This window comes from Oryzias latipes, chromosome 17 (genome assembly GCF_002234675.1).
Source record: "Oryzias latipes chromosome 17, ASM223467v1".
NCBI lineage: Eukaryota > Metazoa > Chordata > Actinopteri > Beloniformes > Adrianichthyidae > Oryzias > Oryzias latipes.
In genome coordinates, this window is record NC_019875.2 from 16,722,103 (window position 1) to 16,794,191 (window position 72,089).

The 72,089-nt window shown below is 38.6% G+C and overlaps 1 protein-coding gene across 1 annotated transcript; it reads right to left on the reverse strand.

Annotated features, from left to right (window-relative positions):
• Window positions 1–814: 814 nt before the first annotated feature.
• On the reverse strand, window positions 815–35,535 carry LOC101156849 (BMP/retinoic acid-inducible neural-specific protein 3). The gene is made up of 8 exons (XM_023965379.1): window positions 35,072–35,535; window positions 34,664–34,952; window positions 27,838–28,040; window positions 22,688–22,896; window positions 13,580–13,685; window positions 8,343–8,579; window positions 3,601–3,823; window positions 815–2,093 (listed from the first exon to the last, which is right to left on the reverse strand). The coding sequence occupies exons 2-8, from the start codon at window positions 34,918–34,920 to the stop codon at window positions 968–970; spliced, it is 2,361 nt and encodes a 786-aa protein (XP_023821147.1). The 5' UTR covers window positions 34,921–34,952; window positions 35,072–35,535; the 3' UTR covers window positions 815–967.
• Window positions 35,536–72,089: the final 36,554 nt, after the last annotated feature.

Here is a 72,089-nt window from a genome sequence, read left to right on the forward strand (position 1 = left end):
AGGTACACCGCTAAAAACAATTGGTCAGACTGATGACACCTCCAAGATTGATTGGCGGAGACAGTTGAACAGGCAGGACTTTTCCATAAACAAAGCTGAAGCTGTGTCTAAATCTTCTTTCCTACTAAGCGTCTTTAATAGAATTAACAAAAACACAAAGAAAAAAGTCTTTTATGATCCTGGCAATGGTATGTAAATGTTTTAGATCAGCAAAAATGAATTTCCCATGGTACACCTGACCATCTCCCACGGTACACTAGTGGAAAAACACTTATCTAAATAAATGCACATGTAGTTTTTAAATTCATTAATTTCATCTACAGATTTGGGTTTTTATAACCCAATGGGGAGCAGCCTTATTGTCTCTTGAGAAAAACCGTCTCCCTGTATCTCAAGAATCCAGCAGATTGTCAACAAACTGCAAAAAGTGTAAATGTGACAGTGTAGAGGAATGAAAGTGTAAAAGACCCAGCTTTGGACAAGCACTCAGATGCTCTTGTGGTTCAGGGCAGTCAGTCAGAAAAAAAAAAACTTTCACAAAAAATTCCACAGGCACTGTATTCTAAGCACAAATGTACCCCTAAAGAACCACGGAAAAAAAATGATTTTAGAGGGACTGAAAATCAACAATTTATCATGTTCCCTAATTGTTTTTGATTTTTAAATCTTCTGCAAAAACACTGAAAACACAACACTGGAAAAAATGCAAACATTGACGTACATATTTGCAACTGTTATGAGGCAAACTTTTGCACTTATTATCCTCAGTTTATGGGGGACTTTTCTCTCTGAAATATAGAAAAATACACTCAAATAGAAAACAGGAACATCAAATTTAATTGCATGTTGTGTATGTACAACACAGTCTTAAAGCACATACCACACACTTGACACGGTATGATCCAGCTGACTAAAAAAGCCTGTCTCTGTCAACACAGAAGCATTTCAAGGCATGAATTTGTGGCCATTAGGCACACAGTTTATTCGCCTCGTATTCTGAGTAGTTTGGTTGTCTGGCACTGAAAGCTTGCAGGGCAGTGAGTATCCTGGTCACATCTGCACTGGACAGTTTGAGTCGGTGGCGGAGCAGACAGGAAAACAGATCCACATGCGGGGCCCCTGGAGGCGAGAGGCGGTTGATCCTATAGCGCAGCTCCACCAGCTGCAGCAGGGCAGAGTCCTGTGATCCCTGAGTGTATGGGTAATCGAGCTGTAGAATCAGGTCCTGGATGGCTTCAGGGTCGAAATGGACGCTGTATCCAAACAGCTGCATGCTGTTCACCTTCATGTAACCGATATTATTGGTTGGTTCCATGTCCTCGTCAAACAGCGTGGTGTTCCTGCCTCCTCCTGCCACAAACCCATAATCCCTGACGTGACTCCTCAGGTAGAAGTGTACCGTCTCAAAGAAGCTTTTCCATCGGTTTCCAAGAGTTAGTGTCCAGTTGTAGCAGTCCAGGGGAATATCCAGCTTGGTTCGCTCCCAGTCGGGATATCCATGCTGACCAATAGGCATGGTCCAGCTCTCAGAGTGGCTGCCCCCAAAAGGATTGACGAACAGGGACAGTGTGGGCTCCAAAGTGCTGTTTCTGGTTAGGCAGAACTGCAGTGTCAGTCCAAGCAGCACATGCACACGGTTTGACTTGACCCGGTTGCTCTTGAGGGTGAGCAGCATTCTTTTCCTCCAGGAGGGATCAAACCAGGTGTTGATGCGTACATCGTTGCTTACAAATACACCGTGCAGAGTGATTCGTGGGTCTCGCCGCTGCAGCAAGTAGCGCAGCTCAAGATCCTGAAGATCTCTGTCACTCTCCATGCTCAGATAAGGGTCTGTTGGGTCAGGCACGGCCGGCCGGCATGCTCCCTGGGTCAGGGTGAAGCCTGGGTTGCAGCTGGAGCATCGTGTCCGGTTGTCTGGGGAACAGGAGGAACAGTGGGGACCGTCACCCACTGAGCAGGGGATGAGACCTTGACATGCTGGACGATTGAGGGGACAGGAGCAGCTGCGGCTCCTTTCACTGTAGACACCGACTTGCTTGTTCTCACTGCAGTACAACATGGAAAGGGCGTAGCTCACCCAGAAATGCACCAGCCTAAGGAAGAGACCACATGTGTTTCTATTAGCACTAATGATATATATGAACATGAAGCTCGTATTTTTTTCTACATCAACAAATGAACTCACAATTTATATTTATAGAAGTATTAATAAAATAAAGAAAATTAGAATTAAGACTTAAGCCAACCATACAGGTTTCATTTTGATGTTGAAACAATAAAGAATGTGAATAATTCAATAAAGAATGTGAATTATTTTTGCACAAACCTGGTGGAGTTATTGATATATTTTGATGTAGGTAACATTTAAGCCGAATAACCTTCATTTTGGAAAGAAAACCTGTCTAAAGCTAGGTCTGATTTGCTCCATGAGCACATTTACAGTATATTATTATTATTACACGTGTCCAATGTCTTGAAGATGTAGTTTCTGAAGAGTCATTGTAACCTAGTAAACTATTGAGATATTATGTCCTGTATCAACTTTGAAAACTCAATTGGAAAAGAAGTTAGTCTTGAAAGATTTTGTCTCCCTCCCTATTACCCAACTATGAAAAGAATTACATTGAATTTTATAATTTGACGTCACTGATTTTGAGAAGCAAAAACCTAATAAATATGAATATTTTATGAAGGCTATTTATGAATCCACTGTGTTCTGATGATGATGAAAACTTGGATGTTTAATTAAAATGAATTAAAATTCTTTTTTTTTTCCACATGAAAAAAATCTTTAAATTGCAATCTATTGTGGTCTACAGTCGTCAATCTAGTGAGCATCGATGCACACTGGTTTTTTGCAGAGACTTCTGGGAAATTTCTAGGGCACTGGGTTTTAGAATTGTAGATTCGGACATCTCTACAAATTAGTGAACCATCATTGCCCCCCCCCCCCCCCCCCCCCCCACACACACACACACATTGTCCTTCTTCATGAGAACAATGGTACAAGAACATGTGAAAAATACCCAAACCAATTTTATCGAAGTTATTATGGTCTAACTGAATAACCTTCGTCAACTTTCAAAGGAACATTAGGATTCATTAAGGCCAATGTGCCAAAAAGCAGCTGTTGTAACTATGTGACATTGTTCCCACCCATGGTCTGCCTCAGAAACTTAATGTAAATCTACATACAGAGCTCAAAATAAGAATCCCTTAACCTACAGTTTCTGTTCTACTAGGCTACACAAATTTTAGATTATTACTCTAATGAATAAAACATGAGATGCTCACCTAATGACAGCAGACTGATAGTAACTTAAAGTAGAGACAGTACAGCCTCTTTTTTTTATTTATTTTTTTAACATGATCCACTTTGTTGTTCACTGGCTGGAACAGGGAAGCAGCTTTTCTCCACTCAGCAGTTTTCCCTTCATGACTACCTTCCATCAAGTGGCTTCTAATAAGACCTGCCTCGCTCTGGTCCTTCTCTCTCTGTACTTTGCACATAAATCATTGTCATAATTAAAAAGCACAGCAGATGGATTAACATGCAGCAGTTTAAATTCCCCTCCAGCTACTTCACATCTCTTGTCTTACCTGGGACTTGGCAGCGTGATTTTAGGCTGTTTCCTGCATCTCCTGCTCAGACTGAAGAGCTTGTTAGTTGTGCGATGAGCTTTGGAGAAAAGCTGGTTGCTGCTGCTCTCCAGCTGCCTGTAGCGCTGGAGCAACCCAGCATCCATCCTCCACAGGTGTTCCACCACTGAGGTGTTCACAGCGTAATGAGTTGGCAGTTTCCCTACAAAGCTTTGGAACTCCTCTGTTGAGAAGAACACAAACATCACAGAGGTTCTATGTGGCTACAAACTCCAGGGTAACATCTGATTAAAATGAACTCCTCCAATTGCTGGCACTTGAAATCAAGCTGCTAAAAAGCTAAAATATTATCTACAAATGTTGCCTACATAAAAATGTTTCTCAGGTTGAAAGTTTTCGGATCATATGGAAGAACAAACTGGACAGAACTAAGCTTTTTTTACTTGAGTAAAACTAAAAGCTAAATTGATTGATCAGAACCGGATTTAAAAACACTGTTAAACAATCAAATGAATGAACTGAGTAGGGGTGGGATTATATAAGCTTGCTTCTTCCCACTCCTTTTCAAGCAATAAATCAAACTATACTTATACCTCAGTTATGATCACTGTATTTAATTAAGCATATATGATTTAACTGACGTTTTTGTTTTGTTTTCTGTCTTTTTAATCTATGCATTTCATCATTTCTGTAATGAGTTTGATAAATATGTGTAAATTCTTTATTGCTTTGACTACAATGCTTGAAATAAATCACTAAAATCAAAATAAAATTAAACCGTTTTTTCCATCAATAATAATTGGGAAAGCAATATGTTGCCGTGGTTACAGCTACTACCCGTGTCAAAAACATTTCAAAATCAGAAAAAAAACATTTTGCTTTTGACATTCCTTTCTTTAATCTTCTTCCACTTTCGGCTTCTTCCATCAGGGTTCGCCACAGCGAACAAGTCGCATGGTAAATTTGGCAATGTTTTACGCCGGATGCCCTTCCTGACACAACCTTCTCAAACCGGGCTCGGAACCCCTTTCTTTAATAAGAGGCTCAAATCTTGGAAGGCCAAGTACAGACTTGTACTAATGTTTTCGGGTTTCTTTTACTACCAAAAAGGTTTCATGCACAAAGATTTAGAATACATAAAATGATATTTAAAAAAATAAATATGGTAAACAAACAAAAAAATTGGCTCTTGGAGACAGAGCTAATGATACCTTATTAGCAAAAAACTTCACAAATAATATATTCAACTTGAACTTTAGCATATGTAAAAAAAAAAACGCATTTATTTAAATAAAGACCATGACAAACACTCAAAGAATTAAATAAAACAACATAAAACTTGAACTCCCACAATGCACGTTGCCTATTTCTTGCCTTGCAGTGAAGGGAACCATTCCAATATCAAAAATAAAAGAAAAATTCCCCTTTAAAGACAATACACTTTTCAGCATCTTAAGAAAAATAAAATCAATTCTCCTTTCTTGAGTATCACCTAAATGTCTGCTGTACAGTTTATCTGGGATTTTCACTTCCATCAGCCTTTTTTTTTTCTGTTGACATCAAAAGACCATGCTATTAGTTGGGTCAGTGCATTTTTTTTTATTTGCATTTGTTTTTTTCGTTGGATAAATGGATGAAAAAATAGCATCTGTAATCATGTTTCACATTTCATAAATCCCATTATGTGTGCTAAATGCATTTGTTTACATCTTCTCTTCCAAGTTTTTTGCAAAAATGTGACAAAAACACCCATTTCCCATTAATGGTACGTCAAGAGCAACATGGTTTAGGCTTTCTAAATGTGCACGCTTGTAAATCACACTCAGTCTTGCAACAACCTACAAATGACATGCCTTCAACACGGTGTCAGAAGATGGGAACCAACAGTCATCCATAGTGAGCAGTTTAGAGTCAGACCAGCCTGGAATCAATATCTGTCTTTCAATTTAATGTAAAGCTTTTTAATAAATGAGTCTTTTAGAAGAAAACTCAACAACAGTACAGTTTCTGTAATGACATAAATACAACAAGATCACAAAAGAAAAACAGGTTATGATCTCACACTCTCGGATCACTGTTTGGGACAAACAAATCAGCTACTGAGCTTTTCCAATCTTAAACTGATCAGAATCATTGAATATTTATGAGAACTGGACTTCTCCCCCCTCGTGTTTTAAACAGGAAGTACCAACTGGTTGCAAGAAACCAAAATCCCATAGCCTCAGTAATTCTATTGGTCAGATTAATCATCCTTGATCTGCCACCTGATGATTTTCTTTCGTAGTGCACGTTATAAACTGACCAATCAGATTCCTCGATGAACTTAAATGGTCTCACGTAAAATTTACCAATTGTTTGATTGACAGATTTAGCGTAGCCCACTTTTAAGTTGTACGCGTGTGGATTTCCAACAAGCTCACTCCTGATTGGAGAGAGTGGTAGCCATAGAAATGCTGACTCAGCCTGACTCGGACCAATCACTGCTTATTGACCTTGTCTGATTCCAACATGGCGGCGTCCATACAGTGAAAAAATAAATTAACTTAATTTCCTTGGAGCAAGTGAGACAAGTAAGAAAGACATTTTCTACAGGTGACGTCGCACGTGCTCAGTCCACAGTTCTTTTATACAGTCCAGGTGTAAACCGTCCAGACCTTCACTTTTATCTTCACTCAGGTTTGCATCATTCTTCTGCTGCCATAAGTCGGATCAAAAATGTTTTACGTGATTTTCAAAGAACCCAACAATTTGGAGGAGACAGTTTGAATGGAATTAAATACTCCTATTAAACATCATTGAAATTTTTTTAACAGCTAGTGATCCTTTTATTCATCATGTCTCCTAGAAATCCATGTAAGCAGTTGTGTAAACACCAGCTAAAGCTCCCTATTATTTCCACAATGGTTTATAGTAAGCACAGCACTGTTTCCAATGAGCTTGGAATCAGATCAGACTTTGTGTTGCTGCTAGCTCTCATAACTGCGTAAATATTTTGAAATGTTAAAGTGGGAGAGAGGAAAAATGGTGAATACAAAAATGAAGAATGCCCAGAGAGTTTACATTCTCTACAACTCTTTTTCACAACTTGAACCTCCTCTAAACAGTTATTCTATGAGGTTTTGCTGATTATACCACCCTTATAATGAGATGTTTGTGAAATATCATCTTTATAAGAAAGTTTACTGTGAAAACTGAAGTATAGCAAGTCTAGCATTGCCAAAGTGAAAGACTGTGAAAAGTCATAGTGGTTCATTTGAATTAAAAAGTCAGCACAGATTTGAAACCTGAATGAGTGTTATATTAATATTGAAACAGCACTGCATTCTGACTTAGCAGACATCAAGGTCTTCAAATATAATCATTCTAATATGTTTTATGAAGACTGGCTTTGACAACTGATTTTTATCATAAAATAAATTTAAAGCATTTTAGTCAAACTGTGGTAAATGTTTTTTTTTCTCTCTCTTTAAACTATTACTGAACAAATTATTAATTTTTTGTCTTGGAAACTTAAATTGCAATAATATGTTGAAAAGTCTGGCAGAGAAAAGCAACCTTTACATGACCTACACAGAAGAAAAACATCCCATTTAAAAATGTCACAAAAAAGGGTAATAATCTACACTTTAAGTGGAACAACTTTAGATCTTGAAAATTCTAGTTTCAAAGTGCTTAGTGCAGAAAAAACTACATAAAAATGTGTATTTTATTAGTACTTCTTTTGAGTTTTTATGAAAGTGGACTGTTGGTACACAGTTGCGCAATTAAATTTTTGAATCTAGAACGTTTTACTATTAAAAACAAAATCAAACAAACAAATTCAAATAAAAACACCCAACCCACCATTTACCCCTCTCCCCTCCCTTAATACGTACTTCCCATGACCCCACACACAATAAAGACTTCTTACAAAAGTAATTTCAGATCATATACAAGGATTTTTCAACTTCAGGAAGGAAATTCAGACAACGTTTGCTCCATGTTGGGGGAAGGTGCAGTTTCTAATTCATTCAGGAGCAGCGATGACAATATGTCACAAAAATGTTTTGCCTTTAGCATTACAAAATTATTTACATTAGCAAAAAGGATGTGTTCTATTTGTCATGTCTCCTGTTGTCTTTCCCCTTTTTGCTTCACAACTGTAGGAAGCCTGTATTGTTATTATACACAATATAATGAGATTTAAAAGAAATGCAACCTTTGTGCCTAAAGTGATGCCAGTAAACACCTGTCTCTACCATGTGCTTAGGCTGCAATACACCCTGTTTAATTGGTATAATGATCTGTATGCCACTACTTCTCCAAGCTTTTGCACATTTATCAAAAATGTGTATTTTCTTAAAAAAAAGAGCACATATTACTTTGCATGTTAAACATGTATCTGTTTAGAAAAAATAAGTGTGTTTGCTTGTGCTACTACTGTTGCAGACATTTTAACACATCAGTACCAAGGCCTCGAAATACTTTATATTTTTAGTGTAAGCATTTATAAATAAATGTTGGAGCTCCAGAGACTTTTAGTTTGTCAGCCTTGAGTGCTTTGAGAAGAATGAAAAAGTTCACAAAGTCAAGTTTGACTTAATAATGTGCTTTTTGAAAGCACAATTGTGCTGTCCTGCAGTCCAAATTGGGGAAAATGTAAATCACTTTCATTCTTTTCTTTTTGAATGTTTTGAAAGCCCTATTTAATATGACATTTTCAAATTTGTTTTGAAAAGGGTAACAATTATAATCTGACTCACCGGATTCTTCAAACTCCCTGTTGATCTGCCTCCAGGAGTCTCTTATGTGCAGCAGGCTCTTCTCCAGGGTGTCCAGCTCAGAGAGAGGACAGTTGCACTGCGGGAAAGCCGCGCTGCACTCACACCAGCAGTCATTGTTCTGGCAAACAAACTGACCCTCAGATTTACAGCCAATGTAGTTGAGTGCCGCCTGGATGAAGCAGCTCTGAAGGTAGCCTGGTAGGATGGCCTGCAGCCCTGTGGTGAACCAGAAATGGCAGAGAAGGAGAGAAATGTATCATACTTATTTCTGAAATATGTCAAAATGTGAAACAGGTGAAATCCTCACATATCTGACACATCAAGGAAAGGTAGAAAGTAGGAAGAATAATATCACAATATTTCATTTCAATACTTGTATTGATTTTAAATGATGCCAAAACAATAATTATTTATGAGCAAAGATTATTAGTCAAATGACATTTTTTCTTTTTTCTGTATAAAAAAAATGATTAGTGTTTTTTGTTGTTGTTGAAAAAAATAGTTTTTAATTTACCAAAACAAAAAACACAATTAATTTGCTTGGTCAAAAGCAACTTGTAAATGAGATATAGTGGGATTGCTTACTGTTCTGATCATTAAGTAAAATATATTCTACAATATTATACATGTAAAAGATGCATTAATATTAATTTCTAAAGTCATACTCCAAAAAAGTTGTGATATATTGTCTCTGGTAGAGTCTTGGATCATATGGCGATACAGTAGCGTGATCGTATTGCCAGACATCTTCCCAGACACACACATAACGAAAATTATTATGACAATATTTAGTTGTTTCTTTTCACAAAAATGCACAGGATGCAAGCTAAAATGCCCCTATAGAATGAAACACCTTCCCCAGAAATAGACAGACTTCTGTTTGCATCGGCTGATCTTTTTTCAAAAGAGATCAAAAAGCTGAGAAAAGATTAAAGATTTATATCCTTAGTGTTAAAGAATGAGCTGAAGGCCTGTTAGTCAGGGAAGGGCGGGCATTTTCGAAAAAAGAAAAAGGATTGTGTCCCTTTAAAGCAAAACCTTAGCTTTTGGTAGAAAAAAGGCATTTTTGATTTATCCGAGATTAAGTTCAACAACTGCTTCCCTGACTCAAGAACATGCTTTAACTGTGTCACACTGATTAGAGTTACATTTTTTTAACTCCTAAAAGTATAATTGTTACAATAAACTTATAAAAAAAGAAGGTAGGCATTTCAACAAATATTACACACAACCACCAAAGACAATCTTACTCCTTGCACTGCTTTTCATTAGCATGTATTTAGAGGTGATGAACGCCTTGTGCAGTGGGAGGGGTCAGTTAGATAAAAAGTCATACATCTACATCACATTTATTTGTGGGTTCAGTAATGCTGAAGCCCAGTAATTTAGACAGCATGGTGGCCAGTCTGACTTGGTCCTTAATACTACTGAGACCAGACTATGTATCCAGTTTGTTTTTGACATATTTTACATTATGATGTTGCAGTTTAATGACTATTTACAAGGCAGGTGCATTTCTAGGCAGCACTGGGCAGCACAAAGGAACTTGTCGCGTTTTCCTCCCACCGTCCAAAAACATGCTTCATAAGTTAATTAGTTACTCTAAATTTGCCCATAGGTGTGAGTGTGAGTGTGCATGGGTGTGTGAATGTGAGTACGTATGGGTGTGTGATATGTGGCCATGCAAAAGACTGGCGACCTTTCCAGGGTGTCCCCAGCCTTCGCCTGGAAGCGGCCGAGATAGGCTCCGGCAGCCCCGTGACCCCGTAAGGAGATAAACGGAAAGAAAATGAATAAAACATTTTTTTTCATGAATTTCAGGGTTACTAAGGATGCTGATAGCCCAATACAGTAAAAAAATTATATTAAATAAAATAAAAAAATAGATGTTTTTGGGATTAAAGGCCCACTCCAATGAAAATTGTTTTTTTTACATGTTCTTGTAGTATCTTCCTCATGATGGAGGACATGTGTGAAGAAAATTATGCTTAAAATTGCATTTCTGAGTATTTCTTTACTTAAATTGTTGTGAATCAGCAGCAGACAAAAAATTTAGTTTAGTTCCTGCTCTGCTCCATGTGATGCATCTGTTGTAGACAACTAACTATAGATTCATGTACATGTTGGTTTTCCTCGTCTAAGCTAGCATCTAAATCAAAACTGTAGACAGCCTGGATATTGCTCACCATTTTTCTTGCACCGGTAATGTTGTTTGGGGTGCGAGGGGCTGTAAGCTAGCGGGAGAGAGTCAAAACAGATGGATGAAATGAAGGGGTTGGCCTTACTCCACACCAATATCCAGCCCACAACTCAGAGGCAAATTTCTAATGAACTTCTGCTGCTTTGCAGAAAATGTCCTAGAAAACGTCACCGATTTTTTTGATTTTGGCCAAAAATGACACTCATAATTAAAAGATTACTGGGGACGCTTTAAAAATAGCAAAAAAATAATTGGAGTGGGACTTTAAAGATAGATAAGGCTCAGCTTTAGAACCAATTAGATATTTTCAAACTAAACCAATTTAGTTGTATTTTTCTTTCTTTTTTTTAACAGCTTATAATTTCACCTGCAGACTATTGTTTTATTTAGTTTAGAACACAGTGACTCTTAGCTGTGGCACAGTGTAACAGATGCCTTGTTTCCGCACTCCAGCGGTAACGCAACGGAATGCATTGAAATAAAATAAATGAAAATGCAACACCATTTAAAAAAAAGAGCAAAAGTTTACTAGCAATGCATATAAAAATGATATCTTTGTCAAGCTTTGTGCTCTTGGTAAATACTTGTCAAAGCAGATTTTTGAACCACATTTATCTCCTGTTGTTTTTTACTGTTAGGCTTTTCTTTTAATTATCATTTTGAATCAGCTAGTTGTAATTACATGTAATGAGGTTACGTCTGCAGTACACCATGGCGGATCTTGCATGTGTCACATGCGTAAAGAACCACAGCAAAAGAGAGGGTTGAAAATGTCTCTTTTATGCTAATCACCAGCAATGCTGCACACTGCTCTTATAAGTGTGCCTATTAGTTGGGGTTCAAGAGCGAAGTGTTTTCACGATAAAAAGGCAGAACATCTTCATATTCAAGAATTAAGCCTGAGCGCAGTTAGAAGATGTGCCAAAGTGCTCCTAGCATTTAAGTGCGAGACCGGTACGCTCTGGCTGCAATACTCTCTTGGAAACAAGTATTTTTTGTTTCAAGAGAGAAAACCTTTAAAGAGCAATGTGGCAATTTTAGGAAACTTATAGCACAGCATCTGCACCAAACCATGCTGAGAAGCTGACTACGTCCACACCGGACAAGTGCTGCAGATTCCATAATGTTCTGAACGCAGTTTTTTTTTAATGCGCTTTGAGCATATGGTGTTCACACAGGTCTGTAGCTACCCCATACTAGCGCATGTACTCACAGTTGGAAGAGCCTTGGTGCAAAATGTCAAACCAGTGCAAATCATGCGAATCTTGCTCCAGGCTTTTTCTTTCACAGCTCTATTCAGGTTTATGAAAGACTTGGTGCCTTCATGGTCGATTTTTAATTTTTTTTTATTTTACATTATTTTCTAACCAGTATGCACCTTCGTATTTTGCTAAAAAGACGCTACCCATGGGTCACAATCAAGTCCCTGATAAAAGTTCACCTGGTTTAACTTTCAGCACATGTTCAATTGTTGAATGTTTTGTATGTAAAGCTTGAAAACCAACTTAAAATCTTGCGTAGTGAAGGGTGAACCCAAGAGATTTGAACAGGGAAGCCTCAAACACTCATCACATACGCTTTTCATTGAAAACAGTCGCTTGAACGCCCTTTTCTGAGCCTGGTGTAAACGTAGGTTTTTCATTGCTGACCATCTTTTGATCCACTCACTTTAGCATTTGGCTTTTGCCAGTAGTGGGTGGCGATGTTTACTCCTGCTGTCAGCCATGACACATGTCACAGTTTGCACGCATCACCAACGTTTTTAGCCCAAATAAAAAAATCCTGTATTGTTTTCTAGGACATGCTGTAGATTCTGAAGTGCAGCAGTATTCATCAGAAATTTGCCTCTGAGTTTGTGTGGAATAAGCCCACCCTCAGTTCCCATCATCCCTTTGTTTAAACACTGTCTACCTAGCTTATAGCCCCGTACAACCCCAACATAACATTACCAGCACAACAAAAATGGCGAGCAATTTAAATCCAGCCGTACAGTTTTGAGCCAGATGCCAGCATGGACGAGGGAAACAAAGACGTTAATGGGTCTATTTGTCGGAAAATGGTTGCATTGGAATGGAGCAGAGCAGGGAGCTTGTGGCTTGCCATTTCTCAAAACAAAACAATAACATTAGATTTACATCCCCTTTTTGAAATGTGATTGGAGGAATGCACACTAATCAAAACATTTTTAACGTGATGCAAACTGCTTCTCACTGTTTTCCTGACATCTAGATGTCATAAAGACTTATTAGCATACTTTCTTAGTCGTCTTCTTGTCAGTAACCACCCTATAGCATGCCGGACCAAAAGGCAAGTATAAAGTTAATACAGAAGTTAAAAATTGGTCAGCAAAATACAAAGCTTCAATCAGTGAACTATCCCAACAAGGATGGTGAAGCGCAGGACTTCCATAATTTTTGCCCTGTAGTTGCTTTAATTCCTGACCAATGAGCGAAGAGATTTTTAGTCACGTGGTTTTGTTTATAAGCTTTGGTTCAAATCAGGAAATGCCGCCTGACAGCAGCCTGGATACAGACCAAACGCAAGGATCAGGACTTGATCCGGAACAAATTAAGCAGACCCAGCGGACCAAATTATTCTTCCAGTGTGAATACACCCTTAGGTCAAATGAATTCTGGAAAAAAACAAATGATGTGCTGGATTTTAATTTAGAGACTAAAGAGCTACAGAGTTTATCAGAAAAACCTTCTAGTCTCGATCTTTTAATGAGTAAAAATTCCTATATTATGCTGTATTCCATTAGTGTGTTCCAGTCTATTTTTCTTGTCTTGTCTTTGTCTTGGTCTCTTTTTGTAGCCCTTAGTTTAAATTGGTACAGTATTGATTAGCTCTGATTATCCTGCTTCTTTAAAAATCCCAGACAGATTTCAGTCGGAATTAAGCTTTTATGTTAAAAAGCAAGAAAGCCGTTCTCTTTAGCTCAGTTTATCTGCGTTGGCACCCCACCGGCACAGTAATGACTTTCGTCTTTGCTCTCCACACAAGAAAAGACATTTACCTTGGAGCTGAACTTTGTTTTCTGGACTGTGAACCAAAACAGAGCTGACTGTGTCCAGATTGTCATAGTTGCTGCACCCAAGAGGCCCAGTTCTCATCTCGGTCACCTGAAAGCACATTGAAAGAAGACATTTCTTTAACTAATTTACTTTAATTGCATGTTAGTAAAAAGTTGTGTGCAAAATTATATGAAAAGCTACAAATTGATATTGAGATAGCAACTGTTTCCTTCTCTGGCAGGATCACTTTTTCAGTGTCGTGAAAAAACTTCACAGCACAAACTTTCCGCTGATTATGTTGCCCGGATAAATGTATTCCTAAACATGAATTATTCCTCATTTTGGAATTCATGAACACATAGTTTTTTAGTAGCATAGATTTTTGCTCGGAATCCTTCTGAGGTTTTTGTGAATCCTGAGTAGCCCATATGCGATGTTAATGAATGTCCATGTGTTGCAGGTGCTGCTTTACATCCCTCATAAAATGTGGCGTTCATCTGGCTCTCCGGCTCTCATTCCAACCGATCATCAATCTGACTGAACTCTGCAGCCGCTGCAAAGTGGCAAATGAATAGAAGTCCCTCAGGCAGGAAATTAATGGATTGATATCTTTAATCCATAAAACTGATACATAACCAGGCTAACACATTCTCATTTTGGATGGGCGCACTTGTCTTCATCAGTGGCCACTCACTTTAGCATCCACTTTTCCCCCCTCAGGCTGATTAATGCACACACTCTAATACCCACTACAGATGATAAAATGGATGATTGGTGTTTTTATTACAGGACGCACAACTGCTGCTCTAGTCTGCCTCTCCACTCTCCTATTTAAAGCTTGCTACAAAGAAAGCATTTGCAAGAAGTGATGCTGACCGTGTTCTTCTGCCCCTAAAAACAGTCAGTTTATTGTTAGCTTGACAGTACAAACCTTCGAAACTAAAAACAGGGAACTTAATCTGAAATATAACACATGACTAGAGAAATTTACTTGTATGTAGAACTTTTTATAAGTTCGACCACATAAAAGAAAAAGTAATTAGTCATACTTGCTTATAGTAAATGGTGTAAACTATAGCACTTCTCCAAATTCCTCAAAGGCCCAAGGCACTTTAATAGTGCTGTGATGATTTTATTTTAGCAACGATTTGATTCATATCCTAATTTGAGGTTGTGGATACGATTCATAGTCAATATTGGTTCATTTTGAACAATCCGTTTAACTGCCCTAGAATCAATCCAGGATATCTTTGGTCAAAAATGTAACCAGTGTGACTCAGAGATAAATAACGACAGTTACTGGACAGAGCAGGTGAAGTTTTCAGAGCCCTTGTATTTCTTGCAAGATAATATGGCACTTGTTGTTTTTATGTTATAGTAAAATAAACTCATCCTGCTTCAATCCCAATGGTATTTTCCAATATTGATATAAGCGATTTATTGCATTTTGAAATAAATGTTGAAGGTCAATTCGTTTGTAGGATTATTAATCGATTCATAATCATGAATTCATAAGTTGATCACACCCTTGCATTTTACAGTCACAGTCCCATTCACCCATGCATGCACAAACTTTGTTGCCTAATACTGCCGCCAACCTAAAACCACGAATAGCAATGTGGGGTTCAGTGTCTTCAACATAGGGGCGGGGAAGGCAGTAATTAAACCTTCCGACTCTTCCTTATCTTCTGATAAGAGGTTGACCACTTTACCTCTGCACCACGGCTCCCCTTTTGCTAATATGCTATTTCTAATGTGGAATTGGGACAACAGTTTGTGCAGTGCCCTCTCTGTACACACTTTCTCTAGCTCTCTTAGAGACACACTGATGATGATTTTTTAAGGTGTAGAGTATGATTTCTACATTGAGATCCACACTAGTGCCTGCCTCATGTGACCCATTTCGGCATGCTTTATAGCCAGGGTTATGGCTCTGAGATTGTCCCCATCTTGGCCAGATATGAGCTCAGAGAATCCTTTTTGGAAATGACAAGCTCAGGCATGATGAATGTTTGGACATGTCCAGGAGCCTACTGTTATCTGTCAATGAAAATACAATGCCCACTTTTCCGAGAAATTCGGATAGGATTATAATGAGGTGCTTAACAATCTGAACTAAAAAGACTTATCCAAATTTAAAGTTTACAATGTCATTCTGATGGTAAGAACAGGATAGATGTGAGCAGAAATACTGATTTACCACAACACACCAGAAGGTGTTGAGACAGCAAAATACTCGAAACTTCTACAAGTTCAAACAGATATCTGCCCATAAAATCTAAGAGGGAAATCTAGATTTTACGACTCAATAGATTTCAAGGTGATCATTCTTATGCTGGCTCCAAACCTCCCCAGAGTTCAACTGGACCACACTGTCTGCATGAAGCAGAGATGTAATCCTGTGCTCATTGAGCTGGAAACAACTCACCATCTAATTGGTCTCTTGACTTCTGTCCATAAAAAGTTATGAACAGGAGGCGTCATAAGACCTTTGCACAGGCCACATTCCCCCACACTGCAAGTCTCGCATAATTCTGATAAAACCCATCCAAAAGGTCAGCCATTTTTTAGTTAATTTTTATTTTGTTTCAATGGCTTTACACAATAACAATATGATTCCTACATACCATTAGCATCTTGATGGAGGTGAGGCACAGCAGCTTTAAAAGTGTTAAAATTGGTCCATTATATCATTTTAATATGATCAAAGTTTGACAACACCGTGTGGCCGTTACTACGGTGGCCCAGAAGGGTCACAACACAACACATTAACTTTATACACAACACACTAACTTTACACACAACACATTAACTTTACACACAACACACTAACTTTAAACAGAACACACTATCTTTACACACAACACACTAACTTTACACACAACAGATTAACTTTACACACAACACATTAACTTTACACACAACACATTAACTTACAACACAACACAATAACTCACAACACAACACAATAACTCACAACACAACACATTAACTCACAACACAACACAATAACTCACAACACAACACATTAACTCACAACACAACACATTAACTCATGGCCCAGAAGGGTCACAACACAACACATTAACTTACCTCACAACACATTAACTCACAACGGAAGTAAAGCAGCAATTGAAGTGCTTTTATTCTGAAATTTCTACTGGGCTGAGCAGCTAACTACCTAACAGAAAGTAATGTCACAGTGAGCTGTGGAGGGAGCATGTTATTGCTACACGAGAAGCTAGCAGCAGTGTTGCCAGAAACTTTGTCTTTACTACGGTTCTCCTTCCTCTAAACACGCACAATATGAACACACACTCCTCCCTCCGCTCTGACACCCCCCTCTGTCGCTGCACGCGCGCTCCTCTCCTCTCCTTTTTTCCGCTCCGTCCTGTGTGTGCGTGTGTGTTGGGGACTGCACGTGCCTGTGTGAGAGGACGGAGCGGAAAAAAGGAGAGGAGAGGAGCGGCGTGCAGCTCCCTCCACAGCTCACTGTGACATTACTTTCTGTTAGGTAGTTAGCTGCTCAGCCCAGTAGAAATTTCAGAATAAAAGCACTTCAATTGCTGCTTTACTTCCGTTGTGAGTTAATGTGTTGTGAGGTAAGTTAATGTGTTGTGTGTAAAGTTAGTGTGTTGTGTGTAAAGTTAGTGTGTTGTGTGTAAAGTTAATGTGTTGTGTGTAAAGTTAATGTGTTGTGTGTAAAGTTAGTGTGTTGTGTATAAAGTTAATGTGTTGTGTTGTGACCCTTCTGGGCCACCGTACGTTACAGTTAAACTTACTGAATAAACACACTTCTCTATTCATATAGTTTAGTCATCCTGGTGAGGTTTTCTAAATCTTTAGTCACATCTATTCATATCGGAAAATTTCACAGCGTTTCAGGATGACGATACACTGTGGGTTTTTGTGTTGTCCGGGACCGTAGAAGGTTACAGAGAGTTGTGGCTACTATTCAAAGGAGGCGGAGGTGAGTCTTGCAGTTCCCTTGAGGCTCGTGTGGCCACCTCAAGAGACTTCATGAAAATGGATTGTAGCATTGTTATGCGCAATTCAATTCAATTCAATTCAATTCAATTCAATTCAATTCAATTCAATTCAATTCAATTCAATTCAATTTTATTTGTATAGCCCAAATTCACAACAACAGTCGTCTCGATGGGCTTCGTTTCGGTAATTGTGGAAAGTGGAACATAAAGTCAAAAGGATCATGAATACATAGAATTACATAGGAAAATACTAAAATGAACTGACAAACTGACTAAGCTAAACTGGCATCCCTGCCCTTAGACCCCCCGTCGCGGGGCAAGTGTATCGTGAATTATTCATAAGGACAATGTAAGTTGCACGCACTTATCATGTACAGGTGATTCTGTGGTACGATGGCCTTTATGCAGCACTTTAGTTGTTAGTAAGGTGCATCTACTGGCTACTTTCTGACCGCGTGCAAATGCTGTATACACGGGGTGTGCAAGTGATACTTAAGTGCCCATTAGACGCCTGTAGGATGTCCACACAAACTACACTGTAACTGCCTAAATTCTAACAGTCACAAAGAGCACACGCTTGTGCACTAACAGGCTCCTTACGCAGTGGACAGGTTTTGGGAGGGGGTTGAAAGTATAAAAAATCCATATGAACCGCCTACGTCCCACCTACTTCATGCTCACTTACCTTTGGTGTTTCTTGCATGCCGGGTGCAGGTTTACCCATTTTAGCCCGTATCCTGTAAGGTCAGTTGTGACTAAGGCTCAAGATAAGTAAAGTGTTAAAGTTACTTCATTAATATGATTTACATTTTTTCAGATCAAAGTTTGACAATGTAGTGTGGCAATTTTGGAACCTACACATGAACATATGTTTCTATTCATAGAGATTCTGCCCCCTGACGGCATTTAGAGGACAACGTCAGAAGTGAATCAGCCTCTAAAACCAGAAGTCGAATGCATACCAGCTGGTTCCCTTTCATCGTTGACAGACCCTTTGATCTCATTATTTTGGAGTATTAGTCATTTTTGAAGCTCATTCTTGCCAAATCATTGTAGTCAAAGTCATATATGAGGGGGCGCACGCTGACCAAAGAGTGATTCTCAATTGCAGGATGAGAGTTGGATTTGATGGACTTCTGCATCTATATCACAGATTTAATACATTTCTAATGTTCACAAAAAATCGTATTCATCTCCTTAAAAACTTGACTGTCCTCTGCTGTTGAGCTTACTATAAATTATGAAAACTCCCGGACAGAAATACAAGTATTCTCCTGCATCTGTGTGAGTGTAGGACGTCATGTCTTGCATGAACTAGCCTTTGGAGTCAGAAATTCTTTATGCTGATGGAAGACCCACAGAGTCTAGACCCCAATCTCATGGAGAGTCTTGAAGACATGCTGGGCTCTGAATGATGAAAAATTTGTTGCAACATTGTAAAAGCATCATAAATGATGACACTCTGAATGTATGCTAAATAAAACACAAGTCGATCTAAAAATGTGCATGTGCTTTGTGCAAAAGACGTGCAAGAGAAAAAGTCTTCTGTGCTACAAGCGTGTTTATAAATAAGAAGAATCACTAGAAAGTGGATTGGTGTAACTGGGTCACTGGGCTTTCCCCTTCATTATAAATGCACCCGGTCATGATAGCTCTGTCCTACATTCTGTGAGAAAAATACTCTATCATGAAGGGGTGTGTTGGAGGACGCAAAGGAACAGAAGGCGGGATGATGGAGATCCAAATAATTTAATAAATAACTTAACATGACTCAAAATAAAACTTGTTCTTTCACCAAAAAACAAAAAAGTCACAAGATAGAGGATCTGATACTGAAAAACCACAAACTTTCAAAAACACTGAAGGGAAGTAACTCAAACTCAAAATCTGACACAAACAGAAAACGGGTGGGTCTGCTATCAAGAGAAAAAAAAATGCCTGGCAAGGAGAACTCTTATGAACAAGCTGACATGGGACATACGATGAACAATTCTAGAAAAGTTAAACAGGAGGGGTTATGGTTACAGGATGAATTAGTCATGGTGTGGCGAAGGCGAGAGACATCTCACTGCAGGAAAAACCTCTCTGTCTCTGTCCAGGTTGCTTAGGTTCTCCTGTCTTGTCACCATTCTTGTTCTTCCATGTTTTTACTCATCGTATAGGCTTACATTAAATTATTTTACTCTTTAAGACCCAACTCCCATGAACATAGTGTTACTGTTTTTGATATATTGTGGCACTTTTCTAATGATGGAGGACATATATTTACAAAATAAAGCTAAAAATTGCATTTCTGAGTATTTCTGTATTCAAATCATTCTGAATCAGCAGCAGACAAAAAAAGCAGTTTTAAAGAGAGCATATTTGTGAGAAAACACCCTGGGCACCGTGTGCAGGCCACTAGCCTTATGCTACAAACCTCACCAAAAGGGAGGGAACGGGGGGGGGGCTCCGCACCAACCCCACAACTAAGAGGTGAATAACATTATTATGGAGAATTATGCTCTACAACATCATATTCATAACCTGGAAAGTTGGGATTACATAATCCTTATCAAATGATCACAGGTTCAAGGATTTACACAGAGACCACCTAACCAACACTCTGTAAGGACAACTAGCCTTTGAAACGTTAGCACTTTTATTTTTAAAGTAAAATCCAGATTGTTGGATATTTTAGGACTTTGTCAGTTCATCGTAATTCCAAATGATCATTTTTGGAAGAGACTCAATAAACACATAGACATCCAGCAGCCAGAACAGGAGCGATTTTCAAGAAGAAAGCACGTAAAGGGATTTCAAATTCAGTGTCTTCAGGCAAGACCTGTGGGGTGCTTATGAAGCCGCAGCAAAGACTTTAGGAAATGAAGACACTTAACAACCCCACTAATCTTTGCCTAGGTTTATAGGATTAGAAACTTTTTTTTTTTTTTAGCTTTTTTACTTCGGCAAGTTAAGACTTTGCATATTATTGTGTTGGGAGCCCCAGGAAACTCTTATTTTTTATTAATATGTTAATATTATTATTAGATTAGGACTAAACTTGTTGCTATAAAATGTTACTTTTTTCTTTTATCAAAGACATTATATTACAGTAATGTTATGAAAATTGCATGTTTAAAATGCAAATTATGTCTGTCAGAATATTGAGGTAATGCAACAAAAACAAGACATCTATGTGGAAGTCATTTGTCCTTAAGTGAGCCATTGCAACAGCCATTCTAGTGAAGATTTACCGCTGTGCTTCATCTCATTGTCCTGTTGCAGAAAAAGAAAAAAATTATAGCCCAGCAAACACCGTCAGACAGATGGCTTCACATCTGCCTCTACAGCCCTCCAGCACACAAATTAGAACATTCTCTGATTCTGCTGCTCCTTGACAGCTATTATGAAGTGTTTGTGTTGTGCATCACACTCCCACTTTCGTGTCCACTATATTTTTGTTAAAACTGACTGACATATTTTTAGTCATGCTAAAAGTGGTGTAATGAAGCTGGGTAGTGTGTCTCCGCCCCCCTGATATTGCATCTCCTTATACTAAAAAAAAAAACAGGACAGGAGTCCTCAGGTTAGAGTCTGACATATATGGATTTGAGCAAAAATGTCCAGTTTTCACTCAACGAACCCAAAAAGAGTCTAATAAACTTTCCGCCTGTCTCAATTTTACCATGAAATAATCCTGTCAATACATAATAAACCATCCTAAATCAGTCAAGGAATACATGAGTTGCAGCAAATGTGATAAAATATGACTCTTTTTAACAACATGAAAGAAGTGTGTTGACGCTGAAGTGTCTAAGTCTTGATGGGAGCTTAATCGGATGAAGATCAGAACGTTGGAAAGCATCAAGATTGAATTTTGGCATGGGCAAGCCCACATTGATTATTATTTGTATTAATGATCCTTTTGAGTTCATGTTTTACTTTGAAGCCCATCGAGACGACTGTTGTTGTGATTTTGGGCTGTACAAATAAAAAATTGAATTGAACAATTAACCAAAGAAACCCCCACTCCGACACACACACACAAAATGAGCAAAAAAATACTGAAATAAAAAAAAAATGAAAAGAAAAACATAAGGATAGACAGACAGAAAGGCATAAAGAGAAAAAAAAAGATTAATGCACCCTCAGCAGGGCACAAACCAGTGCCCTGCTTGTGCAGGTCCCAAGCCCAGTAAAGGGTCAGGAAGAGCTTTCAACATTAATTGTTACAGACATATCAACAAAATCAAAGGACAACATGAATAGATGAGCTGTTATGATGATTGCATGGTTTTCTAAGCATTTTAGGGGCTCATGAGAATATTCGACACCCCAAACCCTAGCACGCCCAGACTTGCCTACCTTCTACCTGCTCTCTATAGTGGGGCTGGCTAAAACCGGGCCTGGTATGCATGCAAACATTGTTTTTCCAGATTTTATATAGTCTGATAAAACTGTTTTACATTTTGTGTCAAAGTGTCTAAGGTTGCTTTTACACTAGAATAGTCCCCCAGGTTTAATTCAAACAGACAAAAAGTGCCAAAGATTTAACACCTTCATTAGGACACATTTGCTTTCTGACTTGTTGCATGTCACCAAGTTGCCTGAACTGCTTCATGTGACCTATTTAACTCACCTGGCACAGGTGTGCTCATCTTAAGAGTGTTTTAGACTGTGGCAAGTAGGTCGGTGGGAAAGAGGAATGTAAGGTGACCATAGGTGCAAGTGTGAGGGAAGTTGTTGTATTGTTTGGCATTTGTACTCTTTTTTTTAATTATTTTTTTGATTTTTTTCAAACAAAAAAATGAAAATACACAACACTCTAAAATAGACACATATAACAAAATAGTTTGCTTGCAGAGGAGGGGATAGAAGAAAAATCTTGTATGATCCCACCCCTTTTTATAACACCTTATGTTGTACATATTTCTGTTAACATTTTTTTTCCCTTAAACATTCAAATCTCTTCTGGTTAGCACCTATGCACAATTGACATTAGCTTATTTATTTATTTATTTATTTATTTATTTTTTGTTTATTTTTCTAACAAACCTCAGGGCAGAAGAGAGACCCAGTTGCCGTCACGCATTGAGAATGTATTCATACCTCTGCTGTGTTTTCATACTTTTCACATACCCGCACGGCGGTGGATGCAATCTGAAGGTGGTGCAGCCTGCGCAGGGTGCCCTCTCTGTCAGCAAAATACGAAGCAGCCAGCTGATGAAGAGCTTCCAGAGACACGGCGCCGGTGGCATTGGTGATCTTGTTGCTGCCTTCATCCCCTGTGGTAGATGACTCCAGGCTGAGCTTCCGTTTGTCCACAAATATTGTCAAAGACTCTTCCCCTGGTGACAGTCAAGCAGAGAGAGTTCATTAGCTCTGATGGAGCAGAGCTAATCGACTTTCATTAGCATCTTTTCAGAGAGAAATGTGCAGCAGTGATTAGGTGCTGTGAAGAAACTGATGGTTTGGATGATTGGAGGAAAAAGGCACAAACAAGGTCTCCACATCCATTAAAGTCCTCATGAATAAAGAAAGGTTATTGGAGATCGCTGATTAATTTGCTTTAATTACTTTAATTGTTTTAATTATAATGGCCAGAAGCTTAAAAAAACAAAAAAAAGCAGGACTCAGATCAGTTGCTTCTTCCCAAAACAGAAAGTTTCCAATGACTAGAATTTTCAGACAAATCCTCCCTCTTTATTTTTTTTCCCCCTTTTTTGAACATGTTTAAAGCTTATCCAAGAGTGAAAATGTCTCCCTCTTTGTGATGCGATGTGGTGGTAACAGCACATTTGTTCCCAGCGCTGAAAAAGCTGTGAAGCTTGAGCTCTTTTTCTAAAGTAACCCAGGTTCCACTCAGGGGAAGGGTAAGCAGTTTGCAGAAGTTGCTCTTTAGCAAACTTTCATCTTAAATCCTGAGCAAACTTTAACATCATGTCGTTGCCTTCTGTCCAAATAGTTCAAACTGCCTCCTCACAGGTGGCACCATCAAAGGACACCATCTCTAAAAGGATTATCTGAGTATACTTGGAATCCCTGCAGAATATTCCATATTGGAACAAAAAGAATGTTTAAGAACAGGTTAATGGGACGTGAACGTCATCTATTCTCTGCGGAATCTACTGACTTCCAAGAGCACTGCTGTAATTACAAAGACCCTGAAGCTGCAGCTTCACTGGATTGGTTTTCATGGTGTAGACGGTGAATGCAATGCTCACACCAACAACTCCAAGCCCCAAAAAATCGAGTGGAGAGCTGTGGAGCAGCAGAGTGGTGTGCAGTTCACTTTAAAATAAATGCAAATGGCCCTTCAATGGATCGAACAGATTGAACAACAGATTGCTGTGCGTAACAAGTAGTACATTACTCATTAGGTATGATTATCCAAGAATAGTGGGACAAGCCAGTTTCCTTTTTGTGCTTTTCTTCAACTCTGGACAGATCTTTTGATGCAGTATTGCTCCAAAGTGAGCAGATGCTATTGTTGTGACATTTTGCTGGTTGTTTGGTCAAACTTTGGTTCATCCCTGAGAACGCCGTGTGTGAAGAAGACAAAACCAAATGAAGATGAGGACATTATTTGGGATTGCTTTTCCACTTAAATCAAGTTTGATGCTACATTCACACGGGGCTCGGAAACGTACGTCTGAGTGGCCACATCAAATGAAAACTCTATGTACACAGGCATCTATGCGCGTTTCAGGCTTCCGTATTCAAAACCATTAAATTCACTCATTCGCTTCGCAACTTTTTAAGTCAGTTTTCAAGTTTTACTTACAAAACATGAGACCACTGAATGCGCAACAAAAGTTAAACCAGTTGAACTTTGACAAATCAGGTACTTGGTTTTAGTAGTGCTGTATGTTTAGCGTCCTTTTCAATTCACGGAATTACCAACTGTTTAAAAATTAGTCTTGAAGGATAAATTAATAATAGTGGTTTATTATCGGACACAAGTCATATAGAACAGAGGTGTCAAAGAAAAACTGCGAGTGAATGCGCTAATATCAGGTAGAGACATATCTGTGTGACACCATATGCTAAAAGCATGTTCAAAAACCCACGTTCCTGAATGTGCCACACATGCCACTCTAAACTTGGTGCCACAGCCTTTCAAGAGCCAGCTCATAACATAATTCTTTCTGTGCTTAAATCTATATGTGCCCTAAGTATGGTTTGTTTAGTTTCTCTTCATTTTTAGGCACAAACCCTTCACCTGCTTGCAGAATTGTAACACACAACTGTTTTCTTTACAACAGCACGGTTGTACTGTCACTGCTGTGAGTGCAAAACATGTCACAGTTATGGAATGAATTATGCAATAGTACAGTATCACACATAACGTGTGGCATAAAAGTATTTTATCAAATTAAAATTAATTTTATTTCTAAAGCACCTTTCATGTAAAGAGTCTTTTATAAAAGTAAATCAGAGAGCATTAATTTAGGAAAAAGATACAAACATAATATCAAAAGGTCTGGAGCTAAGGTCATTCATTTGCCTGGTTTCAATAGACCACAAATATAGTCACATGCAGGTAGCTTGCAAGTTCTTGGGTTGTACGGGCCCATGGAGGGTTGAAGAGAGGAGCAGACCACTCCAGGCAAATCCTGAAGACCCTCTTTGATGAAAATCGCGGTTTGATGTTTTTAACATGTTCTTGTGCCATTTTTCTTTAGATGGAGGACATATCTATAGAAAATTAGGATCAAAATTGCCTTTCTGAGTATATTGTTATTCAAATCAGTAGTTTGTCCATTTTTTTCAGACACTCCTCATCTAGCCATAAAGGCGGTGGTGATTGAACCATTGGATGTTGTGTTTTTGTGTTAGGCTAATTGACGCGTCTCAGACTCGCCGCTGACAGACGGAGGATACACTACCATTTACTGTACCAACGGACATTGTAACTGTGCCCATGCACCAATCATGCAGGAGAGTTTGATTACATTCTGGGACGATGAGCAATCCAAGATTTGACACAGATGTTTTTGCTGCAAATTGGCCCCAAGAAACCAGGTTAGCCTAAAACCCTGATTATAATCCTGTTACTTGAGTGCATGTAAATACTCCCATTAAAGCTTTCTTCCTGTTAAAAAACGCCCTTGGCTTGCTTCTCATTTGCTTTGCAGTTGCATTAGGTAATTTAGGAGACGCTTTTACCCCAAGCACGACTTACAAAGATTGTCACACTTGCAGATACTGACACACTGATGAAGACAGCGGGGTCAATTTGGGATTAAGGGTCTTGTCGAAAGACACATCAACTAAAAGCTGCGAATCACACTTAGCAATCTGCAAACCTTACCTTAAAGCCACCACCAACCCTTACTTTCAGTTCACGTCATAGGATATCTTCCCAATGGTGATGTTTTTGGAAATTTGACAAAAAAAAATCCCCCTTTTTTAAACATTTTTGTGCTATCTTGGTGGAAGCCTAACCACAGCTACAATTTACAATCTAACTTGTGACCTTACCTGAAATCTTTTTAAGTATTAAACATGCAGATGTTGCAGACCAGATAAAAGTACAAAAACCAACTCAAATTGGGCAAAGGTATTCCTTCAAAGCATGTTAAACGTGACCTCCATAAAACCAAACTGCTTAATGACTCCCAGGCATCAGGATTTTCAGCATGTAAATATTTTTGGAACTGCAAAATTCTATCATGTTAAAAAAAACTTTGTTTCCAATAGTTTATTATGCTGTTTAAAGCGCACATCATGTAGGAGAGGCAAACCTTTCCTCGTTAATCTCAGAACTGCAACTTTCTGATGTTTAGAAACATTTTAATGACCTGCTAGAAAGAACAAAAGCAGAAAAACTGGATTTATTTATGCACAGAAGTTTCTCTCATGCGAGTGACGCATAGTAAGTTTGATTCACTTTTGTTGTTTGAGTGTTTTTGAGTCATGCCAATTTCTGTTTCTTTAAAGTTCCACTCCCGTCATCTCTTGAGTTGTTATCAAAGCGTTCCCAGTTGTCTTTGAATTGTCGTTTTCTAGGACATGGTTTCTGCAGAGTGGCAGTAGCTCATTAGAGATTCATCTCTGAATTGTGGGCGGGACCATTGGCACATACCAAATCTGTCCCCTATTGCCCTTACTGTTACTGAAAGCTCTCTGTTTACACGCTCTCCTGCTATCTTACAGCCCCTTACACCCCAACCTTACATTACAGGTGCAACAAAAATGGTGAGCATTACTGGAGCTATCTAGCTGCAAAGTTTTGAACCAGATACCAGTTAGGACGAGGAAAACAAAGACATACATGGATCTATTTGTCTACAAGTGGATGCATTAGAATGGAGAGCTGGGAGCTCTCGGCCTGCCTAGCGTTTTTCCTGCTTCATAATCTTTTTCAAATGGTATTTTTTGTCTGCTTCTGATTCACAGTTTGAATAAAAAATACTCAGAAATGCAATTGTAAGCTTATTATTCTCTCAATATAACCTATGTCCTCCATTAGAAAAAGGCCACAAGAACATTTGAAAAACATTCAAAACACAGTTTCTTAATAAGAATGGGTTTTTAAAGTTGTTTCTTTTTTACTTAGTTTTTAAAAACAATTATCTGTCTTTGTCCTGCTCAGATTTCTATTATTTGCTCTGTTCAGCTCTGCACATATTTTTCCTGTTGATTGTTCTCACCTGGCTTCAGTTACATTTTTACACCTGCTTCTTCTTTTCGCACCTCTTCAGTCACTATAACTACCTAATGTCAGTTGTTTCTCTCTAAACTGCCTGCATGGTCTTGCTCATCTTTATGTTCTGTTCTGTCCCCCATCTTTTTGCTTTATTTTTACTTTCAAGATTTAGTTATTTTTTTAACATTGTGTTTGTTTGGCTGCATTTAACCTTTGTTGTTTTCCTAAAAAAACCCAGAAAGGTTTAACCAATCATGTCCTGATTTTTAACTTTTTTATGCTATCTCCTTTTCTTATCTAAATACAGGTTTGACAGATGTCCTGTGTTTCTTATTTTGTCATCTCAAAATAATAACTTCACAAGAAAAGTACTGAAAAATCCATTTGTGAATCCTTAAAGTGTAAAGCACCAAAAAAAAGAAAAGGATAGAATGAAAATAATGTCTCTTTTCACTGCCTCTTTTACATGTTTTGCTTTACACATGATCTTTTTGGGAGTTGCATGAATCTAATTCAGAAAAAGGAGAAAAAAATGTGTCTCTTGAATGGCAACAGAAGGTAAAACCACAGCAGGAAGATAACAGGACAAAATCACATTAGAAGCCACGCGGATCTGGCCTGCTTTGAAGCTCTTTACCTCCCAGAGTGGCAGAGAGCAGGAGGTGGGTTCCATATTTCTTGATTAGACTCTCTGTAATCATCTGGAGGGTTGGCCTTCGCCCCAGTTGCCGAATGGTGTGCATGAAGTCGGGGTCAAGTGGCAAGGCCAAACCTTCGCTGCCTCCTGAAGAGACTCGCTTTTCCACAGCCAGGCTGTTCACCTTCCATCGACCGAACTCCCTGGAAGCACAACAATAGCAGACATTTGTTCACCTCTCTTACAGGAATTTCTCTGACCAAGCAGCACTCCTGTTTTTGCCTTTTGGAATGTTTAAGGAGGAATTTGGGTCCAGCACCGGCAGAGCCACAGGAAGTGTAGTTTGTCCTGTGTTCCTCTGCAAATTTACCATGTACAGTATTTAAACTACAAGGTGAAAATCAATATGCTTTTCACTTCAGTTCACCAAAGCAACAATTTACAAACAGCATCTTCAGAAAAAAAGGAGAACAAAACAAAATCTAAAAAGACTTTAATCACCTGAAATGGTCAAAATTTCGTCCAAATTTTTGTAACTCCACTTAAACAAGCAAATGCAGGTACCAACAATGCATCTTCATTTCAGGATAATTTTCCCTCCAATGTGTTTGTAAATTATTCCTGTACAGTTGCTCATTTTTAGATTGTCATGCAAATTTTCCTAAGAGCTTTGCCTCTGCAAGAGCTTTTAACAGCATGAAATTCTGGTTTCATGTCTGTGTATTTGTACACAACAGAACCATGCATTCACATAGCTTGTTCCAGAAATAGCAATCCATGCGTGCTGAGACTGTCTGAACATGTATGGACTTAATTTTATCCATGTGTTTTCCTTTATTTTTCCATTTGCATGTGGCACACATTGTTTGCACCAAAACTAAATGGATGTAGCAGTTAAGGCAAGCGCAAGGAAGAAGTGGAGTGTTACAGACAAGAAAATTGAGAAGCTCAACGTGAAAGGCGAAAATGCTATTCTTTCGCCAATCTCAGCAAAGACATCAGTTGTCTGAAAAAGTCCTATAGAGTAAAAAAAATACATGCTTTTAAAAAAAGAGAATACAAAAAGCTCTAAGTAAGGACAGGAATCAGTGCGCTTGTTTTACATGCTTTCTGAGTTGACTCTTCCAGATTGAGAAAATTATCAATTTTTTCCACAGATGAAAAAAGAAAGGACAGCATCGTGTTGTGAAGGAAAAACATTGATGATCTTTTAATGTTTTTCTTCTCGAAATCTTACAATTCAAATCTCATAACAAGCTCTGCATTTACCTGACATACAGAAACCACCTTCAAATAAGATTTGGTGAAAAACAAATGTAGGTACAAATTGAAAAACGACAGAATATTGGTTAAATTTCCATTTTAGCATGTCAGGCTTAAGTTGTTTAAGAATTACAGAACATATGACTCATTAGTTTGACGATGCATTTGTCCTTTGCCAGCATATGTGCATGAAGATGTTTGTGCACAGGTCTTTTTGCATTATCCATGAATGTGGTGGGAGATTTTCAAAAAATGTTGTAGAAAAAGTGGAAATCTGTCAAATATACAGGCAGATGTCTTGGCATGGGGAGAAAACACACCCAACCTGTTGTCTGGTGGATCAAAGTAGCAAACGGCAGACAATCAAATGCTTTAATTGTTTATATGACCACAAGTCCTTATTAGGAGAAGGGGCTGGACTGGGCTGGGTTGAGCTGAGGCATGCCGGACTGGTCTGGGGCAGGCTGGTCTGGGCTGGACTGGGAGGAGCTCGCTGGTCATTTCAGAAGCTGAGAATCCAGAAGAAGACTGAAGATAGCTTCGATACAGTCTGGCAGCTAGTGGAAGGAAAGGGTGAAGCTTATAAACTGGAGTCCTGATGAGTGAGAATGGGCAACAGCTGAGTCAGAGGTGGGATTGGTAGAGCGAGATAGATCCAGAAATCATACTCTACGCCCCGCTTGTGCAGAACTGGAGAGGAAAACCATACAGATCCCAACACAACCTAAAGACAATGTCCCACAGCCACAATGTACATTTTACGCATATTGCTACAATGAAAATTGGTCATATGTGAATGCCAACGTAGAACATGAAGAGTGTGTGATTATTGCGCCGTTTATATTCATTAGTGATTTGCGTGTCAATTATTTCATTTTAACATATGTGCGCCGTATACACGGTATAAAAGTTATATATCGTGGTACATGCGTAAAAAGTCTGTTACACATACACGGAACGGTCGTAGAAAGCCGTAAATTTACATATGCAACTCGCATAAATCACGCACAATTTACATAATAATTGAATATAAACTAAATCTAAATGTAAAAAAACTGCGTAATTTTCAACCAACCAAAAATTTTGAACAGCTCAAAACTGAATTCACGTAAAGACCTGTCAGCCAAAATCATCTGCGCACATCAACGAATGCAAGGCACTCAGGAATTACATATATCATTCATGTATCATGAAAGACCAAAATGTCATGTGTGGAAAATGTGCAAAATGCTTGTAGTGGCTGTGCTGTGCCATGACCTTAAGCTGTCAGGAATCGGTTGACCTAAGGGTCATTATCACTATTTTCCAATTGTAAAGTCTGTCAAATTCTATTTTACATCTAATAATACGTTTTTGTCACTTTCCATGAGCTGACAGGTTTGTGGGTGTTAAAATAGTGCTGACCCATAAAAGTAGCATATACTAATAAATGTGCAACCCTGCAACAATAGATAAACACATTTATTAAATATTTGTTGTATTGAGATTCCAACTAAACCTTCTGGGATTATAGAACAGATTAGGTGTTCTATAAGATTTGTGTTTTTCAAATCTACATCTATTTTGTGTTTTTGTTGATCTGATTTATTTTCTCCTCTTTTGAACACCATTGACTAACATTCTGAAATCTGTGGATTTTTTTGACAACCTTGATTCACAGCTGAACTCCATTTTGTGACAGATTCTTTTGGGGTATCTTTTGCTTCACCCCGTGGCTGGAGAGGTCCTCCCTTTGCTTCATGTGCATGCTGATAGAATAGCTGGAGGCTAAACAGCCATCCGTCCAGCTGAGCGGACACTCCTGCCCGTCCTTTCGATACAGTGATGGCCTATAATGACACCATCCACTCTGTCCCAGTACCCCAATTATTTCTCAGTCGCTCGTTTTTCTCACGGCAGTGATTTGATGGTCTCCCAGGAGGAGAAGGAAGGCTTACACAGCGACAGGCGGCGCACTGACAAATGTGCATTAACTGGGGTTATGCAGGCAGAGAGATGGCTTACAGTTCAGCAAGACATGTCTCTAAAGGGCATCGGATGACAAACAGTGGCAGCTGATGATATGGGACATGAGCCTGGTTGAGGTGAAAGTCTCTTCTTCACAAGTCAAAGATAAAAATATCTTGGGAGTCAGAAAACTTGGTAAACATGATTTTTTTCTGTGCAGAGTAAAAATGGTTGTGGATGAAAATAACGTTTTGAAATAAGAAAAAAAAAAAACAGTTTGATTAGTAATGTAAACTGCTGTAGGTAATGCAGGTTGGGAGTTAGCGTAGTCACAGTAGAGTTTCTTTAAGTGGTATCAGTCTGTTTTTTATATGTTGCAAACAAGGTTGGGAGTTACAGGTATTGTAGACTAAATACGCTTGCATGGCTAACATGTAGCATGTTACAAACAAGTTCTAGAGTTACTGTCAATGCATTTGATTAAGTCTGACTGACGGATGGACTTGTTTCTGACTCCTTTATTTTGCCTAATACGCCTTATCGAAGGCATAAGTTTAAAAATAGACCATTCAATGACGATATACTTTCTAAGGCACCCTATAGTGCGGAAAACAGGTTACCTTAATCCCCCAGACAACTTAGGACAAAACATTATTTTCGACCTTGTTGGAGCCTCATCAACTGTCCATCAACTGTTCATACAATATTCATATATTTATTAGTCAGTTACCAGAGGGCACCGGGGTTTTTGGCTTGCAGTCTGTATGTTTTTTGATACTCATCTGTATGGCAGGCTAAATGAAAATGTTGTCATGTGCATTAACAAATGGTGAGTGCGTGATGGGGCAGGGGGAACCCTTACTGTACTCATGCTAACGGGTCAACATACCCTAGAGCAAAACATTTGCTAGTGGAGGCACTAAAAACCTTAGCTTACATGTACAGAGTGCACAGGGGCTCTCTCATGTACAATGCACTGTAATAACCTGGATGGCTTTTAAACAGGCTCGAGTATAAAACAGCCAACCCGACTACAAATTTATTAGTTCTCACACACACACCTGTAACACAAGATCTAAGAACACAAGAAACTATAAAAATGATTAAGTCAGAAAAGTTAGATTTGGGACCAAAATTAACCGGCACAGGGAGACCCAGACATGAGCCCCCTTGTGGCTACATAGTTAGAAAGTAACATGAAGGTTCTTGCTCAAGGACCCAGATTGGATAGAGCTAATTGCACGCCGTGTAAAGGTCATATTAAGACAAATATACAGAACTTTAAAAAACAAAAACAAAGTAACTCTAGCTGATCTTCTCAGGCAACCTTAAACAACACAAACTTAACCCTTTAACACCCAAGACGTCTCCTAAATAACACACGTTCCTTGACATACTGCTACTCTATAACCGTTTACATAATCCCAGTGAATCAACACATTACTAAAATAGTGTTTCATAACAGCAAGGAGCTGCTTTATGAAACACTGCAGATCCCACTGATTTTACATTGATTAAATAATCCCTTTACTACTCTATAAAGTGTTGCATATAGGAGCAAGGCTGCTTTTCCCGTTTCAGAATTTTATTTTTTTTATATCAATATTTGAAAAGTTATAGTAGTCCAAAGAATGTAAAAGAATTTAAAGAGTTAAAGTGAAAATTAAAAAAAAAGGAATTATCTTGAAATGGGTCTGATTGTTTATGAACCAGCAAAGACTTGGATCAATGTCATACAGAATTTTTCTTTTGCTTGGAGGTTTTGGTAAGGCTTTGAAGCATTCTGCAACAGGCTTGCAAAGTTGGCAGGCAGAATTTTGTGCTGTGTGAGTTATTTTTCTGCGTATGACAAATTCTGCAAACCTACAGTACAGCATGAATGTAAGATGGGTCTCAACATCACCCAAGCTCATGGGATTTAAACCGGTGACCCTTTGGCTACAAGCCTCTTGTTCAGCTTCTTAAAGCCATGTTAAAGAACATCTCTGTGAACAAAACTCTGAATTAATAGGCAACAATGCTGTTTTTTAATTTTTTAAATCGGGCAATTTTTAATGAACAGCAGTTGGCTGTAAAATGTTTTGTTTGCGTTTTTGTCCTTTCTGTGACTTTATTAATAAAAGTAAAGAAGATCCATGTGCAGATACACATTTTAACCACTACTACTTAGTACATCTGAATAACATAACAGTATTATTTTAATGTTAATATGTTTTACATTTAATATCTAATTTAGCATTTTTGCCTCCACATTTACAGTATGTTTCAAATGAAACGAAATATTGTTTTGTGCATTAAATGCTTCTTTGAGTCTAGCCTGGCCTTCAATTATGAAAAGCAAAGTAATTTTGGGAAGACTTGATTAATATCTATCAATGCTAGTCAATCATTTTCATTTTATGACGGTGGTTAGAACATTTCCAGCTGGAAAGCCAGCCCTCACACTTTCACCGATATTTAGAGGTTTCACTCACTTTGAAAAGTTTGGACACCTTTGAGCTAAAAACAGACAGAAGTGAGAGAATCAAAAGATAGATTTACAGTGCATTTTACTTATTTGAATCAATGCAAATGTAATACTGATCGCATTAAAGTATGTAAGATTGAGATGACATAAGATTTCAAATGGAATAATACTGTCACATGAATAAAATCTAATTATTTTTGTTCAAATATAACCGTCCCAAGTTTTGAATTTGCATTTTTTCGTTGTTAAAAAACACAAATCGACCATCAACTCTTTCTGCAGCGACATCTTTATGCATCCCTAATTCCAGAACTAGCTGGAGAGTTGAAAAAGCGAGCCTGCAGTTAACACAAAACACGACCGACTGCTCCAGATTAAAACATGTCAGCCAGCCAGGACAAACGCTTGACACCTCTGGCAGCTTGCACCGCTTGCTTCTTTGTAACTGCCGATTACTGTTACTAATTAGAGGAAAAGAGGTCGGTGTCAGTGGACTGTGGTGAGGCTGTAGCTGCAGGCGAAAAAAACATTTTGCACTAAACATAGCAGTCCAAAAGATTCATGAGAGAGGATAACAGAGCAAATAATTCATTTGCCTGAGTTGCATACTAGGTGCTTTTTCCATTTGATTAGAGCCACTGGTTGTTTGCCACTAGAAAAAAATAAACCTTTTACTCTTTAACTAAAATCCATAGGACAAAACATCAAGTCATAAAATATATATTTATGTATGAATGAAAAGAATTTCAAAGCAGAATTAGATGTGAATAATATTTGACAGATTTGAGGATGCCAAAAAGTCGTTGGGAGTTTGATCTCTGCATTCCACTTAAGCGTGTCCTTGGGCAATAAGCTGAACCCCACACAGCACGTTACATCCACTGATTGATAAATGTGTGCCACTGAAAAGTGAGCACACATACCTGTACAGACAACAGCAGACTAAATGTTGCACACTTTTACATTGAAATCAGGGGATGCCTTCATGCTACAAGGGTCATTCTGAGGCAGTGACCTTCTAAAAAAAAGCTTTGATTTGGTTTTTAAAAAACCGGCTCCACAAAGGGATTAAAAGGCAGCATATAAACCCTGATTTTGAAGAGGAGATGCTTCACCCATTGCATGATGTGTCAAATGTGCAGGTCTTACCTATAGATCTTGTATCTGGTTGTGAAGCCCTGCTGGTACCTCTCGAGAGCTTCCGTGAACTCCAGACTCTGGTGGAAGGGCCCTTTATCGGACAGCAGCCACTCCAGGGAGCGCGGCGCGCTGTCGCCTGGTCCGGCTGCCGCGGCTCCGGCGGGGGTCACCCCGCAGGTCCAGCCGCAGCAGCACAGCCACAGGCTGAGGGCGAGCCCCTCCCATGACAGAAACAGCCGCCTATGACTGATTCTCTGACAGCTCATGCTTCACCCAGCGACACCTCATTCTCTCCAGACTGAGAGGAAGAAAATAAGGAAAAGTTGCGCAGATGTGGTACACTGTCAAGGTCCTCCAGGTGGATCTAACCGGGGTTCACTCTCACTTTTTATTAAATTGCACTCTTACTAAACTCACCTGCTTTTGCTGTAAGAACTAAACGATCTTCGAAAAAGGTTGAAATCCAACGATTTTAAGAAAATGATCAAAATAAATTAGTGTTCTGATTCAAGGATCCCACAAATTCCGCGGAGAGTCCTCGTGAGAGCCTCAGCAACTTCTTTCTGCTGTCGCTCACTTGGATTAGGGATATGATCCAGCATGCGCCGCGTGCGTATAGGGAGAAGCTCCAGCTCATCCCGAGGATGTCCGCGCGCTCCGACGCAACCACAGAGAGGGAGCGCAGCAGGTTAAATCCATTCAGCTGCCGCAGAGAAACGCAAACTGGAGTCAGTCAGACGCGTTGCTGTCGTCCTTTCCCTCCGATACCATGTACAGGAAAACGACTGAATGAGCGCGCTTTAACAAAGAGAGCGCTTCTTCTTCTTCCCGACTTTCTCTTTAAGCAAGTGAGATAGCGAAAGGGCGAGCGAGAGCATCCTGATGAATATGAAGTTTTTTTTTAACACTCCTGAGGATGAGGATTGTGGCAGTCATCCTAATATGGCTTAATTCGTTTTTTTATTCAATGAAAATGTGGCAATTTTTGTTTGCGTAAATTGGCTTTTAAATGCGTTTTTTTCCTTGGTTTTCTTGTGCCATGCACATTTTAGTTAAAACGGAAGCTTGGAGCTTCCCAGTTTAAATGCACTGCGGCTGAAATTGTTATTTATAAGCCGTAATCACATCTACTATTAAAATTCCCATCATCCCCTTCATTTCTGCCAGCAGCAGCTGACAGTGCAGAAAGCTGATTTGGATTTTTTTCCCCTGGTTTTGCTCGTGGCAGCATCTCTGCCATCTGAGGCAATCCTTCACACACAGGTTAAAGACGGATGACATGAGTGGAAAAGTTTCCACGCACCCTTGTGTGGCATGGGAAAAAATAGGACAATAAACATCGCTTTGCCAGATCCAGTAGTGGATTTTTAAAGCTAAAGGATTGTTCAAATTATTATTTCTGTCAAATATAAAACAACTATATATTTTTTTTCTGGTACACAGTTCCAACAAACTTAATTTAACATCAATTTTTAACACAAAAATGCTGCCAAGGAACTGAAAATCAAACATGTCTTAAGTTCAGGTTGCTAAATGACTTTCCTATTTTGTTGTAATTCACCTGAAATTTAGAGAATCCAGTTGATCCCAATGATTGTATAAATTACTGGACTGAGTGACTGTGACGTCACCCATAAAAAATCACTTACTTCCTTTTTTTTAACCTTTATTTGCCCAGGAAATGACCAGTTGAGTTAAGGACAAAACAGCACATTGTGGTTGTTATTTTGTTTTCCAGAGGCTTAAGGGGGTTTAATTGACATTTATTTATTTAGTAATGAGGGTCCATTTAAATGTTTAAAAACTTTTTCATGCCAACATATTTTCTTTTGTTATGATCAGTTACTAAAAGCAGGATTTCTAATATTGTGATATTTTAGGAGTTTACAGTAGGATTTTATTTAAGTCAAAACAAACGTGAAGCGGTGATTGTCCATCGGAAATTTAAATTTGAATTGTGGGCGTTACCATTGGCATAAAGTAAGCCCGTTCCTACTTCCCATCATCTATCTGTGTACATTCTCCCGCTAGCTTACAGCCCCTCACATCCCTTTAACATTTATCCTGTGGGAGATTTGCCAGGAGAGGTGAGCTACAACGACTGCAGCATTTGAGACTTCCTTTTTTCGATCTTCAAAGTTTAGAGAAGGAGGTCAAAGATTATCACTACACTGTATGTTGTTATGAATTAACCTGAATGTGTTTATGAATGTGAATGAAAGCCAAATCAAATTCTCAGATGTTGGCTACAAAATGAAAGAAGGAGAATGTTTGTGGCTGCCACATTAGCTTTCTAATTTGAGTAGATGGAAAATTATTGGAGGCCTTCTCTCATAAACCTTTTCCTCTGTGGTCTGCAAGTTGCTGTCTTCTGTTAAAATCAGTATTTTTGCAGCTGGGGTGTGCAGTTACTCAAATAAAGCAACTCGTCCTTACTTTTTTTGTATTTCACAGTTTCATTTCCTTCCCACTTTCACAGACAAACTGATTTGCATTTCTGTGTCTCACCCTCAATAAACAGTCTGTTTTCCTCTCATTTAGTCTTTGTTTTTTCTGCTTTGCACAAATTCTCTGTTATCTCTAGTTTGACTGATCCCTCCCGCCTCGGCCGCATGCTGAGCTTTAGGATTAATGCAAGCCATTTTGGAACATTTACTCCCCGACGTTCTGCTATCTCACCTTTTGCGAGCAGATGAGATGGGGCGGAGAAGTTCTGAATAATTCCAGGAAGACGACGTGAAAGGGGGTGACGTGGCAGCCGGCCTGAAAACCGACGCTTCCAGCCCGGGCATGTGTGAGGAGGCAAAGTAATAAAGAGCCCAGAGTGACATTGTGATTTCCTCCCACAGGAAGTGAGGAGAATGAGGTTCAGATGTACATTAAATGACTCGACATATTTAGCATAAAAAAAGAGGCAGTGCGTGCATGTTAAACTCTGAAATGATTCAAGAAAGAATCATTTTTCTCAAGAGTTCTGCACATGTCTTTTCAGATAAGTCACTACAGCCTGCCTCTTGATGAGTTCCTCCAAACCTTCTTTTATGATGCAGAAGGAACTGAACATGATGGGCATAGTGTAATGCAGATCATGGCCACACTATGCTTATTGTTCTTTGACAGTCTCTTGAAAATGGAGCTGCAGTGTGACTTGGCAGGGGGTGAATGTTCTGACACAAACAGACCGGAGCAGATAATTATAAGTCTCGGCTTTGCTAATTACATTTAATTTTGAAGAAAATCAAAAGAAAATCCTCTTGTTTGATCCTCAAATGAAGATATAATGAAAAAGATTTCTTTAATTTAAAAAAAATACATGTAGTGCAAATTGAAAAAGAATTTTTTTTAGGCAGATGTAATTTTTCAATTTCATTATTCTTGTTTTTAATTCAGGAAGATTTAGTTTGAAAAGTTTGTGATTGGATGATTTAACTTTGAGAAGAATTGAATAAAAAAACGTTCCCTGATGAAGAATAATTTCTAAGTGCATAACTTTGATCCGTCATAAAGATCTTTTGTTAACATTAAGTGTAACATTTTAACCCTCTGCACATGTGAGAGTCAGATTTGATCATTAATAATTGGCTATTTTAACTCACCAGTGTCCTTCCTTTGATTAAAAAAGGGAAAAAAAAGACTTATTTAATTAATAAAACAGATATAGGGGCAAAGAAAAACATTTAACAGCAAATAATCCAGAAATATTACATGCTCAAATGTTTCTCTTTCGGCTTTTCCCATCAGGGGTTGCCACAGCGAACGAGTCGCATGGTAAACTTGGCAATGTTTTACGCCGGATGCCCTTCCTGACGCAACCGTCTCAAAGCAACCGGGGTTGGGACCGGCACAGAAGTAGAGAAGGGAACAGGAAGCAGCCCGGAGTCAAACCCTGGTTTCACGGACGGAAGGCGCCGCAAACCAGCACGAGCTAAACCGGCTCATTACATGCTCAAATATCAATAAAAAAACAGCGCCCCCCTACTGGTCATCTGTTGAAGTCTAAAAATAAGACATTTTTTAAAACATGTTTTGAATACAATATTGACTTAGCCTTTTGGATTGTTTTTTTTAAAATTTGTCTCAGGAGTAAATATCAAAGGAAACAAACCATTTTTCAGGTCCACCTGGCTGATCATCCATCAATTCTTTCGGTCAATCAGGTCAGGGAGCGTACACGTTCAGGTCTTCGTCATAGCTTGGCTCTTTAGGCCCAGCTGCTATTTTTTGCCTCATCCCTGTGCCTGCCCTTTCATTCAGGAGTCACATTGGAGTGCTGACCTAGAATACTGAAAGCCTGTCACACAACAGGACCCCTGCACAAAAGAAAAGGTGGCTGAACACTAACGCCGCACAGAGAGTTGAAGTGCATCGCCGCCATTAAGGAACCTCACTGCAGCGCAGATAAAAGAAGCCAAAAAAAGTGTGGTTGCATCAGAATATTTCACATTTGTGTTGAGATGAAGAAGTACTTCATATCCTTGCAGGATGCTGCTGCAAATCCAGTTCTAATGATGTGGAGGCATTTTTAGTAAAAATATCATTGGCTGCACAAAATTCAGTTAGGTTTCAATACTACAAAAAACATCTTTCTCCAAACAAGTAAAAAATATGGAACACAAGATGTTTTTTCCTTTTTGTGCGTGAAGTTGATCTGCCAACAGAGCTGGTAGAATTTGTTTTAGGATTTTTTAAAAATACAGTAGGTGATGTCTTGCCCTTTTAAAACAAAATGTAACCAAAAGATTTGCTATAAACACTCATTTTTATGTATATTGTTTCAATAATTGAATATATTATGTCCTGAAAAAAACCTGCCTTGCTAAAAAGTTTTAACAGACCAGGCTAAACTGGGCCCTTAGACCCTCCTTCTAAGTATGTAGGAACAATATAAGATGTAGGATGCCCGAGCTTGCTGCTTTCCTATGCTCTCCGTCTGATGGCCAGCCAGCTGCCTGAATGCCGCCATGACATGCAAATGAGCTCCAGTTGGTCGCAGATCATGCTTTGCTCGCCCATGGGCGAACTTCGGCCGGTGTAGGTACCGGATGTTCTCGGGTTGCCGGATGTTCTCGGGGTCCTTCAGGGTCCTTCCAATGAGTTATATCACTAGAGGAGACATCACGTGGTTCCTCATTGGAGGAGAGCACCGCCATCTTGGTGAGGTCAAGTTTTGAAGACCAAACCACTTTTCTAACATTTAATAAAGAGCTCTGTTTTTGCTTTCAATCACTTCATTATATGAAAAAGAAGAATGGCTTGAAATTGCTTAGTTTTGTTCAGAAATAAAAACTTCACGAGTACCCCTAACTTAACTAGTATTAGACTACTTAGATTTTTTCTATGTTCCTTTATTTTATTTTACTTATGTTTTTATTTATTTGTGTGTTATGTTCATTGTTTCTTTTTTTCCCCTCTATTCTTTATTTTCTATGTCAATATGTTATATTTGGCAATGGTGACTGATCTTCGAGGCAATATTGATTACATCGTTATTGTTCGTTGTTAACGTTAATGTCATTGTTAATGTATGATACCGCAATTGTCAATAAAGTTTTTAAAAAAACTTAGCGACGTTAACTCATTGGTCGTGGCAACTTACAGCCAATCAAATAGTGTGACGTCATCATTGGTCGAAGGACCCCGAAGGACCCCGAGAACATCCGGCAACCCGAGAACATCCGGTACCCACACCGGCTGTGGGACGAGCAACGCGCGGCCTCAAAGCTTGTTTGCTTTTCATGCCAGAATCCGGGCAGCTGGCTGGCTGGCCGTCAGATGGAGAGCTGCTGCGGCATCGGGTGTTACACTTTAGGCTCAAACAGGAATAATAATGTTCCGGGCGTGCTGAGGTAACTCGTCTTTTATTAACAAACTCGTAACTTTACATCAAAAGGCTACATGCTTCGTATGTATCCCATAATGCATTACACATATCCCATAATGCATCTCGACCAATCAACGTGTCACAGTAACTGAGGTGCATTCAAATACAACAGGATAAATGTATACCAGAATATTATTGTTTCGTGGGTACGAATTAATTCTTTTATGGGAACGAAATATTATTTCGTGGGAACGAAGTAAAAAATTTTTTTATCTATGTCACAGGCCCCGAATATTCCTTAACAGCACCAAAAGGATAAAGTTGTGGATAAAATTTGTCCTAAGGACTCAGCTATGGACCTTTAGAGATGGCTCAGTGTGTCTTGGTCTGGCTGCAGGCGGTTACATAAGCTGGCATACCGCACTGTGGTGTTGATTTTTAAAACCACTTCACCTCCACGAGTCATAAAGAAGGATATTTTATATCAGAGTTTGGAAACTTTATGTAGTGCAAGGACTGATTCTTTGACCCCTCCCTAGTGCTTTGGTCTGCATGCTCTCTCCTACACTTCCCATCTGCTAAACTTTTTAAGACCAGTTTATTACAGTGATTGGTACACAGTGAAAACGGAAACATACAGGGGATGTCCAATCTAATCCATAGGAGAGACATTGGTTTGGACCAGCATGCTGATGGTAAACCAATACTATGTGTTACCTCTATTTTTTAATGTTCAATCCTTTAATGAATATTGTTAATTTTATTACTTAATTTTTCCTTTTTTTGTTGAGCTTAATCAGGGCCAGGGCACAACAGTTGCACACTGAAATTGGACTCAAGTGTGATGGAAAAACAAACGAGAACAAGCTGAATAGCAGCAAAATTGAGTCAAAACATCTAGTGCAAATGCAGCTGAACATATCTTGTTAGCTTAGCTTTATCCTTATCCTGACCAAAACTGGCTCTTTGGACGTTTTCTCCATGGATCAAAAAAGTTGGTTCACTGTTTAATTATTGATCTACAGCATTGTCAAAGTTTGAAAAACCGGACACACACACACACACACACACAAAGGATATTTCTAAACCCTCAAAATGCTCAGTTTTGAGCATCCCAGTGTGCTGCAGTGTGCTTGCAAAGCCGAGGGCATCTACTTCCAATGAAAATTTTTATATTATCATGCTTTTCGGGCTTGTGTGTTTGAAATTCTCCCATTCACGCGTAGCTGGACATGGTTCCACGACAGTTTTGGGGCTCTATGGAATAAAGGAGTGGCCATTGAATGAGCATTGCAAGTTAAAGCAGGTTGAACTTTGACCAATCAGGGACTTGGTTTTGGTAGATACATATGAATGCCGTCTCTTTTGTTTCCCGGTAGTGCCAACCATTTGTAGAGAAATAAATAATTGCGGTTTGTGCCCGGGATCATTACTGTGTCACTGACGGAGAGCTGTTTCTTTTTCGTGATGATCTACAAATGACAGGAAGGTCATTTTTGAGGTAATATCTTATATATTGGAGGGCTGCAAAATACATGGCACAAAACCCAGCTCTCCACAAATCTGTTCCAGATGTACACGTTCTCTTTTTTTTTTCTGAAGATGTTTTTTTTTTAAATTGGTGAGTAAAGCTTCCATCACTCTGAAGAGCCGACGTGTGACTGTCACGTCACGCTTTGTCATCTCCCCTTGTTTCAGCTGAGTCTGAGTGAAGAACTGGAGTGCTCCCCTGAATCTTGATGTATGAAACCAATTCTTTAATATATGGGAATAGAGCTGCGAAAAAAAAGCCTGGAGCAAGATTTGCACCACTTTGACATTTTGTACAAGCCTCTTCCAGCCGTAGTTGGCAAACATGCGCTATTAATCAGTAGAAGAAGAAGAAAAAGCCCCTTTCTGCTTGAATGGCAGATTGGTTCAACTGAAATCATGTTTCTTTATTTCAAGTTATTTAGCAACAAAACTGTGAACAGAGAATTCAAAAATCACATGACTTTTGTTTTGCCTGCCATTTTGAATGGAAATTTGACTTGGGTTCAAATACAATAGTACAAAACTGCTAAAGTGATCTCAAAATACCAATGAATCAACCCTATCTCAATTGATTAGCAGCTTAAAGGATGAAAACAGGAGTTTTTTCATCAACAAATCAATTCAGTTGGACTTGGTCTCTCATATTTACTGCTGAAATCAATGTTTACTGAGCTGCTGAACTCCCATCCTATGTTTAGTGCAACTATGTGAATCAGTACTTGGCCTTTTACACACTCACAATAAACAATTAAAAATCTGAAAGCTTGCAAAAGCCACCACTGCTGGATCATTGGCTTTTGACTCCAGTTTGTGTGTTTTTGTTTTTTTTTAGCTTTGAATTCTCTGAATACAGCTTGTATGTTCGGATGTTTTCCTGCTAAGGGGAATGTGTGTGTTGGTGTGTGTGTGTTAAAGGTGATAACACAGAGTTTGGTGACAGACTCATCAGTCATGCAGCTCCATATTAAAAACAAAATATTAACATCCCTTCCCTGTCTCAGTACATAATATCTGAAGTTTCATGCAAAAAACTGAAGAATTAGGGTAGTTTGTACCTTTGGACACTTCTGCACCGACAGGACTTTCTTGGTCTTTATATATTTCTAAATATAAATAAAAAAGTTCTCATTAAACGGGGCTAAATCCTTTTGTCTAATGGAGTGAGGATATTGGTAGCTCCATAAGCTCAGAGATGTTGAGCTTGTGTCTGTTTGTTAGAAAAATGTTTTTGTGAAAAGTCTGCATGTCAGTAACTTGTGCATATGGTGCATGTCTGTGCACATATCCAACGAGCACACCAATTATTTCTGTTTTTCCATCAAGAGATAAAACATTTCAAAAAGTTTATTTTTCAAGTCTGAATTGTAAGCAAGATTCTGTAAATTAAAGAAGTACATGCAATTCAATTCAATTCAATTTTATTTATATAGCCCAAATTCACAACATTGGTCGTCTCAATGGGCTTCGTGTATGCAATTCTAATATATATATAATGTATAGAAAGTACAATTTTAAAAATTAGATGTAATTATCAATTAATATATATTTAATTTATGCTTTGTAATGGAATAACAACATGACAATGACATGGTGACATCACATCGCATGTCCTATTTTTAACTTTATAATTGACTGGGAATGGAAATTTAGATTTTAATGAGCATGTTTTCGTGCTTTAGAATCTTCAATAGCAGAATTCTGAGTCAAAATATTAAAAAGCGCAAAGAAATAAAAAAATCATTGACAATTCTTGGATCATAATAAAAACAGGCGAAGATAAAAATGCAACAAAAACTGCTACCTTAGAATACATAAAAACACCACTAAAGGGTTAAATATCCCTGCATGTTCCCCTAAAACACCAAATCAAACCAGACTTTAAAGGCAAGATGCCTTTGAACTTTTATTTTAATTTGACCCAATAAGGTTTAGAGACATTAAAAGAATATATTAAAGCTATTTTCTTATAGAGGTTGAACAGTCACCTTGAATTTTAACTGAATCAATGGTTCATTTTTTTTCTTTATGATGCTAATTTAGCACTTGTTTGAGTGTGTGGGGGGGTAGACATAACAAGCAGCAATCTCTTTACTTTGATCTGGTATGAGAAAGCTATAAGACATCAGAGCTTTCTGCAGTTTATTGGTTTTAAGCAGATGTTCCTGTTATCATAGTCAAGCCCTTATAGTCTAATCTATGTGGTCAATCAACAGAAGAGCATCAGAATAATTATTGGCCACTACTGCAGTTGAGGTTTGAATGTTTGTCTTTTACTTTTCAAAACTCTGGTTTGACTCTATTTTTTGATCATCAATATTTTCTGCAGTTTTGCAAAAAACGACATATTCTGAAACTATAATTTTGATCATTTTGATGGGAAGAGAACAGCATTACCTGTGTTTTTTAAACTCATATGGCTGTGTCGCAGTACACATCCACACCCTCCCTGCACTAAACCTCATCACTTTAACAGAGAAAACAGCAATCTACAAAGTAACTGTTGACAGTTCATCTAAAATCCTATCTAGTGGTGTTACCCAAGGTTTGGTTCTGGGCCCCATTTTATTCATTTTCTATATAATCTCTCTTGAGACACAAATCTATGGAAGTTTTTCTGGAGCATAAGTAAGGGTTAATTGCCAACGAAGTGTGCATTATTACTTTTAACCCGACGTCATCGCCCCGCCTCCCCCATGGAAATGCTCATTGGTATTGAGTTTTGCTACACTTTTTGCGGGGTGAATCTGAAAATGAAAATCCAATCCCCTCTATGCATTTTCGCTTTAATTATGTCACAGAATGAGCGATGTTAAAGAATAAAATGAAAAGCATTTCAAAGGAATGACATTTAATTTTATTTTTGAGTCATTTGATGCAGTTAAATTGTGAAAATGAAAAAGCATTTCTGTTAATCCATTTTAATGATCAAAGTAGACATTTCTAAATGAATTTTTCTACACATTTACTAGAGAACTTTTTGAAAATAAAATGTCAAATACCATTTTCTTTATCATTTTAATTTAGTGACAGAATAAGCGGTGTTAAAAGAGAAAAAGAAAAAGCGGTTTGGCGGATTGCTTTTTCTTTTTAATTTAGAGTCAACAAATGCAGCTTCATTTTGAAAATGAAAAAGCATTTCTGGTATTGACTTTTATTTTTAATTATGCTTTTAATTATTAAATGTCCATACAAATCATCTAATCCTGCCAAATTTTCAGATCATTTATATGCTGATGAAATTCAGCTTTATTGTTCCTTCGGTGACAACGATTACAATGATCTCCTTTTTTGTTTGTTCCTGCAAGAACATTCTAAAATCTTATTAGACTTTAGAAGTAAGATCTTAAATGTTTATGTCTGCGCCTGGTTCACAACGATTTAAAAAAAGAAATACTCAAAAATTCAATTTTCTTTATGTGATATATAACTCCCCCATCATCAGAAAATTGTCACAAGAACATTTTAAAAACACTTCAAAGACAACTTTCATTGGAGTGGTCTCTGAAACACCTGCAAACCGTCCAAAATTATGCCACCCTCCTTCTGTCTGTGCGCCAGATTAAAGTAAGTTAAAAAGTCAAGTTCAAACTTTTTTATTTAGAAGAGCTTTTAGTTGACATTTTTATCTTTTTTGCTATCTTTTGTTTGTGATTTACTTACTTAAGTTAGAACATGTTTTACTGTGTTCACCTGCTATAAGCGGCTTGTATTTTTTTCTTTGGTGTTATCTTGTTTTAACAAGCACTGTGTGAGAAGTGCTTCATAAATTAAGATTTACTTACTAACTTAATTTAAGTTTTATGTGACTCATAGCCTATGTTTGGTTCAGTCTATAGATTATTTTGTCCACCCCTGCCTTTTTCATAAATAGACAGAATGGGCTGGGATGCTTTGTGAAGTTCCAATAAAGCAGCAAGAACATGTTGATCCTCTGCAACAATTGTTTGGAGGTTCAATAATTCAGTTATATGTTTTGATGTAATTTAGTGGGAAATCAGTCTCAGATCCGCTCCCTTTTAGTTGTGAAATGAGTGGACAGCAGACTAAGTACAAATTTCAATTCATTTCATTTTAAGGTGAGAGATGAAAACAATTTTAGGGGGAGCTCTGTCACTGTTTGTCTGTCATTAAATAGTTTGACATTGAAAACTAAAGCTTAAAATGACTCATCTAATGTTGACACGTCGACCTATAAGAAAGCCCATTGAGACGCCTGTTGTTGTGAATTTGGGCTATACAAATATACAAATGAAATTGAATTGAATTGAATTGAATTGTCAACGTCTGTTTCTGCAGCGCCCCCCCCCCCCCCCACCTTCTCCACTACTGGGATAGGCACGTTAGTTTTGAGATTTTTCTCTTTTTCTCATTTGAGAGTAATTTCAACATCAAATATAAAATACAAAGTGAATTAGGTTTAATTGTTTTATCCCAGTGTGGTGTTCTTGGATTGTAAATCTGATCAAGAAGATCTGAGTAAAAATCCTGTTCTTTATCCCTTTTGCTATCTTAGATGACCCCACCCTTACATTGTCGTGTTATTCCTACTATGACAAAGGTGGATAAACCAGTGAAGATCACAAATCATTGAAAAAAAAGGTTCAGCGCACTGTCGAGTGGGTCTAGATGACCCAACTCCCAAGGTTAAAGTGCCTAGGATAGCACAAGGGTTACTGAGGGTGGGCCCTTTCACATTAGAGTAAATGCTTGTGGAAAAAGCCCCTAGTGGTTGCTTGATGAACTGACATGGCTCCACATCAATTTATTTTTCAAATCAGCCTCAACCAGAGGGCATGTTTATTCAGATGTGCCCTCTGGTGTTGGATGTAATCAAACTCAAACTTTATTTATTTATATAGCGCCTTTCATTTTGGTTAAAAACACAAAGCGCTTAACATAAAAACAGATAAAACAGTCATAAATATGAAAGTTGCTCAAAACAGAAAACAAAGGACAATCCCACAAAGAAGGTACCCCTCCCTCACCACCCCCCGCCCCCATCCCCACCCACCCAGTTACCCCAGTAGAACAGTGAACAGAAACAAATAACTGCAGTTGAAGAAGGTCTGGCTTGGTACTGCTGTGAGGAAACGATATCATGGGGATCCATTCATTCCAAGGCCCAGCCGGACCACAGGGGCCATTACCGCAGCGCCCGCCCAACACAGGGCAGCCCAGGGCCCCATCCATGGCTATTAGACCACAGAGTGGGACCCCAGCCCGCCCAACCAGAACGGGCACCACAGCAACTACAGGTCAAGCTGGTGGTGCCCAAGAACGATGGATCCCCCATATCACATCTGATCTGGTCCTTTTTAGCTGCATTTGGGTCAATGAACAGTGTTCCATTATTGAGTGAATATTGTGGTTTTATAAGAGGAATTGCTTTTTCTGCCACTCTTTTGTGCTATTGATGTCAAAATTTGCGCACAATCCGAACCACGTCCTGAATCAGAGACGTGGTACAGCCAGGCAATGAGGCTTCAGATCATTTTTAGCTCCTCCCCTAAATGAAACAAGCCTCAACATGCACACCGATAAAACTCCCCCTTTCTCTACTTAGTACATGCCTCAAAGCATCGAAATGAATGCCACATCACTAATATTGGGTCATAAAGGCAAGCCATAGGTCAAAAGTACAGTTATGTTCTGAGGCCCAATACAAAATCAAAACCAACTGTTTCAAAGTGTTAAAAAGGGTTTTTGGTCCAAAAATTTCAATTATGCTCTTCCAGTGTTAGCTATGGATGCTGTGTACTGTCCTGCAAAGACGAGTGAGACTTCCCATCGTGTAACCAGCATTTAGTTTAAAAATCTGTCTTTCTAATGGTATGGATGCCATGAATGCTGACGTTTCTATAACTGTTTCAGAGCAGTCCAGGTAACGCCTGTTTCAAGGCTTTGTTCTCAGCAGGCATTACAAAAGCATGGCTTTGTCATCAACTTTTCTGGAATGTTGACTGTAAAGCAGGCAGATCACTGTCAGAGCTGACAAAGTTTTGCTGATCTTTCTAATCTGTAAGGTTTTAAATCATTATTTTTCTCAGTGTCAAGTGTGAAACGTAAATGAACTTCTCATGCTGGCTGCTCCATTGATTGACACAGTGGTCCTCACAGGCGAAGAGTCGGTCCTGTGCTTCGGTGGTTTGGGCAGCCAGTCAATCACAGACATACAGAAAAAGTCTCAAACCTCAACTGAATGGTCTTTTTAAGAAACTTATTTAGTATAGAAGGAAGCTGTCATTGTTTGGCCCTCATAAAAAATCTCTCTGACTGCCATTTACTACTCTTGATGCGTCATCATTGCTCTTAATCTGTTTTCAGGAATTTTTGCATAAGAAGTGTTTACATTAAACACCTATATCAGAAAATACAATCCAAACAATTGCATCAACTTCATTTATCTCCTTTTGATGTAAGATCACACTCAGATCAGTGGATTGTTTTTACCTCCCAAAAAAGCCCAATATCAAGGTTTTTAATGACTGTGACCTTCATATTTTGAAGAGGTTAGGCCACTAATTCATTAAGACTCAATTAGTCCAAATGTTCTCTGCCGGAGACACTCTCACTGGTTAAGTATAGTTTGGAAAGGTAAGGTCAGACTTAACATCTGCTTGCTGATTTTGATGCCCTTTACAAGAAGCTGCTAGCTGTAAAAATGATTATTTTTTTCTTTTTTAACATTTACCATAGTTGAGTACTTCAAATACACACAATTTACTAAAGGTTTGTGCATCTAAAAACACTAATGTGCAAAATAGTGGATTTGCTAGCTGGCTATTAAAAGAGTAGATTTAGCTGTTTGTTACAGTCTCTTTCCCTTCCAGGTTTATGCACTTCTAGTTTTTTTCTGAAACTACTAAACAAACAAATTTTAAATCCTTAAATTGTTTACTACATTGTAACCAAGCCTTGAGGAAGAGCAGCTGCAGTTCACTTTAAATGATGCTATCTCTAATGTGTAACCCAAGGACTGAAGCAGAAAGACGATGCGGTTACGACGGCTAAAACTGAGCAGCACAGTTGGTGCCAAAAACAAGCTCTGCCCATGATAGGGGAAAAAACACAACAATTGTCAAGTCCTGCTACACAAGTATGAGAAATGTCTTTATCTATTAACTCTACTCTTACAGATATTCTTCATCCTTTTGTGATTTGTGCCCTTTTAGATCAATTTTCTTTGCTTTCATAACACACAAATTCTATATTTTATTAGCTTTGATTTGTCTTAAATCTTTAATTCTTATTGTGTGCCCTGCCACAGACTGGTGACCTGTCCAGGGTTTACCCCGCCCAACAGTGGCTGGGACCCTGAGAGGGATATAGAAGGTTAAGAAAATGGATGGATTGATGGCTGTGGTTCTTACAAAGTCTGTGTTTGTGTGTGCAAAATAAAAAGAATCTTTATGATTCCCTTCATGCCACATGTCACTAATTCTTTTTTTTTTGCCATTTAGTCCACCTTTTAGCATCACCTTTAAAGGAAAAATCCCAAAAGATTACGGTATGTTTTATTTATGTAACAGAAAATAAATTAAGGGATGAAGAGGTTAAATGATCTAAATCACCTTGATTCAAAAAAACTAAACTGTCTTAATTAGCAACATAAAACTACCAACAATTCATATAGTCATGTTTGAATCATTTTAGTTTGGAGATAATATTTTTCTGTTACCAGGGCAACAAAATCACTGAAAATTTTTGCAAGCACTCCAGTTTACGTCGTCTGTTTCTGAGAAAATTATGTTAATTCTGTGTTTTTCTTCCAGACAAGTCTCAGTTAGATTATTTTCTTATGAAAATATATTTTACGTAGTTTTATGTTTTATAACAAAACCGATGTGGTCTCTATAATTGATGTATTGCATCAGCAAAGTAACATTATTGATGACTTGGATAAAGTACACCGCCCTGTCAACAAACCACAAAAGTCTTCCATTCATTTTCATTTTTTCTTTCTCTGACAAATCACCAGAGTTCCTGTCTCAGAGCTAAAAGCCAAACACTTTTTCACCAGAATGTCACAGAGCATTTTTGTGTCTGGCACTGACTTGTATCACAGGGAAGTGTATTGATGTGAGGAATTGTTTGGCTTTGTGCTCAAAGACAGACATGACATGACATTCAGTCTGACCCTTTCGCTGTCAGGATTATCTGTCCTGACAGCTTTCAGAAAGAACTGCCGGACACTAAAAGAAGTCCTTTGACTAAAAGTAAGCCTCTTACTTGAATTGAAAGTCTCTCCTCTTTTCATTGGCTCGTCCTCCAGTACACCCGGCTTCTGTGAAAATCTCTATCTGTTAATCTGAGCCCCTCACTTTCAAACACACTAAAGCTCGGATGAGGCAAAGATTCATGCTTTATATTCAAGGTGAAATACCAATGCAATGTTTGCTTTCAGTGCATTTTCACTCTGTGACACATTTAATATGTGAAAAAAAACCTCCTTCTGTTACTTAGGGGATTATGCTGTCTAGTGGTCGATGGGTTCACTCATCCTCAAAAAACAGGTTAGAAAGTAATTTTTAAGGATTTATTTGCTTTTAGGAAGATAGTTCACTTAGTATGGTGTCAATTCAGCTTCTAAAGAATTACGCATCAAAACCGTGAAACCGCGCCCCAAAACCCCAAATCTGCCAATCAAAATACATAAATTGAGAACCAAAACCTATAATTTGCAACCAAAAACTATAACCCAAAGCACAATCATAATTCTCAGTTGACGATTTGTTTTCTCGCCATTCTGAAATCCTGTTTTTGAGTTGCAGTTTTATTTTGAAATAATCTTTTTGAGTTGCGCTTTTATTTTTTGCGGTTTTGATTCTAAAACCTGTCTACACGTAAAAACATGGACACGTCAGTCAAGGGGAGGGGAGGCGGGACATCCCCGACATTCAGAAGCTCATTGGCTACCGAATAACTCAGTCTTAAGTCAACATACCAGTTTCAAAGGGTGAGTCCTTCATGTTTTTCAAATGTTTTACTATATTAAACGATCAAACGTGTACTTTATGTAACCGGAGGACGCCACCACAGTAAGATGAGGAGCTCCACCAGTAACTGCTAGTGAAAAAAGATGTTAGAAAGTAAGACCTTGCATGAAAAACTATTGCCATTCATTGTAAACAATGTTCTCCAGTGTTAGCCATGCTAGCTCAACGCTAGCGGTGTTTCCAGCTCTTTTCACGACTTTTATGGTTTAAACAAAGTCTATTTTTTACGACCCTGGCAATCGTATTTTGCTGCAAATTTTTGGTTCTGAATTTATGCATTTTGATTCACAGATTTGTTTTTGTTTTTTATTTTAATTTGAAAAAGAAAAAGCAGATTTGGGGTTTTGATGCGCGGTTTTACGGTTTTGATGCGCAATTCTTTAGACACTGAATTGACACTATAACTTTGACCCTGTTTTTTTTTACCCCATTCAGGAGAAAGTTCAGCTCTAATTCAAAAATGTTAGAAACTCCCTAATGAATATTAAATACAGTTTGTCACAAACTTGCCATAAACAGCACAGCTGTACAGTAGATTCTAAAAATTTTCCTAAATGTATAAGGATTAAATCTGAGTGCCTCTGTGTTCTGGAAGACACTCCAATAAAAATGTGCTTTTAGTGTTTTTGACTTGTTTTCGTTGCATTTTCCTCATGATGGAGGACATATATAAGAAAAATTAAGATTAAAATGGCATTTATGACTATTTCTTCATTCAAACTGTTGTGAATCAAGAGCAGACCAATAAATGCCATTTGAAAGATCTTGTAGATGTGATGTAGGTGCTACAGTGAAAGGCCACAGGCTCCCTCCTCTGCTCCATTCTGATGCATCCACTTGTAGACGTATAGATGCACATGCATCTATACGTCTACAGCTCAGACATCTATACGTCTGAGCTGGCATCTGCCTCAAACTGTATTAAGTTTCTCTTAAAAAAGCAGGTATTACCGTGTGTAGACAGATCAAGTGTCCTTGCTTGGGTTACAGGATCTCATTCTTATGGCATGTAGAACAGAGGTGCTGGTTCAAGATCTAGATCTGGCAGTAATAAACCCAAATGGGACAGATGTCCAACAGTTTATTGTCCCACCCTCGCTACCCTACTGCTGTTGCCCTGGGAAACGCCCTCAACTTCTGCAGGTCCAATGGGGGCGGCTGTGTGTTCACATTAAAATCTCTGCTGCCATTTCTGCAGAATTCTGTCCTCAGGGTGACTCCAAACACGTTTTTTACTGCTGTTATTTATCCTCTGAAGCTGTAAAAGCCAAGAGCGAGGGGCTTAAAGAGAAAACAACGTAAAAAAAAAAAAAAAGACCACTGAGCTATTTTGATTTAAAAAAAACATTCATTAAAGGTTTGAAATTTAAAATATTTATTTAACACAATTGCTGTGTATAATAGTATACGGAAGAGGATTAGGGCCATGGTTTGGTGCTGAGAAACTAAAAAATCAACTCTCTACAAGCTGATGTTTTCTAAAGACAAATAAGGAGATTGAGTTTGTGAACTAGCGGCTGTATAGAAACATGGATAAGACATGTTTGGCATTCTACAGGAATTTGATCTCTTTACCAAAATGTGGATCCAATTTATGGAAAAGGTGCCCTTGTGAAACTTAGGTCCCAATGGCAGCAAAGGTCTGAAGAAAAACAAACAGCTCAGGTCAGATAATGTGTTTTCCTATTTTATAATCACTGTGAACATTTTTACCTGCATGTTGATCCAGAGATTCTTGTGGGGTGTACAAAATAAGCATTCTTCTGTCCTAGAAAACAATATAAATAAATGCAAAGCATCCCAAACTAGTGCACATTTAGATGCAGTCGATGTTTGTTGCTGTTTTCATGCATGGTGGCTTCACATGTTGTCACAGAAATATGTTGGAATCCACAGAAACAAAAACAAAAAGTCAGGCTGACAAAATGATATAGAATGTTTCATCTAGTTTTGCTGTGGAGCAGCAAACATTTAAAAAAAAAAAAAGTAACATTTAACCCTTGTGCTATCCTAGGCACTTTAACATTGGGAGTGGGGTCATCTGGACCCACAAGACAGTGTGCTGAACCTTTTTTCTTCAGTGATTTGTGATCTTCGCTGGTGTCCATGGATTACATGAAATCTTTCCATCTTTGTCATAGTATATATATGGATAACATGTCAATGAAAGGGTCCGGTCATAGGATAGCACAAGGGTTAAACACATCGTGGATTGCACTGCACTGTGGCTGTGCCACATCAGATTAGATTTTTATTAAAACCTTGCTGAGCGACATCTGAGAATAGTTATTTGTAGTGATCCATAAAGTAAAGTCTAGGTCGAACAGTTGAGTGTCCACTTCATGTTATTATCCAGGTACGTTTTAAGTAGAACATCCATCAGTAATAAAAGAAGAGTTTTTCGATTTAACATTAAATTGCAGCGCTCAGCAGATGCACAAGCTGCTGTCAAAGCTTCTGGAAGACATTTTAGTCACAAAAAAGAGAACTTTATTTTTCCTCTATAGGTTACATAACCGGAGATAACAGTTTGTTTCTTGTTTTCAATAATCAGTGTAAACATGTGTCTCAGATTGTTTGCCCTAAAGTATTTGATTTATTTTTGCTTGATATTAAAATATCAGCAATAATTTACTTCTCTTTGTCTCCAAGTTATCATTTACATAATTTTAAAAAAGACCATGGATTAAAACCTGGAGGACATGATGCTGAGGTACAGAGCATGCCCAGTTCCACTTGAAGACATATTAGCTGTCCCAGCTACTTTGGTGGGGGTACATCCATTGACTGTATGAAAAAACTGGATGTGGGTGAGTGTGATGTCATCCATAGAAAATGGCTTACATCCAGCTCTCCTTCAATTAAGCCAAGGCATTTATCTTTTTGCTGCCAAATGGATGCCGCCAGGTTGGCAGTAAGCAGTGATTGGTCAGAAACCTGTCAATCAAACAGTTCAAAAATTTAATGTGGGGCCAGCAGGCTCAACGTACTCTTGTTAAGGCATGTGAATGGCCAGTTTAAAACTTGAATAACTAGTAAACAAGGGCAAAAATAGCATAAGTAAACATTAGGATTAGCACGAACATTTAAACAAAAATAGAAATCTAAATGAGATTTGGCATCATGGAACCAGTGGGTACTTCCTGTTTGGAATGCAAGGAGGGAGGGGTCACTGATATACAGTCAATGGATACACTCTGGACTGGTGGCCAGTCTGTTGCAGAGTTACACAAATCTCATATTCACACATAGGGAGAATTTGGAACCTTCATTTTTATCTATGATTCATGTTTTTGATGTGGGAGGAAGCCGGAGTGACTGAGGGAAAATCCATGCTAACACATGGAGAACATGCAAACTCCACATTTGAACCAGGGCCTTCGCCTCTCGAGGTGAGGGTGCTAACCACTATTCCACCCTTTGGATCTTCAGATAAAATCCCACAAAAAAATTAATATTTAATAATAAGCATATATTAGCCTGCATCAACCTTTAATACTTCCAAGTGTGTCTAACCGTCCAATAGGAGAAGTTCTTCATGATTTTAAAGCTGGATGAAGAACAACATTACTGAAAGAGAACGGAATTGGATTTGAGTCAAAAATTGTAATTGGATTTTTATGTAAATGATACATTTTAAAAATAAATATTTCATTTGAGTTGAGAGAGAAAATATGCCAATCGTAATATTACAGAGAGTCATGTTTGTTTGACCTAAACCAATAAATTTACGTACAGTCATATAAGTAAATATCACAAACTCTAATGTCTCCGTTGATTGGGCTAAAATAATAAATGTGGTTGAATTTAATCACACACCTTCTGCCGTCGTCTCCTCTGAGCTCTCAGCTCAGTGTGAAGTAGAGCGGGAGAAAGTCAACAAGTGTGGCAGCTGTGCAGTTAATTAATCACAACAGTCACTGCTGACTCTTGTGAAAACGTTGCAGATCACTAGACAAAAAAAAGGCTGGAAAGCTAATGATAAATTTGACTCCAAGCACATGCAGGTATAGAAGCGATCCCAGAGCGATCATTGTTGTGGTTCAGAGCTGGTATGTGGGCCCAGTAACATCTGCAGTGTGAAAGCGTTTTTCCACCAAGTCCTCCTGACCTCAAATCCATCAATAAAAACCTTTCTCTACTGAAATAAATGGGATAAAATGTAGTTTTTAAGTATGTAGGATTTCATGGATAACACGGTTTTACTTATTTTATTTTTTTTACTAAATAACTGTCATATGCAAATACCGTATTTTCTCTAGGAAAAGTTGTTGTGGTTTAAGGAAATGACACTCTGCTCAGGATTCAAAGCAAAATCTAAAGCTAAATAAATAAAACAACAAAATGAAATATTATGAAAACAATAAATAACTAGATATATAGCATTCCCTGCAATAATGCAAGTGTGAATGCTGTAATGTGGCCACTGACGATGCGAAGCTAAACGCTGAAAATGCTAAAGGACTTTTGTTAATGCTGAAATAGTTGAATAAGTTAAAGTATGCTTTATCAAAAATGTTCAATACATAGCTGGAAATGTTACCTTAAAATGCTAAAGTAATTATTTTATAGTTAGGTCTAAGTGCCAAGTGCCACTGTATATTAAAGAAATGCCTAAATTTGCTAAACCAGACTTGAAATCACTGCATCCCTAAACCTCCTCTTTGGTTTTCCTCTAGACCGCTTGGCTGGCAGCTGTAGACTCAGCATCCTTCTTCCCAGTGGTGGACTTAACATTAGACAAAGGTAGTCGATCGCCTAGGGCCTCCAACAGAGTCTTACACGCTAAGATAGTACTTTTTGGAGTCATGTCTGTTGATATTTGATTTGGTTTGAAATGTTGTATTACTACTTCACAAGAACAGGTTTTCAAAACTCAAACTCCTCTTTATTAGGTTTCACAAGGACATTTGCTTATATTTTACCTCGCCTAAATTCATGAAAATAAAATAACGGTTTCCACTTTAGTTCATGATAGGCTAATGAGTTAAACTAAAAGTCCTAAACAGTATTCTCTCTGTATTCGCGGGGTTTAGGGACCAGGGACACCTGCAAATACGCAGAATCCATATCCAGAGAATCTAGAGAATGTCTCTCCTCTGGACATGTCCGAACCATCTAAGTCTGGCCTCTCTGCAAAGAGGATAAAAAAGTCCACCTAAATGCAATTTTATCCTTCCAAAGACAAAAACAATGTGAAAACTTTGGAGATCTGCACCTCAGCTTGTTCAGAAATTACACCAGAGCTGCTAACTCTTCTCTTAATCGACTCCAGGACGGGTCCCATGTGAGGTCACACCTACTCTGGCGCAATACAGATTGGTGTGGGTGGGCCTTGAACAGCCGACAGAAGATTGCAAGCTAGGGTGTTCACTACCAAGCTGGTTGTGTCATGAGAAGCACATTCTCTAGGCGGAGGGAAATTTCTGCTCGAGCAATAAAACTAATATTTGTTCATATGTCTCAGGCAGGTGGCCCATTAGCTCTCATTTTAAAGTGTAAGTATGGACTCGGAGGCAGCAGTTTAACACTGAAATAGTGCTGCCCTTAAGGCAAACTAAAGAGGTCACTTATCATCGGACTCTGCAAGTCATCAAACCTGGTGACACGATTCTTATCGGCGTTTCCAAAATGGGAAGCTCATTAGGATCGTCATCCTGGTCTTTGTCAACATATTTCTGTCTTGCCTCTGAGCATCACATTGGGATTAATAGAACCCCATTTACTGATGCCTCATTAGGACAAAGCCAAACAGCCAGAGCTAAAATACCAGCAGTGTAGCTCATCTACATTCCAAATGTGCGGCACAAATGGGAGTATGAAATGAACACTGGCGCAAGGCGTGAGTCCCCATGCTTCACTAAGCTAAATTAAAGAAATGTTTTATTTATGCACACATAGGCAGCTCCCTATACACACACACAAGCTCGTATTTTGCTGGCAGATTAAAAAGAAAAGTATCAAAATATTTCTTATAGCCGTGAATGACTTGCAATCAATATCAAAAGTGGTGGAGCATAAAAATTTGACAAAATAAAAAAGAAAGCAGCTCAAGGAGGATTTGTTTTCCTCATTCTGCTCCGTTGATGGCTTCAATTTTGGTGTGAAGAGCATTAGCATATCTGCTTGGAAATGAATGGATGTCTCTAGAATAGATGTTGCTGCGTGTGTTGTCTGAAAAATGTCTCAGTACTCAAAAGGACATCGTTCTATTTCTTTTTAAGTGCTTTGAAATGTTTTTGAATTTATTTTAACTTAATCTATCCCTAAATCTTTTCACAGTTAGCACAAAATGTGTAATTCTCAATTAATGTCTTAAACTCTAAACTTGTCTTTTTGCCTTTCCTGTTAAAGTTTCAACTTTTTAACCAACATTGAAATAAAAATAATAACTGCAGGAAATTTTTTTAATTATAGTGTGATAGTAAATTGACCAAGATATTTCCTATCATGACTTTTTATTGCAGATGAATTATAATGATAAAGACTTTCAGAATGTTTCAAATAAAGTGAAATATGCTCACTGACCACTTCATTAGCTACACCTTGCTAGTACTGGATTGGACCCCCTTTGCCTTCAGAACTCCCTTAATCCTTGGTGGGATTTATTCAACAAGGTACTGGAAACATTCCTCAGGGAGTTTAGTCCACGTTGACATGATAGCATCACACAGTTGCTGCAGATTTGTCGGCTGCACATCCATAATGCCAATCTTTCGTTCCACCACATCCCAAAGGTGTTCTATTAGGTTGAGATCTAGTAACTGTGGAGGCCATTTGAGTCCAGTGTCACGTTCAAGATATTTGTCTGAGATGACTTCAGCTTTATGACATGGAGCCTTATCCTGCTGGAAGTAGCCAGTAGAAGATGTGTACACTGTGGTCATAAAGGGATGGACATGGTCAGCAACAATACCCAGATAGTCTGTGGTGTACAAACCATGCACAACTAGTACTAAGGGGCCCAAAGTGTGTCAAGAAAAAATCCCACACCATTACACCACCACCAGCCATAACCGTTGATACAAGGCAGAATGGATCCATGCGTTCATGTTGTTGATGCCAAATTCTGACCCTACCATCTGGATGTTGCAGCAGAAATAGAGACTCATCAGACCAGACAATGTTTTGCCAATCTTCTATAGTTCAATTTTGGATAGCCCGTGTGAATTGTAGCCTCAGTTTCTTGTTCTTAGCTGACACGTCTGTCACCTGGTGTGGTCTTCTGCTGCTGTAGCTCATCTGCCTCATGATTTGGTGGGTTGTGTGTTGAGAGATGGTCTTCTCCAGTCCTCAGTCTGGCCAGAGCTGCCATTTTTGGGCATTCTCTGTAAACCCTAGAGATGATTGTAGGTGAAAATCCCAGCAGATCATCAGTTTCTAAAAATATTGAGACCAGCCCATCTGACACCAATAACCATGCCACGTTCAAAGTCACTTCAATCACCTGTAATTCTCCATTTTAATGGAGAATTAATGCTGCGGTTTGAACTGCAGCAGATCATCTTGACCATGTCTACATACCTGAATACATTGAGTTGCTTCATTGTGAGTGTGGAGTGGCACAAACAATACTTAACACTGAGCTGAGCTTCAGGCAGTGCTGAAGTATCCTGTAGTTGATTGAGTGAACGAGAATCAGGCGTGCAGCATCCAGGAAGTGTGGCTAAAATTCTGGAGATGGTTCCAGCAGGTGATCAGAGGGGGGGGGGGGACGGAGTTCAGACTTCTGTTGAAAGGCCATCTTTTAGAAGGAAGTTGTGTCTATTACCTATAGAGTATTTTAGTTTTTACACATTTTAGGTGGAACAACGAGTATCAGAACAGATCTGGGACATGTGACAACTTTTTCATGATTTGATTATCGTAGAAGGAAACAGTCTTTTGAAATGTTTACCCCAATTCTCTCCTGGCTCATTTGGACACAAAGCCAGGCTAAAATTGCAATTTTCTTGTTTGGCACAATATTACAAAAAAAAAAAAAATGTTTTGCCTGCTGAAATTATTGGCTTCAGAATCAGGATCATGTCAGCATAAATATATTCCTGCAACAGCAGATAAACAGGCTGTTCAGAAAATTTTCTGTAAAAGGTCATTTGGTTGCATAAGTCCGCAGACATTTGGATAAAAATATAGAAGATTTGCTTGAATTAGTCCAGAGGTCAGCAAACTACCCACCAGAGGCCATTTGCGGCCCATTAAACTATTTATTTCTGGCCTGCCAAACTGGAATAAATTATATTAATAATCCTTATTAAAGTTTTAAAGTTGCAAAATGTTATGCTACATTCGTGTTGTGTTGGAAGATTTGATGTTTTTCTGACGTTAATTTTTCCGATGATTCCAACACCACATGACCGCGGCATTTCTATATTTACCCAATGGTGCAATTGGTACTAAAATGAGAACAAAAGTCACAGTTTTGAAATAAAAACTTCAAAATGTTCTGCTTTAAAGTATTTATATTCCTTTTTAATCAAAATGAAACCATGTTTTCATCCAGATTCCACGTTATTTCTTTGTCTTACCAAAACACTCTACAAATCTGCTCCCGGTCCAGCCCTTCTGTCAAATTCTAGAACCCTTTTTGGCCCACAAGTCAAAAAGTTTATTCATGCCTGAATTAGTCACTGCTGTGGTGCTTGGCAAATGTTAAATAAGTGACTCTTTTCGTGTGTGTATACATAGGAGGCTGATGAGCGACTTATCTCGGCAGAATGAATAAGTGAGTTTGAGTGGCATATCCTGTCACTCACGGAAGGTCCTATGGGTGCCCTAAATTATTTAAAGCACTGCAGAAGGATAAACGTGCAAATCCATTCTAATCAGTTTTAAGGATCTTGTGTGTAAACCTTTTAAATAGGGCTTATTGCTTGCCATAATTAACAGAAAACTCATATTTAAACTAAAATGCGTTTTTGTTTCTGGTGTTGAACAGTTTAAAGACCCACTACAATAAAAATCATGTTTTTGGTGCTTTCAACATGTTCTTGTTGTATTTTTTCATGATGGAGGACATTTAAAAAAAATAATTATAAAATGGCATTTTTGTGTTGTTTTTTTTAATTCAAATCGATGTGAATCAGGAACAGACTAAAACACGCAGTTATAAAAAGGTTGTGTTACATAGAAAAGACAAGGGAGGGGCCACAGTCTCCCTACTCCCCTTGAAACGGAAAGCTCTCAGCAACAGAAAAGGGAAGGGAAGGTGGTGTTGCCCCGTGCCAACAATCCCGCCCACGACCCAGAGGCTAATTTCTAATGATCTACTGTCATTCTGTAGAAACTATGTCCTACATTTTGGCTAAAAAAGGAAAAATCCTAATTAAAAGATCACTGGGAACGCTTTTACAATAGATCAAAAGAAGATCGGAGTGGAACTTTACCCCCACATCCAGCATTTAACCTTGATGTTTTAATGGGTGCAGATTGCACACAGATCATATCACCACTGATCACTGTCCGCTCAAGTCTGCTCTGTTCTGCTCCATCGCTGCCTTCAGCATCAAAAGCCACAAACTCTCCCTGCTGATGGTTTCACCTCACTGTCCCACCAGTTCACATCAGTCTGCTTTCTGTCCTGCATGTCAATCTGGCTCTTCATGAAAATGCATTTGATCTTTTCTTCAAAAAAAAAAAAAACAAGTCCCCCTCCTTCAAATTTTTCTGCGTATATTCATCAGTTGGTTGCCCTCAGGCTCAGTTGTTTTTCTCACGTTTTACTGTATGTGCTCTGAATGAAAGATTATTTATCAGGCATGTAGGATTTTTTCAACATATTTTGCAATTTATTACAAAATTATAGCCTGCAGGAAAAAAAAATAACTAAGCAGATTCATTTTGACCCACCGAATGCTGTGATGACTGTGAGTTAGCAGTGATTATAAATCAAGTTCTGCAAAAGCCTATAGCACATGAAAAAAAAAAACATGCTAACAGAATAGATGCACTTTTAACATGCATCCAGACTGATAAAAAAAAACGCATGTTTTAATTCTAAAGATAAGAATTACTGCAGTAATTAGAAGAATTATTGCAGTAATTATTAGAATTTCTGCAGGATTAAAAAAAAAGTTTGTTTAAGCCTTTTTCAATGTGTATAAACAGATGATATATGAACCAACCGTGGCATTCTAATGACTGCAGAAGTCAGCTCTTTGTGTGACTTGTGTCCTGTGGGAAAACAAGAGAACACGCTTTTAATGTGATTGATGTTTTAGTTTCACCACTGATTAATGGACTGTGGCTTAGCTTTACAGAAGTTCACGGGGCCATATGTTCACCGCAGAAATTTAGCAATTAGCGTAGCGCTCTGAGTGTGCGATAACCTGGAATGATCGTTACGATGTAAATAGTTGGGGAGCGTTTGCTGCGTGTCAGTGGACCTGTCAGAGCATCACCAGAGAGGAATTATACAGGGGTCAGAGAATCACGGGCTTAAAAGTCCAACAAGATAAGAGGGACTGTTACTGAGGATAGCTTTAATAAATTAGTGTCTGCGTTCATTTTATTGTGGTGTAAATCTTAGTTTGAACCACAATGAAATGAGTCATTTGGATAATACATGATGCTGGGTATAGAGGACATACAAATGCTTTATTAAGTCAGGATTATTGAAATTTATGGAGAAAACAACAACCCTTACTAAGCATGTTTAAAGTTAAAAATAGAGCACTGCCAGGGAGTTTGCAAATGATGTTTGTCTTCAATTCTGATAATGGAAATCACAGAAGAGGATTTCTTCTTTTACATCAAGTTGCAACAGTTTGGACAAATGTCTTTCTGTGGGGTGTTTTTTCATTTCCAATGTTTTATTGCTCCAATCTGATAAAAAACAGCAAATGTTTTATTAAAAATAAATAAATAAATAAATTGTGACGGAGGCCATATAGCCATTAACACCACATAATTTTAAATGTAATTTCGTGAGGGCCAACAATACGTTTTAAAATGAAAATACAAGTGAATGTGTGCATTTTATGTAATTTCAACACTTTTAAAGTACAATAAGTCTGCGGGTTCTTTTTAATAACATTGTTATTGTAGGCGACTGAGTTGGACTCGGTGGCTGTTGGGTTGCGTTCTAGGTTCCGGAGTTCATTGAACGCACCAAGCAGAGATGCTGGTCGGCCCTCAGTTCTGTTGCTCAGCCTGTTGTTGGGTAGTTTGGACCAATGGGGTAAGCTATAAAGGAAATAGGAGGGCTAGCGGGGTAGAAAAAAGTTGGGGGAGCACTCTTGGCGGGAGAGTCTCAGGAGTTGGTGAATAAATTGTACGCCGTTGGTTACGGCCTGCAGTAACCAGAATAAAGAACCCTAAAAGAGGTTAAGTCTCTGTGCCTCACTGTGGGGAAGGAATGGTACATTATGCTGTTGCTAATAAATGAGTATTTCTTAGCATTAATGCTACTTCTGGTGCTGCATGGTGGTTTTGCTGATGGTCTTATCTGGTTGATACGTGGTGAGTTTAAGCTTCATGCAGGCGTTGAGACTTCTATCCCTTAAACGTGATCGTAGGTTGGTCTTAATATTCTTCAGAAGTGAGAAAGACTGCTCACTTGCAGACGTGGAGCCAAACATTGTCAGTACAGCAATATTCACACGTTGCAGTGTGTGGTATTTGACGGGCAGCGTGTTCTAATCAGAGCGCCGCTCACCTTGCTGCCTGTGCCCAACACCCCTCCCCTTTTCCTTCTCATACGCGACTCCTTCTCAAAGACGGGAGTGCGCTTCTGCCAGGACAGCAATTCACAAGTTTCAGGCCATTACAAACTGGGATTGCATCGCGCCCGAGAAGGACTGGTCTAATTAAACTTTTTTTTTAACAATTAAAGATTTGTCTGCGAGCCAGATGTGGCCATCAATAGAGCCATGGGTTCCTGACCCCTGGCTAATAGAGACATAGAGGTAAAAAAAGTACTGGACACATTTAGTTTGCTTAAGGTAAACCAGAGTTCATTTCCCCTGATAATCTGGAACAACCCTTACTCACCCAAGTGGACCCTGGACCCATCTTTCGATGTGGTCTCAGTTTGTTTCCAATTGGACTGAGCTTAGGTTCACTCTGTGTTTGTGGTGCAGGATATACACCAGCTTTGATCAAATGGCGTGCTGCGCACAACATTCTTTCTTGTGCGAGAAACCAGTAATTGCTTTTCTTAACTTTTATGTCCCTTTAGGGCAGGGGTGGTGAACACATGCGCTCTCGGTCAATAATCATGCGGCTCTTTGCGTCTCATCATATTTTCTATATACTGTGCCTCATTTCATAGTTTTTTCCCTCTGAAACCACACTCAAATCCATCAGAGGGTATTAATAATAAGCAATAATAAAAGTAAATTAGCAGTGTGTGTTTTGATGCTGCTCCCAACACATAAGTGACCGCCAATCATTTGCGCGGGTTACGCCCAATGCTGGAAAAAATAACTACGGTAAACATTTGATGTTCGTGCAGACTGTTCTGACCTCATGGTCAAAATGGCGAAATTCAGAGTATAAAGATGAACATGGGACGTTTCTGGAAGAATGGGAAGATTCTTACTTTTTTACTGAACGGAATGGCAAGTCACTATGTTTATTAATATTATGAGCTTTTGGAAGCAGTAAAATTGTTCATGGCAGAAAAGAACAAAACGTATCCCGGGGAAAATGAAAAACTCTTCCTGATCTTTCACAAATTGTCTCCTTTATTAACAAGTTGAAGCTTTTCAAAGTGCACTTTCAAAACGGCAATCTCTCCCACTTTCCTTCTTTGCGGAGCTCACAGCAGAAGGCTTCAATCCAAATGAGTAAAACGCAGAACGTGACCCTGATTGCTGGACGGAAACTTTACTTTGCGGTTTGAGGATCTGCCGCAGAAACGGCCGCAGATCACTTTGTCATCGACCCTTTAATGCGGAGACGGACTGCCTGAGATCCCCGCTTGTCACTGATGAGGCAGCGATAAAAAGCCGGAGATGATTTTGCTGAAATCTCTTTTGAAAGAAGGCCCTGTTGCATTTTGGAGAACGGAAACACCTGAAATCAAGGCATTGGTCCGTTCTGACAGACACTTACGTAAAGGAACTGCTCAGAGTGGCTACGACTGGCCCGGGGGTTAGCCCCTAAGACTCATGGGAAGTGGGGAATCTTGGATGTAAAACCATGATCCAGGGGGCTAAGAGCAGAAGAGAGGTCCATGTTGTTTGACTGTGTGATACATGAAATGGGATCTGATCCTGGACAGGAGCGGCACAAGTGGTTCTCTAACGCAGCTAACCAATTAGCAGCACAGCGCCCACCTGCCTGCAACATTTATGTATGAGCTGAGTCATTGCAATATTTTAATATTCCATCAATTATAAGCCTTTCATGCAAATAGTCAGTCATTAAATTCAAAATAAAAAAAATGTACAAAAGCAACATTATTTAATGAAGGTTAAAATTAATTTATGCTACAGACGTCTGAAATGTAATGTATTTCATGTGTTTATTGTGAATATGAATTACTTGGTTGTTTGTGTGTTTGTTGGTGTAAGGGTCATTGAAAGAGGAATGTTGGATGAATGGTGAAATATTCTGTTTTTATCTTCATAAATCTGACTTCAGAGGAGTTGGTGCTTCACCAGCCATCAACCTCACTGCACGTTACTGAGTAGTTGTGTGTGTCAGAGAGAGGCAGAGAAAAGAGTGAGATAGAGAGTGTGTGTGTGTATTAAATGAGAGAGAGGTGCCTGTGTGTGTGGAAGGGGTATCTGACCTCCAGGGTAGTCGCTGTATTAACTCTGGCTAAGCTGCATTTGATGTGTGTATTGAGGATGGACACTTTCCATGAAATAAACACAAGTACGAAACTTGCTTTTGCGTTGTAGGGAGAGGAGTGTTTTATGGAAAACAATATGGCTTTAATTGCATGTTTGTGTGTGTACGTCTTGGCAGGTCAATGTGTGGTGTGGCTCTTTGACTCTCACAGTGAAAAAATTTGGCTTTTGGTGTCAAACTTGTTCGCCACCCCTGCTTTAGGGGCTCCGTACATTGATCCTTTTTTGTTAAATAATAATAATGGATTGGAGTTATCAGCGCTTTTCCAGACGCTCAAAGCGCTTAGAATGTGTCCATTATTCATTCACCCCTCATTCATGCTTCATGATGGTAAGCTACTGGTGTAGCCACAGCTGCCCTGGTGCAGACTGACAGTTCCCGCCTGCGGCCCCCCAAAGTTCTCATATTCTCTTCTGTCAAAGCAAAAATTGCATCTGCTGCTTTAAAATAATTTTTTCATTTTTATGCATTTATTCAAATTCATGCATCTGTTTGTTTTAAATTTGGTCTAGAATTGTCACACACTGTGGTCCTCCAAGTCATAGGCATGTTTTTTTGTTAATGTACATATATATATATAAATTGTGCCAGTTGCTATATGAAGCTCATGGTTTTTGTACAACTTGTCTACTTTGAGAAAGTACATGGAAAACTAAATTTATGAAAAAAAACATGAAATCTTGCATGTAGGAAGAAAGTATTGGATTACCAGACAAAAGGTTCTGAGAGAAAACCAGTTGGATTGTTGAGGATTATCAGTCCTGCCTTTATAACTACAAAATGATGCGGAACAGCTTCAAACTCTTCTAACCTGCAGCCCTTTGCCACATTATTCTTCATCACATTAAACTTGATGCTGAGTTCTCGGCCTTCCATCACACTCGGTTAGTCGCATCTTTGATGGGGGAAGCATCACCCAAAATGTGTGTGACAGAAATAGAAAAACTGTAGGTTAAATGGAGCACATGAAATATGTGTGAGGTGGCAATATTTCCAGTTGACGACTATCGCTGTATATTCCAACCAGCAGGTATAGTTTCAGTGAGGTTAACCCCATTTCTGTGTCTTACCAAAGCAATCACATACTGAAGACAGATTGGAATAGCCAGACATATAACCAGAATGTGCAGAACAAAAAAAGCATTTTTTTCATCTTTGTGACTTTTTTATCATCAGTGTTGCAGCTGTGAAAGTGCTGCTTGTGCTGATGAGCAATAGATTCTGACAGAGGTGATCAAATCACTCATAATGAGGCCTGAAGTGTGCAGATGGGCTCACGTTCCAAAATAACTAGCATCTACGTATAATTAATTGTCCTCAGCGTCTCAGGCGTCTGAATGATGGCCTGCATGTAAAACCGCATGCTGCCTTTATCCCTGCTTGACTCTAAGGTAAATATTCAACACACAGGATTGAATTAAGTATCTCACTAAAGTTATTTTAATGTGAATCATACTCTTGAACAGTGATATAAATGTGGGTGAAGCAATTAAACAAATCACTGCCAGTATTCTTTTCAGTACGTGTAATCTAACTAACAACTATAGAGTTGGTTTTGATGTTTTTGACAGTGAAACTTATTATTTTCCATTGGTTTTTAGACAGTTCCCCCTCTTCCCTGCTCTTGTATTCACCAGTCTGTTTGTGCTCCAATCTGAAGCTATTTGTTGCAGCTTTTTATCTCCTATTTTATTTGGATTTTTCCTCTTTGTCCGTGTGTGGTGCTTTTTGACTTTCTTGGTCTTTCATCTACAAACACAGTTTCAGTTGCCGACTGAAGACTCCCTCCAGGGTTGGGATGTTCGTAAACTCGGATTTGCAATGTTGACAGGGAAAGTTTGGGAAGCAGCTGAACAGACACCCAAACTCTTTGCTTAACTTGGCATCATAAGCCACTGTTATCAAAGCAACAAACTTACATGTTTTTCTCACCTGAATAATTTAAGCAACATCCATGATTCATTCAGCTTTTATAAAGAGAGCTGACTGAAAAAATAGTTGGCATGTAGGCATGTAGGCATGTAGACATGCTCAACACGATCTGCTGCAGCTCAAACCGAGCATCAGAATGGGGGCAAAAGGTGATTGAAGGGAATTTGATCTTGGCATTGTTGGTGGTGCCGGATGGTCTGGTCTGAGAATTTCAGAAACTGTTGATCTGCTGGAATTTTTACCCACAACCATCTCTAGGGTTTGCAGAGAAGGGTCCAAAAAAGAGAAAATATCCAACGAGCAGCAATTCCATGGGCGGAAATGTTGATATCAGAGAATGGCCAGACTGGTTCCATCTTTTAGAAAGACAACAGTAACTCAAATAACCACTGGTTACAACTGAGGTCTGCAGAAAAGCATCTCGGAACAAACAACACGTCCAACCTTGAGGCAGATGGGATAAAACAGCAGGAGAGCTCACTGAGTCCCACTCCTGTCAGCTAAGAACAGGAAACTGAGGATACAATTCACACAGGATCACCAAAACTGGATGAGAGAAGATTGGAAAGATGTTGACTGGTCTGATGAGTCTTCATTTTTACTGCAACATTCGGATGGTAGAGTCAAATTTTGGTGTCAACAAAATGAAAGAATCCTGCCTTGTATCAATGGTTCAGGCTGGTGGGGAAGTGTGGGGATTTTTTTTTGACACACTTTGGGCCCCTTAGTACTTAATACCTTAATGACCACAGTGTACCCATCTTCTGATGGCTAGTTCCAACAGGATAACGGGGCACAAAGCTGGAATCATCTCAGGCTGGTTTCTTGAACATGACAATGAGTTTACTGGACTCACCAAATCTCAACCCAATAGAGCACGTTTGGGATGTGAGCACCATTTGAGTCACATTTAAGTGTGTGTGTGTGGGGGGGTTCTCGCCTGGGGAGTAATTCAGTGTAAAACCGCCACTGCTCCACAGAGCATAGAAACCTAGCTTATGGTCCATGTTTCCCAACCACAGTCCTGCAGGAGACCTGGATGTTTCTCGGACAACAATTTGTAATACTAAAATGTGTAAATCAGGTTGAGGCATACTGTAATTAGGATCTCCAGATATCACTACAAATGTAATGGGGTAGGTGTGTCTGTAGCTTAGCAACAGCCAAGACAACAAGGTCACAATAGCATTACTGGAAGATGGGTGGATAAAATAATTATAATGAACCTACCTAACATAAAACATGAGTACAAATTTTGAGAAGACACTTCAATATCTTACGACATTTATATAAGAAAACTTTATTTTGTCTGTGTTATTGATAAGTACAGCTATCCCACTCTGTTGTTTGTTTTTTTTTTTCTTCAAGTCACAGTCTCACCTGGCATCACTCAATAGTTAACCACAACTGTCTTCAGTTAATTGAACATTAATGGTTTCATTAATGTTCAGAGAACTCAGATGGAAATCACACTGCTTAAGTAGATCGCTTAATCTGCTTTACTGTTTTATAAATGTGCAGCCTTATCTTTATTTGGATGAATGTATGTAACTTTATTTTCAGAAAACCAAGACTTTCTCCTTGTAAAATTGAGCTTCAAATGATAGATGTACAATTTTATTTTAACAAAAGGCTGACTTTATTCCCATAATTTTACGACTTTATTCTTTTAAAATGTTGACTTTTTTCATAATTTTTTGACTTTATTCTCATATTTGTATGACTTTATTCCCATTTTTTATAATTGTTCTTTTATTGTGGCCCCAAAATCTATTTTAGCCCCCAAAAATACATCCAAAATGGCATTTATGTGTCTTGAAAGTATTAATGTAATGAGATGCTGTAGTCCTGGGAGGTAGAAACGTAACTTGAGATGTTTATGACCAGAGGAAAAGAAGCTTAATAGTAGCAAGGATGTTGCAAAACCAGCAGTTTCACCGGATTGATTCTTGTTGTTGTCATGACATGGTTTAATGTTTGCATGTTAATGTTTCCATTAATTCCAGAGTTGGTTTGCATTAACTTGCATTTTTGCCATAACTCTCCAACCAAACCCAGTACAATTTAAATTCAACTTAAGAGAGACTATAAAAAGCGGATGTTTTCAGCCCCTTTTCATATACGATTTTATGTTGTCAAAAAAGCTGTAATGACAAAAACAAGAGGGGAGGGTTGTGGTTCTGATGCACACACAAACACATATTTATTCAGTACAAAACAGAACTGTGTTGGAGTGTGAATTTTATTACCATCTGCTGCACCATTTCACAGCGACATAAAAAGTGTCAGCCCTCCTCATACATATAAACACATCCTCATCAGGTATTCCTCCGGTGCAGGATTAGATGTTAACTTCCCAGACCCCGAGGTAAATTCCACCTTAGCTGTCGCTGCTCTCCATTTCACCCATATAATGTTAAATTCGTTACTGCGTTGACATTACCGCCAGTGCCGCTGTGATTTGTCACATGGCGCAGAGCCAAAGCTAGACTTCAAACATCCCGATGCAGCCCCCCCTCCCGTAAAAAGAAAAAAAAAAGTTCACACCCTAGTTTCTCCTTCTTTTGACCCACTTTTCCTCAAAAGTTACTTAACGCATCTGAATCATGACATTGAGGTGATGGAAGGAGCCATCAGTCACAAACTAAAATGAAACTAGGCCACTGCCCACATAAACACTGAATTGATCAGAAAGGAGAGATCGGGATTATGGCTTTCAACAGGGAGCATTTGCTGTTGGTGAAGTGGGGTGAAGGGTTTTCAAAGCAGATCTGAACAGGAGGAGCGCTCTGCTGAGCAGACCGGGGCTGAAGGAGCTGTGATGGATGGACGAGGACACAAAAACAAGGTCTCCTGCTGAGTTTCTCATTGAGTCCCGCAATGTTACAGCGTGTTGGTGTGTGTTGACGGGATGGCAGGTAGAGCCACTCACAAATGATGAATGGCACTGTGCAGTTGAAGGACACATCTGTCTTTGTCATCGTGCTCATTTAACAGTGTGATACTGATATCCATCAGAGGCTAAGGCAATGAAGTCTGACATATTGCTTACATTATTCAATCTTAGTAGGTTTTCTTTTTATGGAATCTCATCAGAATGAAGAAAAATTGAGATTTTTGCATATTATTATTATTATTATTGTTGTAGCAGTTGAATAGAAATGAATCTGACAATGTTTATTCCAGAAAAAGTATTTGGTCTCCACTATAAACCAATGTAAGAGCTTAAAAACAAACAAAAATAAAAATCCTAATACTACAAAATTGTAAATAAATATACCAACTTAAAAGTCAGTTTTACTTTACATTATTATCGCATTTGATTAATGTAAAAGTTTAAAATATCTGCAACATAAATGAAAGCTTGCATCACAACATAGTAACTTAATTAAAAAAATTCATAGAGTAAGCAACAGCTAGGACAGACTTTTGTTTTGCTAAAGTGATGACACACACATACACTGCACTAGTTGACCAAAATCATTATTTTCACCAACCCCAAAAGCATTAAAAATATACGAACTTAGCTAAACGCCTTCTCGTAATAAAAAGGAATAACCCTAAATAGTCACAGAAGTTGTGAATATCGTTGATGTCCTTCTCACTCCCTCCCTCTAGACATTCACAGCACCTGTCTCACCCACAAGACCTTTTGTATTGTGGGTAATTCCGTCCACCTATCACAAAGCTTTCTGCTTCCATCAAGGAGGAGACTGCAGAGACTCCAAGTAAAGACCACATGATTGAAGGACTGCTTTATACACCAGGCTTTCAGGAAACTGAACTCGCTCCCAGTCCTATGACCTCCTGCACCTTAGGTCTCACTCCTCTCTAACCATTCACTGGATCAATCACTTTATGAAGCTTTAGACAGTTGGCTACCTCATTTATCTACCTGTTCAAGCGGCTGGATGGCTCAGATGGCTGCGTGTAGAACTGGCGTATGGAAAACCAGTGTTTGATTTCCAGGGGGGTACGATGAGCTTCATCCAGTGTGGGTCCTTGGGGAAGACCCTTCACACTACTGCCTAATTAGCCAGTAGAGGGCCCAAGCCTGGGTCTCCCTGCGTCAGTCCTTAGCCCGGATGAAATACAGGGTTATGTCAAGATGGGCTTCCGACGTAAAAATCTCTGCCAAATCACCTGTGCGAATCAGCAAAAGCTGAAGGGATGTGCTGAAAGGTGAACAACAATTTTTACCTACCTGTTCAGTTACTTGTATAGCCATTTACAGGACACCATATCTGCAATAGTTACACATTTTTACAACGGCATTACATTTATATACATATTTATACTTTATTCACATCTGTTAATAACTTAATTTGTTTGTAGTTTTTATAATATCTGTTATTTTTTGAAAAGAATGAAGGCTTTAAGTGCGCCTCATAGTGGAGAAAATATAGTGGCGTACATGTGGCAGTATTAACAATAAACTAACAATTGGCTTTGAAATAGTTTTGAATAAATATAAACAAATGTGCTCTTGATTTTTCTAATATTTATTTGTTCATACTGTTGGAGGGAGTATAATATAGATCCGCCATTCCTTAATTTTATATTCCATGGTCCACAATTCCTGCAATAGCTTTTTTTATGGTTGGAAAAATGTTTCTTTTTGAAGACTCAACTTCTCAATTCTTGTACTTTGTCATCTAGAAAGAAATGTTTTTTCTCAAACATTAAGAATAGTTAGTCTGAGACATAAGGCCATCAAAGGCTTTACACGGATGATCAAATACACAACTCCAGTGTTTGGATAAGAACTCAACAAGCACTATTTTTTATCATAAAAACCCAGACTAAAAAAAAAGAAAAAGAAAATCTAAATAAGTCAAACAAAACAGTCCATTCAATTAGTATTAAGTAGATTTCAGGAATTTGGCTTCTTTCTTCCTTTTTTTTTGGCCATCCTGGCTTCCCCTACACTTATTATACTTGTCGTTCACCTGTGTCCTGCTGTTAATCTTGTTCTTTTTCAGTTTATGAGCTTGCCATGTTATAGTAGGTCTTGTGCATGTCCCACACTTCAAACCAAACCAAGTGTATACCGACAACATTTCAGCACCCTGCCAAGGTTTTGCCTTTGGCCCTGTAGTCTTTTTGGTCACTGTTACCAGATGTGGATTGTCTTTTAAAAACAATTCCTTTTGCAGTCTGTCCGCGGACCTTTCCCTAAGGATCCCTTTTCCCCCCTCTTTTCATTACTGGACTAATTATCACAACCTCAAAGCGTTGGAGTCTTTTTTCCAAGGAAACACTCCATACCTCCTTTGGCTGTGGATTCTTCTTTTCCCCTGGCTTGGTCCAGTCACTCAATCTCGTCACCTCTGGGACACTTAGAGGGTAGGAT

Excerpts from the sequence above, each read along its gene's own strand:
- LOC101156849 (XM_023965379.1), bottom strand. The coding sequence starts at position 34,920 with ATGAGCTGTCAGAGAATCAGTCATAGGCGGCTGTTTCTGTCATGGGAG. Across the intron at positions 28,041-34,663 it reads ACCAGATACAAGATCTATAG|GGAGTTCGGTCGATGGAAGG; the intron begins GTAAGACCTGCA and ends TTGTGCTTCCAG. Across the intron at positions 8,580-13,579 it reads AAACAAAGTTCAGCTCCAAG|GGCTGCAGGCCATCCTACCA; the intron begins GTAAATGTCTTT and ends GGTTCACCACAG.